The following is a 71,754-nucleotide window of genomic DNA, read 5'->3' as shown; positions in this document are numbered from 1 at the left end:
ATTCTGGGTCTCTGTAAACCTGCTGGGTTTCAAGCAGCAATAATGTCCACTGTGAGCCCTGTGCCTACCATGCCTGCATTGCTCCTGAATCTCCACGTTGCCTTACAAGGTTTTGCTGCCAAGCCTCACACTGTACCACAGTTTTACTGAAGTAAATCCTTAATACAGGGCCAAGCTGCCCTCTGCTAAAAAAATTATAACATTCATAGAAAACATGTATATCGTATGCAGAAATATTGTGTTACTTTTTTCTGCAAGAAGTGACCAGCCCTCTTCTTGCAGGTATTAAAGAGAAAGATAATGTCAATAGGTCTGGAGAGGTAAGATCTTCAACTCATACACAGAAATTTTTTTTGAATCCCTTAAAAAATGACAAAATGTATTCTTTCAACAGAAATCATCGGTTTTTAAAACTTGCAGGAAAAAAACAAAATTGTATTTTTTTAAGTCCTTGCTTCACATCATGGATTATCCTAAGTGCATCTATTGCTGAAGTCAACCTTCCTTCCTGCCACGCTGCCCCCTCACACCCCCTCTCTCCAGGTTTTCCTGTCTCTCTGCACTGAGTTTGGAGCCTCTTGCTTTCACAAGCGATGCCCTCCCTGACCCCTGTCTCCATATCTGCTCACACATTCCTCCCTTATCTTGCTCTCAGGCTGCTCCAGATTCCCTCCGGACCATGGCCCATACTAGACCACACATATTTACAGAGCCCAGCTTGGTGCCTTCTAATAGAACTGGCTTTCATCCTGACACTGAGTCATATGACCTTCCTCTCTTTTTTCCAAAATCTTCTGTATGTGCATGAACCCTTTAAACGGCGGCATCCGAAATGTTTCTCCATCCACCTCCATATTTGTAAGTCTGCATATATGATCAATGTTTGTATTAGGTAGCTGTTATGCTATTCTGAGTCTGTTCTAGCTGTATTTTACCTAGACTTTGGTGACCTCTGGGCAAAGGCTCTGCTGTGCATGTTTATAAATCATTAAATGCACCACTGATGCTCAAAAAAGAAGAACATTATTCATCTCTGAAAGGACTTTGAAATTAATTTTATGTTTGAAGCAGCTTAAGAAAAATCTGTGGGGTGAGAATTTAGTCAATAAAGTCAATGAGAATTCTGCCACAGGGTGTTTTTGAGTACAGTCTTACAATTATTGTTGTCCTGTTGCAGGTTTAGGTTATTAGTTTGCTTTGACTTAATTTTTATATAGATAAATATTGTCTATATTAAGCTCCCTTTCTCTCTTAAATGTCACAGATTCAAATGTTTTCTGGCTTTGTAAATTTGTGAAGTTGACTACATTTTGTTTGTTAAAATAATGTGACCTCAATGAAGCATATTTTTTTCCCAAATGGGTCATATGGGGCAGTACCTCCTCTTTTAGGGCAATACTCAGCTCCAGGGAGAGAAGACTCTAAAATACACCAAATGCGTGTTGCTATAACACGCCTGTGCCTAAATATGTGATGCTGTTACAAACTTCAGCCCTGTAGAAACCCTATTGTTTATCATGGTGAGAGGCTCCACCCCAAACAGTAATTAGAGCGAAGCTCCTGTCATAAATCTGCTGGCATCCCAAGTGAAGCCGGTGTTCTCTGGAAACAGAGGTTATCTCCTCCTTTTGCTGCTGGTCCTTTGAACTTCCTGTGGTCAGGGAATCCTCCTGGTTTCAGCTAGAATAACAATTATGAAACTATCCCTGCTCTCCTGGCTGGGGTTCATGTCTAATTAACTTTAACAGGAGTCATAATTTTAAGAGTGATTTCTCAAAAGCATTATAACTCAAGACAATTAAGGCTTGAGAGAGAGCGCGCGAGACAGGGAAGGGAGGAAAACAGAGGCACTCCTTGGGGCAGGGCACTTCATGCGTATTAAAGAGACATGACTCATTCCTGCCTCTAGTCCCAGCAGAAGTAATACCTACTGAATAAGTTCTGCGTGCTAGATAAAAACTTGTTTGCTAGTGCAAAAATTGTATCACGCGTGTCAGAACAAGCACCCTGATGGGCTATTCCCATCAAAAACCAGGGCACACAGCAGTAGATTTTTCAGTACATTGGTGTAAATTTTGCACAGGGTTTTCAGCTGTGGAAACTCATCAAAGTCTGCAGAAAAAATTAAGGATTAAGGAGAAGGAAATGCAGACAAATGCATGAATGAATGAATGCAGTCGCTCTTCTGGAGCAGGATGTTTTTATTCTTGTTATGCATGAAATATGTGGTAGTGTATATAGAATACACCCATCAACCAATTTGATAAGCAAAACCTGATTTTCTTGAGGACATGTGAAACTAGAAGGGAGATTATAGCAATGTAGAACATGAAAATCCTGGGAACCCCTAGGTCTGACTTTTTATGTGTTTATTTAAAAGTAGCTCTGCATGCAGTATTGTATATATGATAGGTATTATCTTAAGCCAGGGCATCCCACAGACCTCCCATAGACATGATGTAAGAACAACATCTTCATGCATGAAGGATCCAGCCTTCAGGAAATCAGGTTTGTGGCAGAAATCTGAAATGTCTGTTTGAAATTTGAAACGGTTTTAAGGAAAACTCCTGCTGCTACTACAGGGGTGATCCGTCTCATTACTAGTAGCATAAGATTCTAGAGGAAATAGGGTGTTTTTTTACCACAAAATTGGCTCAGAGCAAGTTTAACCAAACAGAGCCAGCCAGCGTACACAAAATCCTAACTGATGTTCCTGGGGATGGGCTGTTGCTAAACCCATAGTGGACTATTTCACTGAAGGACTGTATCCACAGCTTCCCCTAGAGCAGCCTTCCAGTAGCCCTGCAGAAAGCTGCTCATCTGCTCCAGATGAAGCAACGCAGCAAAATGAATGTCTCAGTATGGCAAGAAACTACGAGCGAGCCTACACAACCTGTGGTCTGCTTGGGAAGCAAACTCTGACCGCCTCAGGAAGAAAAGTCTGACCTAGGCAGTGGAGCATCTTGTGTCCTTGCAGCTGAGATCTGGGAATTTTGTGCCCTCTGGGAGGGAGAGAATTGATTTTCTCAGTGTAGAAGCCTGGAGGCAAACCAGCATATAAGTGGTGTGGACAATCAGGGGCCCAGGAGTGAAAGAGGGAGCAAACCGCAATGATAGTGTGGATGTGTCCTAAGGATGATGTCTAATGGTTTTACAACATATTGTTGTAAGCAATGAACATTAATTTTCAACTGTAAATCAGCTTGTTTGCTGTTTGCTCATAAGAATTTTGCATTGTTTTCTGCTTGTTACATTTCTAATGTTAGCATAACTGTTGTCTCTTCTCATTGGCTTTTTGGTTCATTTGGCACCTCCAAAATACAGGGGAGATTTTTGGAAAGTATTTTGTCACTATTGTTACTGGCAAAATTATGACCAGCTCTAATGTTTTAGCATGCTTGAATGTGAATATCACTAACATTTGGACACGTCTATGTCCCTTATTCTTCCATTATAAAAACAATGCTGACAGCTCCACCTTCTCCTAATTGCTATCATCCAGAACAAGAAATAAATTTTAAAAAACATGCCCTAGGGAAAGTCTTCTCTTTGTCCACCCAAAAGGCAGAAGTATCAGGGTCTCTACTGAGTTTGTCAGAATTTGTGTGTATGCTACTGAATAATGAAGAAGGTAATTTATGTCCTTTGGAATGAGGACATTCCAGGACAGATGTGGTGTGATCATGCTGCTAGCAAACCTTTTTGAGGGACAGTGGTAAATGCAAAAGCTTTGTTACATGAATGAGAAGGTGTTGATTTGGAATAGTCAACATGGATTTACCAAGGCTGGATCATCAGATCATACAGGCTTTGCAGGACCTCTAGAGGTCTCTCATCCCACCCCTCCACAAAGTAGGTCTAGGTAGAGCAGGTTGCTCAGGGTCTCGCCCAGCTGGATTTTGAGTATCTCCAGGGTGGAGACTCCCCAGCCTCCCTGGGCACCTGCTCCAGTGTTTACCCTCATGGTAAACTTATTTTCCCTAATACTGACTGGGAATTTCCCCTGCTTGACAAAACTGATTGCTCTGTGTGATAAGGGGAGAAGAGTGGTTGTTATCTGCTCTGAGTTTAACTTTGTTAGGCATGATTTCCTAGAGCACCTTTGTATCTAGGCTGGGACATTCTGGTCTGAACAGGTGGATTAGTAGGTGGGTGGAAAACTGCCTTGCTTTTTGAGCTTAAAGGGTTCATATTCTACCTGGAGGCTTTTAAAAGCAGAATTCTTCTGGGATCTATTCAGGCAATTTAATATCTTTGTCAGTGACGTGAAAGTGGAGACAGTGTGCACCCTCATCAAGCCTGCAGCTGACACCAAACTCACCAAAGGAGAGTGACTGACATGTGCCAGGGCAGAACTGCCAGAGCAGCTGGAGGAAGGGACCAACAGGAACCTCATGACATTTGACAAGGACAACTGTGAGGTCCTGCAACTAGTGTGAAGCAGCTCCTTGCAGCACTACAGGCCACTGCTGAGCTCTGCAGGCAAAACTGCACAGCCAAATATGTCCAATACACATGAGAGCCCCTTCCTCCTTCTGCCCAGCACCCCTGCATAGGAGCTTTCCTTGGGCAGTGTCTCTCTCATTTCCCGTGTGCCACTTCCCATGTGTGTGCCCTTTGCCCAGCTCACAGAAAGGTAGAGCAAGCCCCGAGTGCTCATGCCTCTCCCAGAAGAGCCAGGTTGTGCTTCCTCTTGTTTTTGTCTGCATCAAGGTGCATTAGCTACAAAAGCACAAGAGAGCGCAGTGCTCTACACAGCAGTCCAGTTCATAATTATTATTTTATAGTTTTCATGCAGAGAAAACTTTTTTCAAGGATGTGGCTAGAGTCTGTCCTGGAGGTAAGGCCTTTCCAGTCATGCAACTGGCAGGACTGGACCTGTTCTTAATTTAAACTCATACTACATTTAGCAGAGTGGCATGGGCAAGTGAAATTTCTGCTTATATTGAAGAAAATCACGTATACAATGCGTTACATAGTCTTTCATATTGAGTGGATTTATAGTATCTATTCACAGGTGTTTTAAACCCTACTTGAGCACACTTAGGTCACTCAAAGCTACGCAACAAGGCATAGGAGGCATTTGTACAGTGAGCTGATCTGGATTCCTACAATGCCATTTGGAGGTAATTTTCTAGGAATCCATGCAGAAAAAATAAAATTGTGCTCAGTGCCAGCACAGGAGCTCAGAGCTATGCCAAGAAAGTTAAGACAAAGTAATCATTTTTCTTCCTTGTTTCCCATCAAAGTAATTTTGTATGTAGAGGGTTGACTCCGGCTGGATGCCAGGCACCCACCAAAGCCATTCTATCACTCCCCTCCACAAGTGGACAGGGGAGAGAAAACAGAATGAAGGGTTCATGAGTTGACATAAGGACCAGGAGAGAGATGACTCACTAAATACCATCATGGGCAAAACACACTCAACTCGGGGATATTAATTTAATTTATTACTAACAAAATCAAAGTAGGATAATGAGAAGTAAAATAAATCTTTAAAACACCTTCCCCCCATCCCTCCCTCCTTCCCATTTCTACCTCCTCTGCCATGGTGGCACAGGGAGACAGAGAATGGGGGTTATGGTCAGGGCATCAGAGGATGGTCCTGCTGCTGCTCAGAGAGCAGCTTCCCCTGCCCCAGCTTGGGGTCCCTCCTACAGGAAACAGTTCTCCGTGAACTTCTCCAGTGTGAGTCCATCCCATGGTAACAGTTCTCCACAAAGTGTTCCAACATGGGTCACCTTTCAACAAGGTGCAGTTCTTCAGGCACAGCCTGCTCCAGCAAGGGTCCCCTATGGGGTCACAAGTTGTACCAGACCTGCTCCAGTGTCTCCACAAGTCTACAGGTGGAAAGAGGAGCTAAATCAACCTAGCATAGAAGTGGATCTAAACAGAAAAAGAGGAAATAAAGCAATAACTTTATTTCCTACATATCTTACTCAGACCTACTTACATAGAGAAGATATCATAGATACCCACACATCCAAATCAGATGGAGAGCTGGGAAGAAAACAGGGATGCAAAGTAGCTTCTTTAGCATCTCATCATATTAGGACTTTAATTCTCTGGTCTCTTTATCAGACTTTTATAATTACATGGAGCAGAGAATGAGAGGCAGAAAACTAAATGCAATTGATTCTGCTATTTGAACTACAAGGCTCGTGTAGGTGTTTGGGGGAAAGAAGCAAAGCACAGCAGCTCCTGAATGCTGAGCAGCAGACCTACAGTGATAAGTGAGGAGGAGGAGAAGAGGAGAATATTTCAAGTCTGAGAAAAACTTAGGCAGCACTGGAATTTGGTCTAGACTGGAGAACACTTCCACATTTACATCACCACATCTTGAAAGCTGTGGAAATCACAGATGTTTCATGATCCCCAGTGGCTGCCTTGCAGTATTCTGGTCCCTCTGATGAGAACTATTCAAGATTTAAATGAGTTCTAGCAATGGTTGTACTTTTATAATGGAGGAAAATACAGCTGGAATAAAAGAGCTCCCATTTCTGATCAACATGACTCATCTGGAGGGAGGAGAGAGGCTGACTTCAACTTCCCACTTCTGAATTTGTCATTAGAGAGTTAAGGGAGGTGTGTGAGAGAGAAGGCTGCCTCTTATTCCTTTCTTTTCTCACTTGTACTGCAAACTTGATAGTAACAAAATCCCCTGTTGAATGATGAGAATAAGAAGGACTCTTAGGAAACTTTCTGAAGTCAATTTCAGAAGTTATTTATTTGAAAAGGCTTTTTTGCACCCATCAATTCTTAAAGCTGCCTTTGCCAAGTAGCGCAAGGTCCCTTTGGTGTGGTGAGCTCTTGCTGGCTGGGTGTACAAGCATGCACAGCTGGAGTACACAACACTGTGATAACATCTGGAATTTGTACAGAAGGTATCTTGGTAAGGAGGTTTCTAATTCCACCAGAAGATAAATTGCCCTCCGTAGCCTCAGGGCTTCAGAGAACAAAATATTCTTTTAAGGATGACACCTCCACTCCTCAGCTGTGAGAAGCAGAGCTTCTGGCACAGTAAAAATCTGAATCTTTACTTTCCCTGGTTGTTATCAAAGTAGTTGTGGTATGACCCACAAATTGAACATGAAATGAGAGGTCTGCTCGCAAAAACTAGTGCAAAGTAGTTAATTTGCATTCCTTTGCATATATTAGATCTAATTCTCCATTATCTTCCACAGTCTTGTATATACCATAAAAGTTAAGCATAGGGGAGATGTGCATGAAAATCTTTTTATAAAGTTCTACCCTTCCCTCCTCCATTAAGTTGGTAGAGATGCTTGGAACCTCTATAACTGCTCTAATCTGGTATTCCCTCTTCCAAAGTATTTTAAATTATGGTGGTAACATTTTAATAAGGCTATCAGTGCCTCAGGCCAGTGCCATAACCCAGTTATTTGAGATGTTGGGATGACAAACATCTGTTACGATATGCAACCTTGCTGATGGAAGATTTGCTCTAATGAGGGGGAACCCTGGGTGTCTACAGGGCAACTGTAGAGGCTCCCATTTGATCCTTCACTTTCATTTCAAAGAATGCGCAAGCAGAAGAAAGGGATGGGTGTCAATAAAATCATAGCGCTCCTTATCCCCTTGGGCTTGAAGACGCCTGGGTGTTAATTAGAGTAGCCCCAGTGTGAAGTAAGTGTAAAGATCCCTTGAGAGCTTCTGCTGTCCTACTTCTCACCTTTTGCTGTGTGGTTGAATAGCTCTGTGGTATCCAATACCAATTATCAAACTGTCTGAATAATGAGGGGCAGATGCACCTTGCCAAAAGTTCATATTTTATTAAAATAATTCATAAATGAATACATTTTCCATGCATGGGATGTGGCTTGATCCAAGATTTTTGTCCAACTACTAAAGAATAATTAGTCAGAAATAGCCTTGTATTGCTCTCAGCACTTTTAAGCATCTTGAGATGTTAACTTCTCAAGCTCTAGCAAACATCACCGGGTGTTGGTGAAAGAAACAGAATGGTGAAGTGAGACTTTAAAGGAACCATAAAAATGTAACGTTAAATATTTTACCTTGTAGAGTCACTGTTTGAATGCTCTACTTGCAGCAACATGAAATCAGGAGCTGTGTAGAAATACTGTGTGCATGCTCTGTGGGTCATGGTAGGACCATGCTGGGAAAACAATGTCCCATGCTGGTCTCCTCTACCTGAAGCTGAAGAGGGAGGCATCCTGAAACTTTTTGTCTGAGTAGTCAGTCAGGTTTGACAAGGCTGACACATCCCTTACCACACCCTCTACTTTTGCATGGTATAGAAGGAATTGTGTAGTCCTAGGCTTCATTCCTCTTGATGAATTCAAAGGCTTTTTTTTTTAACCCTGCCAAAGACTGAGGTGGTAATATTCCAGGGGTTGTCTGAAAGGAGCACAGTGGCTGTTCAGGAACCTGGAAATGACAGCTCTTGGCAGGCAGTCCTGGACTTGACTGGACACTCAGTCAGGCTCACAGTGAGCACCTTGTATCAATCATACCCTGCCCTCCAAAAACTCTACAGACATTCACTGGGGCATATCTACATTTTAAAGTGCATTTTGCTGCAGGGCCCTGTAAATCTGCCCATAATTAGACACCATCTGAGTGCATTTAAGATATATCTTCCCCATGACAGGTATGCAGCTGAATAAGTAGTCTGAGCCCTCTCAGTTCGTTATTAATAACATTTTGGACCATGTTTGCTGTTGCTCAGAGGTCTTCCTCCTGGCACCAGCCTCTCTTCATATGCGTAGAACAGCTCAGACTCTGGAATGTTAACTGTTGGTTTTCTGGGGAGAAATCTGCCAGAGCAAAGGGAGGAAGTGGAAATGCCCAGGACTGACTTTCACATCATCACAAATATGGACTTTGTGAATGCTGCCACTCAGCCCAAGCTTCCTCTTCCCAGGCAGCCCCTGCACAGGAGGGGTGGTGCATATCAAGCACGTTACAAAGACACATAGCTGGATTAGTGGCTTGCACGTGCAAACTTGTCCTTACTGCCCAAAACTGTAGGAGTTAGGAACACAAGAGTCATGTACTGGTTTACCTGGATGATTTGATGTGTTTGGAAGGCCAGAGCTGTTTTTTTTGCAAGCTACAATAATGGAATCAGTTACCAAGTCATATTCAGATTTGTATGTTGAATGTCAGATGTCACTGGTTATCAACATGTTTCAGCTACTTTAAATTTATTTGGTTTCTATCCAGGTGAGGAGGGCATTAAAGAGAGGATGCCATTAAATAAGCTCAGAAGAAGCCACGCGAAATAGGAGGGGCTGGCAACTACTGCCAACAGCAATGAATTAACAAGCCATTGAGGGGAATTTCAGTGTGCCCCTGGGAATTCAGTTCTTAAGATAAAATACAGAGGTTTCCCTGGTATAGACAGGGACTGACACAGCGTGTTAAGTTCAGTTCAGGTAGTGTCCTGAGTAAAGACCCATTATCCAGCAGCCTAAGGCTAAAATAGGACTTTTGGGTCCACTGTTTGGGGTTGGAAAGGAGCCTTTTATTAAAACTAGAGAGATATGTCTAGCACTAATATTATGTATAAAGGAGACTCCCTCTGTTTACTGAAGCAGTCATCAGCTGCTGACATTTTGCCTCTTTGGAACTGCTGTCTCCTAATATCCTCATGGTGTCCGCAATTCTAAGGGAGGCACATTAGGAAACAGGGCTGCAGCATGGACCCTAGCTCTAGCCTGGGTTCAGGTGCCTGTAAGGAATATTAAATCTCCTTTAGATGAACTTGCTTAAAGAGGGGCTCCTAAGATCTACAGGATTTAATAGATCCTTACCTTAGGAGACAGAACTCTGCTAAAGGAGATGAACTATAAACTCCAAATTGCTGCATTTTATTCTCTCCTGCATGTAGTTTTCCTTGGGAGGAAAATCATACAATCATGGTTGGGTTTGAGTGGGAAGGGACTCTAAAGGTCAGCTGCTTCCAACCCCACTACCATGGGGAGGGACACCATGGAGGAGGGCCACCATGAGACTTCAGTTTGCAGTTTACTGGCCATTTGCATACAAGAACTCTTTGATACCAAAGAAAGTCAAGGAAGTTAGGATGTGGCCTTAGCTATGTCGGGACTGGGCCTTTCCAGGAATGCTGGAGCAAGATTTACGTGGGATCATCCAGCTATTACACTGATATTTTCATGCATTTAGATGAATTTCAAGCAATATCTATGTGACTTGATCCTGTTTCAAGATAACTGAGCCCAGCTAGAGTAAGCACCCAAGAAACATTGACTGCTTCAGCAAATTTAATTATTTGTATTTATTTATTTCATTTCTCTACCTATTAAAACATCTAAGATAGGAGAACTGTGCTGCTCACAGTATCATCTCAGTCTTATCTTCTTGTTCTCATTTCAGTGGTGCTAATTTTGCAAGTAAGACCACCAGAACCCAGTCATTATTTAAGTATTTAAGGATTTTTCTACGTGTCCAGGCAGCAGTGACTCATCCAGGCCTCTGGGTGTATCATACACATGCTGTCTCCATCACAGATAATGGTGTGTCTCACTGAGCTGGCACACCAGTCCAAGCTGAAAGGTGAGGCTGATTTGAGGTGGTGCTAAAACTCAGCAAGAACCTCAAATCAGTGTAATACTTTTGGATCGCTACATGTGCATAAATATAAATGGACAGCTTTCAAAGGGACTTGCTGGGAAAAAAAAGAAAAGCTTTATGTTTGTAGGTCTGAATACAAATGCCTGGCTTGATACACTGCCATGCAAAAATTTTACTTTTATGTATATTGGTGGTACCAATTCAAAGATCTGTATTTATATTTCAAAAAGTTTGGACTGGAGTATCAAAGCATAAAGTTTATGTTTCCCTCATTCTGCATTTTCTGCCTATTCTACATCTGTTTCCTACTTTTTTTCTTCCTTCTTTACAGCAGTAAACCTCTATATTTGCTTTTCTTACTCATCCTTGTTTTGTATTCTGCTCCCTTACGGCTTTGAAATGTAATGTCAAACCATCCAATCGTGCAGATGTAATCTGTATTCAAAACAGCATCCCAAATCCACATATATACACAAATATATATGTATGTCTGTATACATATATATATATTCACTCATATGAAATGATTCACGTTACATATAATACAGCATATATATTACAATATAAAAGTCACAGCATGACTTCACATATAATAAGGCACCTTGCATTCTGCCTCTTCGTAGCGCTCTTTACAGCTCTGGGCAGTGCCACCAGGATGCCCTTCAGGACCAAGCAACCCCACGTTTGCTTGGAGGAGCTCTTATGCCTCCTCTACACCACACTTTGCTCATCACTTCCAGCAGCAGGGCAGATTCTCATGTGACCTGTGCCGTCCCAGCAGTTTCAGTGGCACTGGGGAAAACTGCACTCGTTTGGGTTTCTCTTGAACAGTTGAGGAAATCTTGACCTTTGATATGTTTATCTAGCTCTTTCTTACTGTCCCATGACCTATCACTTTGTTTTAAAATACCAGGAAAATGAGGAGTGCAGAAAAGACAGAAACGGGCCCAAGAATTTATGCATGGTGTGGGCTGCTGGTAATCTCACACAAATTTAAAACCTTTCCAGCAGGTGTGCTGTCGCAGAGCATCAGGTGGCTGATACGGCTGGCTCATGTACTACACATCGGGATGAAAGCCTCAGGATTATTTCAGAAAAGCCTGGTACGGTTATTCACAAGTGACTACTGCTTCTTAAAATCTGGCCATCTTTGTTTTCCAACACCATGGGCAAGTGGCCAGACCAGCTGCGGCAGTGCCACTGAGAATAGCTAAGAAATGGTGCTCAGTTGACACTTGAGACTAATCCGATGGTCACTAGCTGGCAACAAAGGCGCCTCTGGGCATCCGACAGTAAACTGCCATTGCTGACACCCTGTACACAGCATGGATGTGTTAAAATGTCTTTGTCTCCCAAGACACGGCCTATTTGAAAGTTAAACACAACTTTCACAGCACCAGAAGGCAGGAATCAAGAAAATCTGAGAAGAAAAGACAAGGTGAAATGCCTGTGTCTGCATATCTTCTTTCTCAGGCACAAAAGCAGTCAGTGCGTGGCACATTCATGCACTGGGGCACAAGTTTCAGCCCTGTTTCAGAAATGCACTGGGCTTGGAGTGCCCAAAGCCCTCCTTAAAGTGGGACCCTGTGTATTCTGGATTTGATGAAACACGCACATCGTTTTCCCAACGTGTATCAACACCCTGTGATGCGCAGGGCAGAGGGCAGCTGCCAGCGGACCAGACACATCCTCGACGGAATGGTGCCGATTTACCCAGCGCTGCCTTGTTCAGGGGCCGCTTCTTTTCGGAGAGGCACGAAGGTGTTTGGCGTCGAGGGCACCTTGGCCCCGTCCATCCTCGCCGCAGCGCTCCCAGCCCTCGGACGAGCCGCTCCACGCTCCGCGGCTTCGGCCGCAACTCCAGGGCAAGGGCCAGCCCGCAGACACGGTACAGGTCGGGAGGGAGTTTCCAGTGGACTCCAATATCCGCTGGCGACTCCTGAGGGCAGCACACGCCCTGGGAAAGGTGGTGGAAACACCGGTGCGACGGTGACAGAGGCCGTGTGCTGCCCGGACGGCCACCGGGGAGCGACACCGCGGCGGGGCGGAGGCCAGGGCCGCGGAGGAACCCGGGACGGCCGCCGAGGAGGCGCGGAGGACGCAGGCGAGGTGCGGCTCCACGCCCAGGAGCGCCGCTTAAAACCACCGTTGAAAGGTGTGGCCTCGCCTTTCCTCTGCCGGCGGGGAGGGGACGGGACGGGATCTGCGCTCTTGCCGCCGCCGCCGCCGCCGCCAGCAGCCCTCGCCGCCCGCCCGGCTCCGCACCTCGCTCCTGCCCTGCCTCACCTGCGGGCCGCCCCGACCGCCGGCTCCCGGCCCTTCCCCGGCCCTCGGCAGACTGCGAGGGAGCGGCGGCACCGCGGCGGGCGCTGCCGGCCGTGAATGCTTTGCCTGCCGTCGGGTCCGGCTCAGTGTCCCCGTCGCTTTGCCCCTCGCTCCGCGACGCCCCGGGCGGTTCCCCCGCTGCCATGAGCATCAACGGCGGGTCCCACCCGCGCATCAACACCCTGGGCCGGATGGCGCGGGCAGAGTCGGGCACCGACCTGCGCTACGAGATGAGCTCCCATGTGGGGGGCGGCGGCGGCGGCGGCGGCACCCACACCCACACCCACAAGACCTACTACTACCAGAAGACCTACGGGGGGGACTACGCCTCCGACGGATACGGGTAGGTGCGGGTCCAGCCGGACCCCGGCCCCGCTCCCTCGGGGCCACCTTCGGACAGCTGCCGTGAGCCCGCTCGCGGTGGGATTCCCTAGATGTGCGAGCTTGCAAGTTTCTTTTTCCTGTTCCTCCCTGAGGCATCTTAACTTCTAAAAGGCGTTTAAATGCAAGCGAAGAACCTGTTTTAAAAAATCGCTTTTGTTGGTGAGTCTCCTTGAAGAGAGTAGCAGCACTAAAAACAACGTCTCCCATTCGCGCTGGGGGCTGTAAATGGGTCTGTGCTGGCTCTATTGACCCAACAGTTCTGTGCTGATAAACCCCTGCTTTGCTCAGTGACGCAAAACAAGCTGAACTGAAGTGAATTGCTTTATACCCCATACACCCAGGCTCTGCCTTCCCCCAACTAGTTGCATAACTAGGGCTATAAAACCAATTTGAGTAGTGGGAAATGTCCTCTTGTAAATTTTTGAGTTTGTTTCGAGCTTGTGTGAGGCCTGGGAGTTTAAGTCATGATCTTTTATAGAGCCATCCCTGACATTTGGTGGCAGGGGACAGAGATATGTGACAAGCAACATCAGTCTGCTCTCCTCGCCTCTTACGTTTTTAGCTTTCTGCTTGCCCTGAGCACAGTCAAGATCTTGTAGGCAGGGTGCCAGCTGTGAATCCTGGCTTGGGGAATTCCTGTTCTCATGGGTGCAGCTGTACCAGCAAGCTGTGCACATCAAGTCTGAGAAGGACTTTCTGCAGAGTGCAGTAATCACGAAGACTTCTCCATTTATCTCCTTGCCTGGGAGTTCACAGGACTGAAAAGCAGGCGGCAGTTACAGTCACTGAAGGAAGCAGTGCTGGTGTATGGTACAGCACCATCACAAAGCACAGCTGATGGTGACTGGTTTGTGTGTGTGGAATGGCTGTATTAAGTCTACTGGTCTCATTATGGATGCCAGTGACTCAGGAATTGATGCAGAAGCCCTGTCATGTGTGTTGTGTTAGAATTTAAGCCCTAATTTTATGGGTAGTACATAATTATATTGCAAAAGGGTGGGAATTAAACATACATAATAAATAAACAGCAAATGAGAAAAGGCAGGCTTTTTTTATATCAAGCAGATCTATAAGTGGCCATAGAGAATTAGGGTTATCCTAGAGAGCACAGTGTGCTCTGCTAAGGTATGTCAGGCCAGTTGCTAGAGGACCACTGAATGAATGACAAAACTTGCATTCTACAGATTTTTTGTTTATTACTTTGCCCAGTTCTTAGTTTCAGTTCTTTGTTTGACTTTCGGTTTGTGGTGTGCATAGGTAAGTTAGTTACAATGAATTGTAGCTAGAACACATCCAGTTACCAATACAGTAGGATGATAATATCTATTGCTATATAATAAGAACAATTCAGTACCATAGCATTGGCAAGTGTACACACTAGGAATCCAAAATGCCATTGCTGTGCTGCCTGTGTGAGGATTTGTTTTGCTGGTTGTGGGTCATTGCAAATTCCTTTACTGTTTACAAGAGACAGCCATGAAAAATGAATGGCAGCGTGTGTTACTTCCTGGCTGTTCTCTTTTCCCTCACTTTACACTGGTGCAACTCTATTTGGATTCAACAGGGTGATTTCCATATCACTCCCAACTTTCACTAGAGGAGAAATGCTTTCCTTTAATTTAGCGTTCTTTGGCTACAGTTACAATTTTTAAGCCAGTCTGTAGTTTGGGCTCTTCTTTCTGTAGCATTCAGTGGTGGTGTAGCAAGAGTAGAAAGGACAGACCTGATAAAGAGGTTAGCAACCTTACATCAACACTCTTTTGTTTGATTTTTATAACATACTATTAGTATCTCCTTTCTGGGGAGGTATGTCTGGCAAGGAGGCTGCAGTGAAAGTTCCTGTTCACTTTATTGTGAGATTTCTGAGTGGAACTAAAGACAGTTATTATTGAGATGACCAAAAAAAAAAAAAAAGCATTTGCATATTGTTTTGTGTGAAAAAATCTGACCATACCAAATACTTTAAATATTTTTTTGCAACAGAGTATGTGTGTTTGCAACCTGAGTTGTATAGGTTTATTTTTAAGCAGTGCTGATACGTGTTAAAATGTGTCTCAAAACAATTGGTTTATTGTCAGTTAATGGAAAAAGCAATTTTGCCAGATTTTGTACATCGTGTTTGTGTGCAGAAAATCCACTAAATGCTCTGCATGTTGTGCTATCGGGACCAGGGCCATCATCTATGGAACTGGTTTTATTAACTACATTTAGCCTGACATATTCAGTGCCAAAGTTTAGTGGCATCTACTGAACTCAGAAAACGAAGGCTTCTTTTTTCCATGGGGAAGATCACTCTACCCTAATTTTTAAATGCAGCAGGATTTAAGTTAGGGTCTAGTCTTGTAAGTTTTGGGGCGTATTCTGCCAAACAAGTCTGTGCTGAGTATTACATTACTCACAGAGCAATATGAGACGCTCCCTACCCTTAGGGCTCCGCAAGGTGCTTTTACAACATTCCCTGTTTCTTCTGGCTTGGGAACTCAGGATGAGCTTGGCCCAGAGTATAGATACTCAGCTTGACAGTGACTCACACGCTGCTAAACTGCCAATTCATCAGTCAAATATTTATCAATGTCATTGCTATGGAGATAGAAAATCTGATAAACCATGAGAGAAAAGAAAAAAAATGCAAAGTTGTGCAGTTTTATTTGTCATTGCTGAGATTAGGGGCAAAAATAGCCTAGGATTCACGCTCACTGAGTGACATGAACATAAATGAATTTACACAGTTCTACTTAAGGATTAATGTAACTTCTGTGCTTCAAGTTAGAAAAGGAGTTAGAAAATTACCTGCCCTGCTCTGACATTACTTTGAGGAACCAAGAAACAAAGTAAACGTGGAGTAAACCGACTCAAAGCCACACTTTTGCCTTTCCCATCAGTCTCTCAGGGATCTGTAGAGTCCTGGCTAAGATGTGTGGTGGTAGAGCTGGCGTGGTAACTTCCCCTTCGAGCTGCTCAGACGGCGAGGGAGGGATGTGTCTGACTTGCTGCGGAATACCTGCCCTGCCGGCAGAGCCTGCGCCGCGCTCTGGCTGGCAGGGAAATGGTGCCGCTGCCACGCCGTGAGAAGAGACTCAGGCTGAACCTTTCCCAGGTCTCTGTTCCGTAGGGACGTGCAGGTGTGAGAGCCTCTTGTCAGGAGAAGGGGGCTTGCTGCCTTTCGAGCGGCTGCTCTCCACCAGAGGTGTATTTCCATGGTCCGGGCTAGGGCCAGCGTTCGGCACCTCCCTCTCCCAGAGGCGGAGGTGGGAGAGGCAGCGTGTGAGCAGCCTGCTGCATCGGGCAGGTACGGCCTTTGGGAACGGTTCTGTTGCTCCTGGTGACTCATACCAGTGGGAAAAAGCATGAGGACTTTCTGTGAACAGGTGTGGCACGATCCCTTGTGAAACCCTGCATGCTGCGAAGGCACTAAGCCTCGGGGGTCCTAACAATTCAATAATTCACTAGTGACTACAAGATTTTTGCAGATTTTTAATGGTATTTAGAGCCTGATTGTACCAGATGCAGAGGTCTTCTGAGGTTTCCAGCCGTCATGGAAGCCCTAGTCTATGTGCATACTTGGCAGATGGGACTAGTTTGGTAAGGCTGTGGTGTGCCAAAACTGGTCCTAGTTAGAGCAGAGACATATGGGGAGAACTCTTGATGATTTGACAGTTTGTATTCACCTCCTTTGAGGCGGGAGGGGGAAAGCTGGACTATAGCATTTCAACTCCTGGTTATTTTCTTATGGATGTCGTGATTCACCACCTTTATGCCGTTGCATTTTCCAGCATACACACACCCAGCTGGCAGGTGGTGGCGGATGGGCGGTGGTATGTGCAGGCTCTGTGCTGGGAATGCAGATTCCAGGTCAGGTTTTTCTTCTGACTTGCCTACCCTGGGCATACCAGGTAATCCCTTTATGAATCTTTTGCTTGTTCAAACAAGTTTGTGTGGAGGGGGTGGGAAGTGTGAAGAAAAAGAAGCGCATTTTTTTTCTCTTGTTGAGTTATGGAAATCATTCAATATTCTGGATCTGCTAAAAAACTTTCTTTTAAAGCTTCCTCCATTTTTTGGATGAATAAAAAAAATTAAAAGCTTTGAATTTTTAAAAGGCTGGAAGTTTTGTGGAGGGCTTGGAAAATTTAACAAGGAGTATTCTAATTTATTTTAAATAGTATCTTTGGGACAAGAGCAACATCTTTGTGCAACCTCCCAAGGCTTTAGGGAGTTGAGAAGCTGTGGGAAGGCTCCTCAGAGTTGCTGAATGTGTTTCTGTGTCTCCTTTGCCCTGCTTCTCTGGGCACTGATCACACTCTGGATAACCCAGCAGCCTCTGGATGTACAGTAGCAAAGGCAGACACTGGAGCAGCCCCCATGGTGGAGGTGTTTGTGCTGGGGGTGTGTAGGTCTTGCAGCAGCAGGAGGCAAATGAGAAAGCAGAAGGTAGCTGGCTTCCTTGCCCCTTGGGTTCTGCAGTGGTGATATCAGCTCCCACAGTGGGCCTGTAAGGGTGCAAGGTGAGTGTTTAGAGAAGGTATTTGGTTTATTCAAAACGCTTCCCTTGGGATAATTTTTTGACTGCTTGAATAAATTGGTGCCAGCAGTACCCAGCCCTGCTGTGTTCTGGGGAGGTGGGCAATGCTGACATGTCTGTCTCTATGCTCATAACTCATCATATGGTTGTGAGCATGTTTCTCGGTCCCTTTTAAAGGAAAGGTAGGAGTAGTTCTTTCTTGTTTCAGTAGAGCTGGGAGTCTTTTAAGGATCACAGGTACTGCTCATCAGTTAAACACAAATCCTAGTTCAGATACTGGGGATTCAACAGTAATGGCTAGATTTAGATCATTTGGGGTATATTTCAGCAGGGAGTTGTTGCCTGAGCTGCTATCCTGCCCAAGTCCCAGTGGCAGCAGGGGTTGGGCTGTCCTCTCATTTCTCAGAGAGAGCAGGAGGGTAGTATAGCAAGGGAGCAATGTGTTCTGCCTTGACATGCACTGAAAAGGGTGGCTCCTGTACAGAATGACGACAGGGAGATGCTATGTGTTTCTTAGGGCTCTCCTGACAGTGGAGAGCAACAGGCCTACATTTCAACACCCCAAGTAAAAGCAATTAATCTGTGTTTTGAAGTATTTTCATAATTTTAAAACAAAGATGCTACCCCCTTTTGTTTTCCTTTGTTCCTTTAATAGTTAGTGACTATTAAAATTAAGTTATTTTAATGAAGAACTCTGCTTAATAGGACCTTTTTGAAATTCATGAGTTGCCTTCCAAATGCCATGGTCTAAAATGAGTTGTAGGGACAAATAAGTAGTTGAGGTCAGAAGCAGTCCAGTCTGTTTCCCTCAGCACTGTTCTGCAGGGTTTACAAAACCAAAGCAGCACAACAAATAGTCAGGTTATTGCAAATGTATGTATTTATTAGTAGTAAACCCTGCACTCTTTTGTTGAGTCCTGCTAAAAGACCAGCCTCCAGTTCTTGCAATTTCTGCTGGAATGGTTGATAACATATGCTGCATTTACAGGAGTACAGTAAAACAAATGAAAAATCTGCCCATATTTTCACTGCATGGTGTGCCTACAGTGTTGGATACAACAGGATCCTATTCATAGGTGCAAGGTTTAGATGCTGCCAGAGTTAAATCAAATTGTCATAGCAGCAGTAGGTGTTAAAATGACCAAACATTAGTCTAAACTTGTTCAGTTTCATGTAAACAAAATCAGACAAAAGAAGAGAGACACTGACAAAATACTATGTAATGTAACCCACTTAATCTGTGTTCTCTGAGGACTGTTGGTATCCTGTGTTTTTCTGAGGGACATAAATACATTTTTATGTAACATGTAGGTTACATATTTTTACTTTAAAAATCCAGCTTTGTTCTTGCCTGTCCAGCATGTTCAGGGCTTGCCTCAGTTTCTTTGGTCCAGTATTTTCTGTGTTGGGTATGGATTTACTTTGGCTGTCTGTTTCCTACTGCCTCAAGGTTGGTTGTCTTATTCCTCTGAATTGGAGTTTCTGCTTTGATCTGCTCATCCCCATTAAAGGCCTGTTGGCTTCATTAAGAGGGACACTGAGAGACTTTGAAACTGCTAATGGAGTACCTTCCTGTCACATGAGTGAAAAGTACTAAAGATGTGCTAGTGCCATCCGATGTATCAGCATCAGTATATGTCTGTGATGTGTTATCTCACCAAGTGTTTTTATTTTTTAAGTTCAGAGATCAATTTATGCCCTTGTTTGTACAGCTAAAGACCCTTCAGATTGGAAGGTTATGTTTTCTGTCGGCTTGGTGGAGCTATGCCATCAAACATCAGCTCCTGTGCTGGCATCTGCTGCTTCTGATTGTGCCCCAATAGCCCCATGTAGCTCTGTTTGGTCTTCTGACAGGTTTGAAAGCCAGTGCCTCTAACAGGCCATGACCTTTTTATCGTTATCATAGGATTGATCTCTGTATTTTCACTGGCAAAATTGGTTAGATTTTTAACAACAAAGAAAGAGTTAATAAAACAGTGTGCTCTTTTCTGTTTTCAATTTGTATTGCTCCAGCTTTTGCCATTATTTTGGTTATATCTTTATCTGCTGGATTGGAGAGCCTTAAATATGTGCTGCTTTCTTCTTGTGAAGGTCCTCGTGAACTGTAAACAAGTAACTTGTTGTTACTCAATTTGAAGACCTAGATAGGATGTACTTAAGCCTCTCATTTCAAGGCCTCTGTTCCTGCTTTTGAAATAGTTTTGTGCATTTATATTTAGCCATCTTCAGGTTTTCAATTTTTAAAATTATTTGAGCAATAATTACGATGTGGCATTCAAATATCATTAGAATGAACACAAAATGCTTGTATTTCTTCTTCTTTGTATTTTAATTTAGTAGTTTGATTTATTTGAAAATAACTTTTCTTCACAATTTCTTACCGTGTTAACTGTAATAGCTACTGTTTAGACCTCTTGTCATGATGGAGTAATGTCTTTGAGTTCAGTGAAGTTACCCTGAAGCCAGTGGAGATGGACTGACAGGTTACAGTAGAAATCTGGTCACCACCTATACTTTAATGGATATCCAGCATTTCTAGTTGCCAGAACATGATGGGAAAAGTGATTCAAGAAAAAATACTCTTCCAATGTTCTAAAAAGAGAAAATTGCTCAGAAGGTTCCTCTCTCTTCTTTATTATGTTTCATTCATGAGGATAATTGTGGGTGGAATTAAATGTAAATTTTAGATGGAGTCAGATATTTCTATATCTAAACACAGCAGTGATGCCTAAGGAGAAGGAATGATTTAGAAAAGGAAGCTGACACAAAGCTTGGCACAAAATCAGACCTGTTATTTTCCATAATTGTTTTCTTTAAGCTGTTTCCAAGGCACACAGGGGTGCATAGCACAGTGGGGCGCAGTGTTTGTGCAGCCAGAGGGTCACAGTACAAGCTGGGGGCTGCATGTGTACAGCTTGTTTTATGCACCCAGTGACTGCAGTTTTGTCTCTGCACCTCTGAGGGTCTGTTCCCTGGTATGGGGGAAGCTGCTGAAAAGTTGCTCAAACCTTTTCTATTTGTTCCAGATGAGCTGACAGGAGAAGAGCAGGCTGCTGATACATCAAAAGCACATGCTGCAGTAGAGTTCTTAAAAGTATTGAATGTTTCTCACCATTCCGGTGATTTTGCCAAGGACAGTTCTGCATTTCATTGTCACAATTCCTTTTGTGAAGGATGGTGTGTTCAAGTCAGTGGAAGGATTTCCACTGAATCCGGATTGCTTGCTGGATTTGAGTTGGACAGGTTCACACTGGTACTCTTGTTGGCATTAGCATTGTAAGGAATGTTTGTCTCTTCAGTGATTTCAGGTTCACCTTTCCTTACCTACTGTGAGCACAGGAGTTAGAAAACTAGGCAAGGCTTGGAAACACCTTAGCTCTTGATGTCTGTTAGTTAGGTTAGTTTTAGTTTCACTGGCAAGTGTTTGGGTTTAGGAGCTGCCTAGACTTGCTTGAGAGGTCTGATCCCATCACTAAGGAATGGTTCCTCACTTGAAGCACCTCACCCCCATTCAACTACAGTGGCTCATTTTGATGGCTGAATCCTAAATGCTAGAAAAGCAACATTCGGGCAGTATTGGTGCAGTAGATTATGTGCAAGACAACAACAAATACTCTGTTACCTGACTTGTTTTTTTCCCCCCCACTAGTGTTTGTAGTTCTGGAGTTTTACTTGGACACTCCAAACTCACACTTTATGTATTTGTAAGAAAGCATGTCCTCTGACTCCAGGCCCTACATCTATTTCTGTAGTAGCTTGTGTATCTTGCAATTCATTCATAAGACACTGCACTAGCTTTGTGCATTTCTGCTGATAAAAGGGCCCTTCTTACACTTGTGTGGACTTGTATGCTCCTGTGCTTGCCTAGCTGAGGATCCTACTTTCCTTGTGTGCCCTGACATTTGATGGCTGGTGTGATAACATGAACAATTACATCACACAAAGACTATGCTCTAATGTATTGACTTGAACAAAGATTTTGAATAATTCATTCTAGCTGTAATGGTGCCAAATTGTCTATCAAAGCTGCAAATACCTGTGCTGGAAGAAAAACTTTCTCCTTTATGGCATGCCAGTTTCCATGTTCTACTCTGTCCTGTGGCAAAGACATGCCTGCTGTTGCAGGACTATAAAGTGGCTCTGCCATCATGGAATTGTAATTAAAATTTCACAGTGCAGTTGAAGTGTGTGTGTGTGTGTGTCTGTGAACCTATATGAGGTAGATTATTCAGTATAACTTCTCTTAACTGTTTTGAATTTATGTTTCTTGTATTCTTCAAAATGTGCAATTGCTCTTTATTTACATAATCTTCTTCTCCACCACAACAGCCAGAATGGGACCTGTACCATGTCCAGACGCCAGAACACCATCCAGGAGCTTTTGCAAAACTGTTCGGATTGCCTGACGCGAGCTGAGCTCATAGTACAACCTGTGAGTGCTTCTTGTTCTTATGAACATTATGAATATTACTACATATTCTGTGTTGTTATCTGGACTCACAGGCTCTGCTTCTTCATCTCCTTTCTCTCAGCTGTTTGTGTGAGACAACTGGGAGTGGAATGACATACTTCCTTCTTAGGTCTCTTTCTTCCCTCTGTACAGTGTTCAGTTAAAATGATTGAAATGCGTCTGGTAAATAAAAGGGGTCTTCTCAAATTAAAAAAAAAAAAGACAAACCCACCCTCAAACAGATTCTACTGCATCTTATTTTTCAGTTTTAGATCAGGACCACTGTCAGTGTTCACACCTGTTACTAATGACTACTTACACTCTCTTACTCTGTTCTGTAGGATATTGTCATCATTTTCAGGGCCATAATGAACCTGAGCCACCTTAGGAAATACCTTCATTACCTTTATTTTATTTTTCCAGATGATTCCTAAAGAAGTAAAGGAAACTAGACTAAAATTTTCCTGTCTGTTTCAGCTCAAATACATACAACATAATCTCTGCAGTATGCTACTCTGGTACAAACCCAGAGTGCCTGGGGATGGGTTACTCACTGATGCTAAATTCAGTCCTGGCAAACATGGGGTGTCCTCTGTTCCTGCTGCAGTCAGAGGAGGTGCAGGGTGGTGAGTACATCCTGCTGCTGAGGCCACTGAGATGTGAAACGCTTTCACAGTCCTGGCAATAGATGTGATTTAATGTGCACTTTTGGACCCTCTGTGGACAGAAATTTGTTTGAGAAATGAACTCTGTGGTTAGGAGTTAATTTCCTTTTCAGAGATACAGGACGTGTGAGCATGTTTATATAAAATCAATGCCAGAGTAAATACTGCCTTTTGTTCAGGATTAATATTATTCCAGTGAACTTGAAAGAAAGAGATGTTTAGTTCCAGCTTGGTGCCACAACATGCATTGCCTGCTTTGTTTCTTTCTTTTCTTTCTAAGGGACAGAGCAATGAGGTCCATAATATTTTATTTGGAAAGTCAGGTCACAGCTGCATTATGTTTTGCTCAGCATGGCTGTGTCAGTGTGCAATGAGGTCAAAGAGCCATGTCTTCCTCATTGAAACACCATGGCCATGCCAGTCCAACTGCACTGAGAAGGTGCATGGAGAATTTGCCTGGACTTTGGGTGGGAAGGTGGGATGCAAATGTGATGGCGCATGGAGCTGGACACAGGCAGAAGATCCTGCTCGTGTTTTTGCAGGAGGGGGAAGTCTTAGAACCTCGGGGAACCTTGTGGAAAATCAAGCAATATCTACCATCTCCTACTACGACAGTGTTTCCTTCTCATCTTCTGAACACAAAAGCATAATGTCTTAAGAAGTTAGCACACCATGTGAAGCCTTGGCTCCACTGAAATAGACATCAAAATGTGCTGCTCTTTATGGAAAGTTTTGTTTGATAACTACATTTTAATAATTTTTTTCCCATATTTTATTTTAATAAGCACTTTCCAGTGACTGTGGATCATCAGCCTTCTGCCAGTTAAAACTGGCAGTCAGAGACCTGGCAATTGAAACTTATCATGCTTCCTAAAAAAAAACCACAGTCCTCATAACACCTTTTTTAAGACAACCAAGTGAAGCTCAGATGATGAATATTTAATTTAATCTCCCATATTTTTTTTTTTCTTTTTCATTAGGAATTGAAATATGGGGATGGTGTCCCACTTAGAGGGAACAGGGATCTGGAAGACTGTTTTGCACAGGCAAATGACCAAATGGACATCCTGGATGGACTGATCAGAGAGATGAGGCAGATGGGCCAGCCCTGTGACATGTATCAGAAAAGGTATTGTCAGGGAAGGATTGGAGTGGGGAATATGACTGATAAAAGTTTGTGGTACCTCAAGTGCTCACCTTCCCTGGTGTTGCAGGATGTAATAGAAATCAGTAAGGTGGAACTAAATCTGTTTGGTCACACTAACATGGAGAAGGGTCTTGCAATAATACATTTCTGATAGAAATTGACACCTTAGTTGTCTCTATGAAATATTAGTCAGTATATTTTTTCCACGGTCTTTGCTTTCAACACTTTGTTTTGAATAGTTGGTGGTCCAGTAGGAGAGATAAATTTCATTGTTTGTGTCTTTTCTGGGTGTTTTGCTCGCAGGCATTAAGTGGTTCCTTCCCTTTCAGGCTGCTTCAGCTCCAGGAGCAAATGCGTGCCCTGTACAAAGCCATCAGCGTTCCCCGCGCCAGGAGGGCCAGCTCCAAAGGTGGTGGCTGCTTCTCCTCTCAGAGTGGCTCAGGCTGGGATGAGTATACAAAACGTGTCACAAGTGAATGTTTAAGCTGGATGAGGCAGCAGAAGGTAAATCTGTGCAAAACCCAGGGACAATCATAAAACTTGGTGTTGTTTATGAATGTCACCTCATATGTAGTAATGTTTTGGGTGCCAGTAGAAAAGTAAAGGTATGCATGAATGCTCGCATATTATTCCAAGTTCCTTTTTTCATCCTTCCAGTATTGTAAATATAGTGGATTCTCACTGAAATCAAAACATGGATTGGGGTCTTCTTTTGCAGAGGAAAAGGTGTGGGAGTTAGATTGGAAAGCTAAATGAAACACAGGTGTTAACATAACAATACCATATTTGTATTAAAGATTAATGTGCTCCGTATTTCCCTCCTTCCTTCCTTGCACAGATTTCCTTTGATTCATACTTATTTTACAGACAGGACCATCTTCACCGATTTAACCATTGTCCAGTCTTTTACAGTTGCTCTCCCCCTCTAGTCTGTCTTTATCACAGAGAGGTAGAGCTGATTGCCATGGGACTAGGCTTTCAGAAGTCAGTGCTAAAATGGACTCAGAAGTGCTGAAGCTACTGTTTGTTGCATTCTAAGAACAAATTTGCCGATTCACAGCTGTTGCTGATGTAACCTGGAATGGAAAACACACATTGTTTTTGTGCTGCTGAGGTGAAAGTTGTGTGTTGAAGTCAAAGTTGTGAGTTTGTGGTTGGACAGCCGTTTCTGAGAGACAGGTAGGGAGGATGGAACAAGGTAGCTGAAGTCACATTTTACAGGCTCCTTGTAAATTGAAATTGCATTATTTTTATCTCTCTTTATTAGGTTGTTGCTTTGCCATTCTATCATTAATATCTTCATATGGCATTTGCCAAATGGCTCCTATGCAAACCAAATGAGGAGGGTGGAGCTCTGTAGAGTTGCAGTATTTTTAAGTGAGTGCTAGTTACAGTCTAATCTTTCTGTGGGGCATGTTTTAGAGGAGGAAGGGGAAGTGGAGATGCACTCCTTGAGTGGTAATGTGTTATAAGCATTGTGCCTGGACAGCAACAGCCAACATTATTGCTCTACACATGCTGTGGGAGAGGAGGCTGATTGTCAGACCTGCCGTGGCTTGAGGAGCGCTGTTGGACAGACTCTGGGCACGCTTCCAGCGATGAAAGATGGTGAACAGGCTGCACCTCCCAAAGACACCACGTGACGCCCTGCTCAGACACTCAGCAACTGCTTTATAGCTGTGTTCCCACACTAAACCTCCTGTGAAAGTAAAAGGCGCTCTCTCTCTCTCTCTCTCTCTCTCTCTCTCTCTCTCTCTTCCCCTTCATCCCTCAGCAAAGCTGAGGTGGGGCCAGTAAGCACTTAACTCAATGGGAAAATTTATTTTGAACTTGCCACGATGCTGCTTCTTTCCGTCGTGCCTTGCTGTGTCCCATTACTTGCTCACATTGAGGCTGGGATAATGTTTCCCTTAGTAATGTGGTGAGATGTGGGAAAAAGTTCTGAGCAGCTGCTGTTTTTTGCTGTTTTTCTGTTTTTTGCCTTCATGGTTTGCTGGTAGGAGAATCAGATGGTAGGGAGGATTGGTCAAATTTCCAGTGCAGAGCTGGGGAAACTGCAGTGAAATCCAGACAGCCTTTGTTCGCATATGGCAGCCAGCCACGACTGCCACTGTTGCTACAGTCTCTTTGGACTGTTTAAATAGAACAAGAAGGGTCAAAGTCCTCTAACTTTCAAATGACTGAATGAAAAATGGTTTTATTTCTTGGATCATTTTCAGTACTGCCTTGAGTTCTGGCTTTATTGTCATCTGTTGACTCATAGAGATATGACTCCAGGCTGGTAATTACCAAATTCAGTTCCAACCCAAGATTAGGATACCTCTTTCTTTACTGGGCATGTGCACAGACAGGCATTCAGACAGAGTTGTAGTGTGTCTTTGCAGCATAAAAGAGAATTTGGAGTTTGAGGAGCTAAATTTAGTTAGGTGGCTTTTAATATTTGAAGAAAAATGAAACAAGGAATGCAGTCAGTTTTTGGGTTAGTAATTAGCATGTGTATTATTGTTTTTCAAGGCTGTTTCTAGACATTTTCTCTTGGCATCCTACAATAAATGTTGCAAAAATACAAGACAAACAACACATTTTCTAAAAATTTTAGTTTATCTTCTGTGGAGTCTTTTTTAGTGTGACTGCATTTAAGTGAGGTTGCTGAAGTTTACATAAGCAAAATTAAAATGGGAATCTGGTGTACTGGGCTATAGAACTTAATTGGGCATTTTCACATGAATTACATGAATAGCATTGTTTGATAAAGTCATGGTTTGTTTTCAGAGTGATAAGAATGTAATTTTACTGTAGAACATAAAATAACAGTTTGGTTCCAAAGACAACAGATGAAAATACAGTGCTGAGTGTGCTTCATCTAGTGTAACTTTAAACAACTGAAATATTTTTCCTATTTTGTTTCTTCTGCTTTGGGAGCCTGTCACACAGTTTAATTGATGGCATTTTAAAGAAACTGTAACCCATTATCCTGAACTTCTCTTTATTTCAGTTTTACTCTCTGCTGCATAGTCTGTTTCCTTCAGTTCAATTCCTTTATGCTCCAATTTAGGCAGTAATGTTGGAGATGAAAGTACCAATCCTGTTTCTTGTTCCTAGGTTGAAATGGAGCAAGTGAAGTGGGGGTTTGATGCAGCATCCATTGAGCAACAAATTGGTGAGCACAGGAGAACTCACAATGCCATCGGAGACTATCGTTGGCACCTGGACAAAGTCAAAACAGACCTGGTAACTGCTGTCCTCCCTTATCCATTGCTTGGTCTAGGTGTATAGCATTGGCTTACTGGTGTTCCACTACAAGAAAGGAATGTCGGAAAGTTCATCCTCTCTTAAGAAAGCAATGTTGTCATGATAGCAACCACTTTCAACTCTTAATTCCTTGATAATTTTCTGCTTCACTTCTTTCTTCAGAATTTTAAAATAAAAATTTAGTAGCTATTTAGCTTTTTATTGTTGTGCACCAAGGCTGGCAAATAAATATTGCCATATTATTTGTGAGACAGATGACTAAGAATGATTATTCTCACTTGCTGTCTCAGTATATTAAACAAGAAAGTAAAAAATAAGGTGGGTGCTCAGATGCAGCCTTGAGTCATCAGGTTTTTTTTTGTGAAAAATGCCCACATTCTGGGCTAAGATTAAAGCTTTTCTTATGTGGTGATATTATTTTTCTTTTTTTTTTTTTTTTTTCCTCTGAGACTTCTGTTGCCCTCTGAATTTTGTGATTGGAATAAAGAAGTGACTGAAAATGCAGTGTTAACTTCCTCTCCTACCAGCCCAGCAGTTAGATATAGGAGAAAGGAGGCTTATTTAATTTCCATTCATCTTTTCTCTTATTTGGCAGGAGAGAGTTCAATCTAAAGAAAAGGTAGTTTGTTGTGGAGCCCTGATCTCTCAGCCAAGCTGAAGAGTGACAAGGATTTTGCTCCCTTTTCCCTTCTGCTTCAAATAGGAAAGGCGATAGTCTGCCCTGTTGAATACTAGTTCCAAGGCTGGGCAGGTTCCCAGCCATAGAAATGAGGATAAAGATTGGAGCTGTCTGCTTACATCGTAATTTATACTAGTTCACAATCTCCAAAGCTTGCTCTAGGACTAGCTGGTATAGGAGTTTGAGAAATCCAGTTTCGAGTGTTGTTTTGGTGTTACAGATTATGTGCAAGCTTGGTTATATACCAAGCATCCCTGAGAGTAATAGGTTTGTCCAAACCTTGGTTTTGTACTTCCTGAGTCATCCAGTGGAGCAAATCTGCTATTGACAGATGTCTTTTGCAGGCATTTGCAGGTTACCACCTGCAATTATTATGATATTGACACTGTAAAGGAAGTACCAGCAAATAGGCAACTTGTAAAAGGCTCACTGAGTATTTGCTGTTTCTGTTCCAGCGGGAGAAGGCTGCAGTTCATCAGCTGGAGGAAGAATATGAAGGCCTGCTGGTAAGCAAGGGATGTGGTAATTTCTGAGACCCTGTTTGCTTTATTAACACCTATGTGATTGTCAAGGGACACTTCAGGTTTTGACAGAGTGACAGATGCACATTTAAATAATTCTATTCAGTAGTATACTGAAAGTGCTTTGTAGTTTCTGAAAGATTCGTTTTGAGTCATGGACTTGAGATTAATGCATTGCCTGTTGTATAATTGACTTATTCTCATAAGGAAGTTTCTAGTTTGCAGCTGGTGAATGGAGTTGGTCACTAAGCAGGTGAAGAGTAGGCTCCACCTCCTTAATGGGAGTAAATGTAGTGATGAAATTAGGCTGTATATGAAGCTTAAAAAGTTACTCAATGGTGGGACTAGAACCAACCAAATTCTGTGTAGGGCTGTGCATCTTCCCTGCTGTGGATCTTCATGTAAAACACAGTGAGAATCTTATGCAAATGGTTTGTTTATTTAACACTTGGGATCAGAATCTGATTCCTGGCATCCTGATTTCAAGCAACAGGATGTGTATTATGATGTGAAGACAAAGGATTTTTTCTTGAAGTGTCAAATGTGCAAAAGATGCTGCTATAACATCAAGGATGTACTATGAGCAGCAAATGCAAGTAAAAGAATGCTAAATGTTCAGACATTTCTTGTTCCTCTCCCCATGCCTTTTTGCTTGCCTTCCTACATGTCTGCTACACGTGTGTTAGAAATAACTTTGAGAAGGTGCTGACATCAGATTCCTATTCTATAAATCCTGACAAGTTGTGCACTGTCTATTGCTAACAGGTTTCATGGTTCAATAAACCCAGGCACATCTGCTGTCCATTGCCAACAGGTTTTTGCAGACGTGCGAGTTTAATTGTTATTTTACTTTAAAAAAACAAACAAACAAGCAAACACAAAAAAACCAAAAAACAAACAAAAAAAAAACAAACAAAAAAACCCCCAAAAAACACTCCACAAAACAAACAAAAACAAACAAACAAACAAAAGGCAAAAGCCATGCTGTGCTCTTGGCTTCCCATTCTCCACCCAGCTCAGGCATTTATATGTTTATGGCTTCTCATTTCTACACTTCCTTGCAGAAATATTCCTTTGAAAGAATGGATCAGCTTCGCCAATTCCAGAACCTCATCCAGGCCACCAGCAGAGAGATCATGTGGATCAATGACTGTGAGGAAGAGGAGCTCCTCTATGACTGGAGTGACAGGAACACTGATATTGCCAGGAAGCAGGAGTCCTTCTCTGTAAGATAGCTCAACCTCCCTGTGCTTTCCGTCAGCCCTCTCTTGGAATAGTCAGGGAGAAGCAGCCTCTCTTGGGAGACGCTCATCACAGGGTGTTTCTTCACGAAGTTCCTGGGGTTTTTTATCAACAATTTTCAATAAAGTACTATGTAATAACCTTTTGAGTCAGGACAGGACATTTTTTTGGAGGATTTTGCTCCCTTTCAGAGAGCTGTCATAGTTTATTTTGACCTTGGAATGTGGTCTTCTTGGTACAGTCCACTACAGACCAGTGATCACCTACAGCTTGTGCACACAGTCATTGTGCTAGCATGCCAAACTAAGGCACTTGAATCAAGCAGTTTTAATTCTCCCCACTGGGACTATGCAGGGGTCGGAGGTCCCCATATTTGGCCCTGATTATCTGTCACCAGGAAGTAGAGCTGTGCTCTCTTCCTCCGATGGTTCTGCTAGCAGCACATTGCGTGCACGGTCAGATGTAGTTTGCCGTGCTTCTTGTCGTCTGTGGGTGTGTAGGGAAATGGAGCATGGGTGGTTTTTTTAACCAGTATTGGTGCTGATCACCAAATAGAAAAAGAAATGGAAGTTCACACTATTATGGACATGCCTTTTTTTTTTTTTTAGTTCAGTTGTTCTGGATGTTGCAAGATGCAGTCATTTTTGCTTCCATCATTCTTAAGAAAGGCAGCACTTTGTGTGCTTTGCTCTCTGAAACAGCAAGCCTAGAGACTAGAATTGAGATGATTGCACCTTCTTTGATTCTACTGTCTTCATAATTAACTTCAGTACACCTAATGGAAAGACTGTATAGTGTTAGAGGGGATAATTTTACATTATCACAACTATCTGGGAAATTTTAAGCAAATAATCCTGTACAGTGTACCTTTGGAGTTTGTTTAATCCTGTGTTTTGGCTATTTAGAAACGTATGAGTGAACTGGAGGTTAAAGAAAAAGAACTCAACAAGCTCAAGCAAGAAAGTGACCAGCTGGTACTCAATCAGCATCCTGCTTCAGACAAAATTGAGGTGAGTTAGACTTTGTGTGATTTCACTTGCTCCTTTAGTTGCTACAAGGAAAAAGTTTGCAGCGAAGGCTGCACATACGAAGTGCTGTGTTTGGGCTCAAGAAGGGTTTGCCTGCCCAAAATCATGTCCATTTTACCCAGCTGTATGAGCTGCTCTAACAAATGTTACTACCTTCCTCTACAAACCTGGACATTAACAGCTGTGTGGTGATAGATGCAAGTTAAAAATGAAATCTAAGCATAGGGCGTTACCTGAGTGTGTTGAAATTGCTGTATCTCGTTTGTGCTGACTACAGTGCAGCAGAATTTATGATTGCAAGGCATGTCATTGCCGTTCTGCTGTCTTAGTAGGTAGGCATGTTTTGAAAAAAGCCACACCCTTTGTAGAGAGTTTATGTTTAATCCAGGTGCAAATACTTCCTGCAGCTGAAATTCATAGTGCCTTTCTACAGCTTAGCCAAGACACTTTTGCTTTCACAGCTTGGTGTATACTTACTTTTTAGTTAAAAAGGCTGCAACAATTTTATTAGGACATTTTATTAGGAAATGCTGTAGTTGTTGCAGTTTCAAGAATGCATAAGAGCTCTGCAACTGAAGAAGCTAAAAGGCAAAACAAAAAATCCTTTCTGCCTTTCAGTGTGTTTACTTGGTTAACTGTTATCATATTGTGTAAAACCCTATTTCTCCTGTAGTCAGTTTCTCTCTTAAAGGAAAGATTATTTTAAGCTCCGGCAGTAAAGTGAAAGTTGTGTGTTGTTTTTTAAAGAATATACATTTTGGCTGCTTGAGTATTTTGAATCTAAAATAACCACATAAAATACCAGGTTTGGAGGTGTTCCCTGAAAGAATGAGAACATGGCCATTTGCAGCTGAAATACTTCGTTTGCACTACTGTTTGGCCATTTCACCCCTTTTTGTTAACGCACCTGGGGCTTTATGTTGATCAAACAAATTCAGGTCATGAACAGATTTCTCTTTGTGTCTCACAAGCAGGTATTTAACTCATTTCAGTTAGGTGGATGCCTAGAAGTTGCGAAACCATTTGCATGAATTACACCGTTTGTGAATTTGTTTTAGCAGATTTTTCATTTGCATTTGTGTGGAGTGTAGGTAATTCGCTTGAGTCTAGGTGTGGGAGAGAGATCAGTGTGGTGGCCTGAATTTTGTACTGTTTTTACTGTTTTTCTTAGGCCTACATGGATACATTGCAAACTCAGTGGAGCTGGATTCTTCAAATCACCAAATGTATTGATGTTCATCTGAAGGAGAACGCGGCTTACTTTCAGGTGAGTAGTGATGTGGAGAATTTGCACTACTTTTAAAAAAGTGTAAATCCCATCAAAGACATATTTATTGTGCATAGCACACTGTTGCCATGTTATAAATGCTACCATTGTGCAGAGGTGAACTGGGATTTCTCATTAAAGGAGTCCATCAATTTTTAGCAGATATTTTTAAGAGCTACACACAGCCAAATTCACAACTTTTTTCCTGTAGTTCTTTGAAGAGGCCCAAGCCACGGAGTGCTACCTGAAAAACTTACAAGACTCTATCAGAAAGAAGTTCATCTGTGATAAGAGCATGTCACTGCAGACTTTGCTGGAGCAGATCAAAGAGCTGGAGGTACTGTCACACTTGCCTGACAGGTTATGTTCTGCTTTTCTGGGAAATCAGCTGTCCTCTCTAGATACCAATGTAAACCTAAGTGCACTGCACTGTTTAAGTACAGTACTGTATGAACTTTGAGACCATTATATTTTTAAGTGTGGAAAGAGTCCAAATCCCCAAGTTTCTGAGATGCTAACAAATGAAAAAAAAGGAATACTTTTATTCTTAGGTGGTAGAATATATTTTTGCCTCAAAGGATAAATGCATTTGATAAATGATTCATCATGTCACTCTATCACTCTAGTCTCTTTGAAAGGATAGAAGTCAGCTTTTTTTGCTGTTTTCTTATCATGAGTTAAGCACTCATAAGTCCCAAATTGGAGAAAAAATGGTCAGTGGTGTAAAAAGCCAGTTGATGAGGTTAGGTTTGAAAGTGTAATTGTTCCATTTTTTTGTTAGCATTCATTTTGTTAGATTCTTTCAATTTATGCCTGTGTTTCTTAAACACCACTTTGACCACATTGAAGATCTGTATGAAAAACCTGCTATGCAAATTTTGCAAACTTTGCATCTTGCCAGAGCTGCCAAGATATTTAGTTAGATGTTTCTCTACTCTAAGATACTTAGTTAGATGTTTCTCTGCTCTTTTTAAAACTGCAGTTGTACATTGTAGGCCAAAGACTCATCCCATTGGAGCTAAAGTAAGTTTTGCCTACTATAAGCTCCAGATGTATCCCTCTCTTAATAAAGCAGCGGGAACTAGATGCCTTTTCTTTTTAGAATAAATTTGTAACATATAATTAATCTTTGCAGAATGAACGAGAGAGAATTCTTGAATACAAGAGGCAAGTGCAGAGTTTGGTGAATAAATCCAGGAAGATTGTGCAGCTGAAGCCACGTAACCCAGACTATCGAAGTAACAAGCCCATTATTCTCAAGGCCCTGTGTGACTACAAACAGGATCTGGTATGGTATTCCTTTTTGCCTGAGAATGTACATTGTGTAAATTTGAACATTGCAAATTACTTAGTAAGCAGACCATTGAGCTGATAGGAGTAACCCCTTTATCTGCTTTTGGTCAGCTTGGATTTCTTTGACAGAAGAAGCCCTGCATTTCTTGCCATTATAAATAAACAAGTAGGTTCTTATTGGTTAATAAATCTAGTCAAATTTACTATTATTAATCTATTAAATAGCATTAATATTCATATTTCAAATTAGAACATAGAAGTCTTATTGCTAATAAGATTGAAATTGTTATAGAGATGCCTCTATGCATCCACACCTTTTTTTTGGTGATTGCTCGCCTTTCCAGTGCCTCTCTGGTTCCTTAAGTGAGCAATTAATCTAACAAAAGTGAAGAATATGCAGTCATTCATTGGTATTGCCATTTCTTTTCTGGATGGGCTATGAAATGAATGATCTTTTTTCTTCCTCCTCAGTACTGAGGCTTCTTGGGTTTATTTCTGTTTTTTTTTTTTTTTCCTTAACGATAAATTTAAATGTGCTTTCTGCTTATGTGCTTTTTCCTGCACCATGACCACACCTGTGGCTGCCTGGTGTCAGGATTTCTGGCAGTTGGAGCTGGTGAATCTAGCTCTGCCACACTCACTCTGTCCCTCTGCAAATATAGATGCAGCACTAAATATCCTCATGCCTGCAGCTCACTGGCTTAAAGCCATGCATGGTTGCATAGCTTACCAGGCCATGCGTCCACAGTCAGTCTTTGTTGGGGCAAGCCCCAGGTCTGATTATCTAGCAGATTGGCAATTGCTCAGAGTGTTACTCTTGGGCTTTTTTGGGGTTTCTTCACATTTAAACCAGATTCAGGGAGAAGGGGTTGATCTGTACTGATCTATTGCCCCAATGGGAAGCTGAGATGCACACCCAGACCTGGCAGCTGGGAAGCACCCCTGCTTCTGTGATCTAGGTGCATCTTCCTTGTCTCTCTTGTGAAAGCCCCACTTTACTTAACTAAGGGAAAACACAGTTCTGCATCCCTTACAGAAAACGGTGCGCAAAGGAGATGAGTGTATCCTGAAGGACAACAATGAGCGCAGCAAGTGGCTGGTGACCGGCCCCGGAGGAGTGGATATGCTGGTGCCATCTGTCAGCCTTATCATCCCACCCCCCAATCCATTGGCAGTGGATCTTGCTACCAAGTGAGTTGCTGCCTGAGTTTGGATGCTTGCCACTGGGGTTGGAGTTCACTCAAAATAGCAACCAGTCACAAACTATGTTCTGTGCCTTGATCAGGGTGCACTCTCCCTGCCCCTAAAGGTGGGGGATTAAGGACTAGACCCTTGACTTAAGGAAACTCACTTCAGTGAAATTTGCTGGGGTCTAGGTTGGAGCCTAGAAATGTTTAAATGATAATGTCTGTGAGATTTTTCTCATCTGTGCTAATGAAAGTCATATATAAATTAATTTCCAAGATTTTTCAAGTAGAGAATGAGCCTTAACACCCTCCACATCTGGTGGATGTTTCTTGGGATGTTTTGTAGCTGTGCTACAAGGACAGATGCATTTTGATCATGCGTATTTTTTCTTCTTTGTGTCAGAATTGAGCAATACTATGAAGCTATTTTAGCTTTGTGGAACCAGCTGTATATCAACATGAAGAGCCTGGTGTCCTGGCATTACTGCATGATTGACATTGAGAAAATCAGAGCCATGACTATTGCTAAGGTAAGACACCAGCTGGCCTTGCCTGCAGACCATAGACATCCATGACCTGATGTCTGCTGTCCCAGGCAGACCCTGCAGTATCCTGTGCAGATGTATGTTCTACAAAACCACAGGCCTTCCTTTTGCTAGTTTGCACAAAAACTCGCACATATGGAAATTGTAATTTTATTAAGGGAGGAACAAAATGCTTTCCTACTCAAGCAGATAAGCAGGAAGATTATCTAAGGGAATTTATTACATGCTGTATTTGTTCCTGCTGTACAAGGGCATGGATAAACAGAGTAAGATGTAGAATTTCAAACTGCTCTTAAGGTATGAAATTATGGTAACAAGGATAGGTTAACTCAGATGGTACTCTTAGCACCATACTTTTAGAGGCAGCTTAGTAGGATTTATTCTAGGCTGTGATTACTTTGGGTATTTTATAGGTTTATTAGTTTGTTCCTTAATGATTAACTAGTCATAAAACTTCTCCAATTGCTTTCTTTTTTCTTTTATTTCAAAATTCCCTTCTTCCTTATTTCAGCTGAAAACAATGCGTAAAGAAGATTACCAAAAAATAATAACTGACCTGGAGATCCATTATCAAGAATTCCTCAGAAACAGCCAAGGCTCAGAGATGTTTGGTGATGAAGACAAACGAAAGATCCAGACTCAGTTCACTGATGCTCAGAAGCACTACCAAACCTTGATCATACAACTGCCTAATCAACCGCGACAGCCACAAACAGGTTTGTTGTCATCCTGGCTTTTCTAGAGTTTGGGTTGCTGGGGTTTCTTTGTGCCAGAGGTGGCGGGTTGTGCGTTCTTTTTATGTGAAAATGTTCTCTTCAACATACGAATAGGAATATATCCAAGAACTGTTCTGCTGTCTCCCAGCATAACAAAACTGGGCATGAACAGGGGAAGCTTTTCTTCTTCCTTCCTTTGATGGGAATCTGGGAATAGTGCTCTAAAATTCATGGAGCTTGTTGGGACAATGAGAGGAATTTAGTCCATCTGATACATCTTCTGTTATTAGGAAGCAAAATCTCGCTGCTGCATTTTAGGAAGCAAGTTTATATTTTTGTGAAGGAGAGATTTATCTCTCTGAAACAGCTGCCTAAGGACCCAGATCTTGCACCTGTTCTCAGTTCTACAGATCAACTCAGTGCTTGGGTCACTTGGGTACTGCCTTGGCTTCCTACATGTCCCTGCTCAGTTCTCTGGCAGTTGATGATTTCCCAATTCATTTTACAGTGGTTCCAACCGAGAGCTGTCCCGTGGGTTCCTCAAACACCATAATTGTTAATGAGAGAAACCGAGAGCATGAGAAGCAGGAGGCCTGGCTGCTGATGGAGCTTCAGAAGCTTCGGCGTCAGATTGAAGCTTCTGAGATTCAGATGGTTCAAAGAGCTCCTCTTGGAATGGATCAAGGGGCTATGCATGACTTTTCAGTCAGAATAAAGGACTTAGAGGTAACTGTGGATGTTTGTTTTTGAGCGTCTCAAGCTCTGTATTACTCTGTGCCGCAGTTCTGTTTATGATCAGCTGGGAAAGACACACATCCCGTGCAGAATAATCTCAGTCAGAGGCTAACCATAATGATTTGGATTAGAATTTACCTTCCAAGTAGAAAAAGTTGAGTCTTGAATTTTAGAAATCAAATTCTGCCAGGCCAGGAATACAGAAAGACTGATGTCAGGTGTCTGGGAATTCATGTTAAGCCTCATCTAGAGTAAAACACCATTAAAATCCTTTTCCAAGGACTTCACTTAACCACCTACCTGTAAAGTGCTGTCTGTGGGATACAAATTGGATACACAAGACTTACTATCCTTTTCCTAGCTCTTTAGATTTGTAGGAGACCATGGATGGAAGACTGGTACAAAAAGGTAATAGGTTCAGCACATGAGAAATTCCCATGGGGAAATGAGGTTGCAAAGGTCTCAAGAGGAGAAAGATCTGGTCCTTCTGAGCTGAGTTTTGGAGTGCAGATGCTTAAAAAGACATATGACCTATTGTGGACAAAAAAGAACCTGCTCAGTAGTGCTTGCCTTGAAGAAAGCAACCTCAGTCGAGCTAGTTATGTAAGAGCAGACTGCTTGGATAAGGAGACCACATCCATATAAATATAGAATAGAATGATCATTCAGCCAACCAAAAATGTGTCAACCAGGCATTCTCTTTTTCCTTAGGGTGTGCAGAACGACTCTCAAATAATGGCTGAAACCCTCAATAAGCATAAGGACTTGCTGCCTAACTTCAGAGGTTGTGAGAAGTATGTGTACTTGCAATCAGAAATAAATGCTCTTTTTCAAAAACTGGAAAATATTAATGGTGTTTCTGCTGGCTACTTAGACAGGTAAGTAAATTGAGGCTATTGCAATAAATATTCACTTACTGCTATAATTCTTAGTCCAGAAAGCTGCATTTTGTTACTGGTAGTGTAAAATTCCACCTTCTCTGCAAATGGTGATCATGTTGATAGAAACAGACACATAAATTTCTTCTCTTTTCTGGAACACTTTAAAAAAAGAAGGTGAGAAGCATGGGTATCACAGAAATTTCTTGTGTTGCCTATTCTCTTTGGCCAATCATCTGCAATTAATTAAAAATATTACTGTTCCTTCCTTGGTCCATAATGGGTTTGCCTTGTATCATTTATTTTAGCTTGAATGCACTGAGGTGTCTGCTCCAGGTTATTCTGCAAACAGAAGATGTGATCAGAGTTTTTGAAATCAGACTGTCTGAAGAGGAGACTGTTCCTTTGGATCTTGATAAAGTGGAGGCTTATCGGGCTTGTCTGAAGGTGAGGGGCCAAAACCCAAGGACACACCAAAGCAAAATTTGTAGATGTCAGCACTGATCTGTTGAGCTGGGGGAAACCCTTCCAAAACCACAGGAGATAGAAATGCTGATCCTGTTTTTTTTTTTATGTATAGACATACAATATTTTGTAAATCAAGCATATTTTTGCTGTCTGGTCAAGGGAGTGGATTGTCCTGCTCTGCTCTGCATTGGTGCTGCCTCCCCTTGAGTCCTGTGTTCAGTTTTGGGTGCCACAAGATAAAAAATATATAAAGTTATTAGACAGTGTCCAAAGGAGGGCTGTGAGAATGGTGAAGGCTTTGAGGAAGCCCTGTGAGGAGCAGCTGAGGTCACTTGGTCTGTTCAGAAAACAGACCAAAGGAAAGAGAACACTGAGGGGAGATCTCATTGCAGTCTACAGCTCCTTCACTAGGGGAAGAGGAGAGGCAGACACTGATCTCTTCTCTGTGGTGACCAGTGGCAGGACCCAAAGGAACAGGAAGGAGCTGTGTCAGGAGAAGTTTAGGCTGGATATCAGGAAAAGGTTCTTCATCCAGAAGTGGGCTGGGCACTGGAACAGGGTCCCCAGGGAAGTGGTCACAACACCAAGCCTGACAGAGTTAAAGAAGCATTTAGACAGTGCTCTCAGACATGTAGAGTTGGACTCAATTATACTTGTGGGTCATTTCCAGCTCAGGAAACTATGGTTCTATGAAATTATTGAAAGTAACATACTTTAGGTTATTACTTCTTCCACCCCTGCTTGTTGCTGCCTCCACAGTAAGGGCAGCTATGTGGAAGGTTTCTGTAGCTCTCATTTGACATGACCAAAAAGTAACTGGGTTGTGCTCCATTTGCACCACCTATGCCATTTTTCCCAACTAAAGGTAAGAACATAAAATAATGAAAGGGTTCTTGTTCTCCCAAATAGATTCAGTGCACAAAAGGACCAGAAAATAATGGTGGATAAAAGACTGGATTTGCAAGACAACTTTGTGCTCAGCAAAGCAGTTATTTCCCTTTTCTCCTTGTACAGGCTGAATACTTTTCACTCTAAGATTTTACATAGACTCTGTAGCAAAACCAGTTCACTCAATAGCACTCAAATTTACTTAGAGGATAACAAGGTCCTCTGTTACCTAGAGGACAACAAGGACATTTAACAAGCCTATATGCACTACATTCACTAGTGATATAAGTAAACACAGATAATAGTGTACAGAAATGGGTTACAGAAACCTTCCATGCATCTGGGAGTTGTTCTTAGCTGGTGTAAATGTGAGCTACACACAAAAAAAAAAAAAAAAAAAAACCAACCAACCAACCAACCAACCAAAACAAAAAAAAAAACCAAACCAAACCTAAACAAAACAAAAAAAAAAAAACCAAACCAAGAAAAAAAAACAAAAAAAAAAAAAAGCTTGAGCATATCACTCAAGGCTGTAGCCATCCCTGTGACAGGGGGCTGCAAGGTGGACCAGTGCCTTAGCTGTATATTCCTTTTGGTGATGCTCACAGTATGTGTACCTAAACCAGTGTGTGTGTGTGAAGAAACATCTCCATGGAATATATTTATAAAAATGTAAATAGGAAAACAAACAAACAAAAAAAAAATCTGTGCAGATTTTTAGGTGTTTAAAAACTGCATATACCACTCCTGAGGCTTGATTACACAGCTGTGGCAAGTGTAGGAATCTTTTATACTTCAGTGAAATTTTCTAGTCAGTTTTTTCTAGGAACAAGAAAGGCTCTTATTCTGCTCTGGTAACTCTGCTCTGCAGAGTTCTGAGAAACTGAAATGTTAGCTTCAGAATAAATAGTAGAATGTAATAGCAGAGGGCTTTGGCTTGGCAAATTATTTAGTCTAACTTTAAACAAATTTTTAAGCCAAGCTGTGTACCAAAATAGGTATTCACTTTAAACAGGTTAAATCTAGCTGACATCACTATACATACCTTACTGAGTTAAAAACAACATCTTTAGATCCCGACATACTGTGCATGCCTTTGAATTGGTTAAGTATCAGTATCTTCTCAAGAATAAATTAAATGACAACATTTTGTTTTTTTCTCCAGAAAATGAAAGCAGACCTAAATATGAAGAAGTCATTACTGAATACCTTGGAAAATGAGCTGCAGAGAACACTTCAGATTCACTCACAGTCTTGTCAGTCATACACCCTATATGACATGGACATTGGAAAGTACTGTGACAAAGTTACCCAGCTAATAGACCGCTGGCAGAGAGCTGATAAGCAGATAGATAACAGGTTTGTTCATGTTTTCAGAGTGTTTTCCTTACTGCTATTGCTACCAAGATCATCTTAGCAGTGAATTCTAAAAGACCTGATGTGCACTAACCTTTGCTTCCAAAGGACAAATGGTGACTTAAGGGCAATAAGACTCGAGCAATTGTGAATAGGTTGAACATACTTCAAAAGGAATTGTATAAGACCAAGCAGAAAAATGTAGTTAGCCATGCAAATGTCTAACCTATGTGCTAAAGAGTTGTTAATTTTTTTTTTTTTTATTCTTGCTAATGTTCTTGGATTAAGTACTTCCAGTCAGCATTTTCCCCCTCAAAAAAGAACCCACGCTTATTCCTCAACACCCTGTACTTGAGGGTTAAAAAAGTAACACTAAGAATTAAGTAACAAAATCAAACCTTGAATCTGAATCGTGAACAGAAGGCATATTCTGATCGTTTGAGGGGGAGAGGTGGAGGTTGGGGTATGACTTGTTTTAATTTGTTTTATTTTGTTTTTTATCTGAGGACAAAATGTAGTCCTAACTGGTTGCTGGTTCTCCAGTGAAAATTGAGAACAAGAGTGCTGAAGTCAACGAACTTGATTTTTATCACTGCAAGTTTTATTCATTCCTCACTTTGACAGGAAGGCCCAACCTCTGTGTATTATAGAGTTACTCAAAAGTGAGGTATTAAAACCCCATATTGGGTGACTAATAACCAGTACAATTCTCATTTATTTAAAATTTTTGTTCTCCTTTTCAGAACTTCCCATAGTTTTATGTAAGTTTATTTCTGTGATTTAATTCTGAAAAGTGTGAAAAGAGAGAAAGAGAATGCACTTTCCATTTTGATAGGTTTTTCCCCTTTTTTCCTAGGTCATGGGATTTAGAAAGGCAGATCAAACAGCTGAAAACCTACCGAGATCTCTACCAGGCTCTTAGCAAGTGGATCTGTGATGCCAAGCGCCGGCAGGATTCTATTGAGTCCATGAAGCTGTGTGATTCCAACACTATCATGAGATACCTACATGATCAGAAGGTATGCAGCACCTGAATGAGTTGTCTTCAGTTAGCTCACTTTTAAATTGTTTTGCTATACAGAAAATATCAGTATCAATGCAGTCTGCAATACAGTGGCCTGTTTTGAATTATAAAGTATGCAAGCTACCAAAAAACACCACATATGTAGAAGGCAGGAGGGAGGAAATATTATTGTCTTCATTACTTTCTGTCAGCACTGCAACAGATTATGAACAAGACTGTGTTTGGCTCCTACACATTCACTGACACTTTTACACATCAGCTTTGAATTAATTCAAGGGGCTGTAACATGGTGCAACTTATGGGACAAATTACAGCACAAAAATAAAGATCAAGTAAATACATCTAAGCTAAAGTCAAGGAACTCTGCCTTCCCAGTTCTGGGGTTTTTTCAGTTGCTGAGTGTTCTCTTTCAGAAAAACCTTCTCATGCCCAAAGAGCTTGCTGTTGTAAAAACTGCCCAGGTACAGGTCATTTCAGGTCTCAGCCTTAGGGGCTGCAGTAGTCTCCTGCTGCAGGTGCTTTCTGAGGCAGTGTGTACAGGAGAAAATACTGGTAAATCTTGCAGGAGTGTTTCACGGCTCACTTTTCTCTTGGCAGAACTTGCACAGTGAAATCTGTGGGAAGCGAGACAAAGTTGAGGAGCTTCTCAAGCATGCAGATCAGTGCTCAGCTGCAATTAAGGTACTTGGATCTCAGCATTTTTGTGGGGTGTGGTTTTTCATGGTCAGGCACATCCCATTGTCTCTGCTCCGCTGACGGGTGAAAAGTCAGCTCCCTGATGCATGTGTACAGAAATTGCCGGGGTGAAGTACTTCGGAGTACAAAACACAATGAAAGCAATTTGTGTACTTGCCACCTGAACACTATGGGATCATCCAGCAGATACCAGTGAGAGCTTCTCTTCAGGTGAATCAAAGCCTCCTTCTAGCCAGACCAAACTTTCCAGTTCACGTGTTAAAAAATATAAGGAATTCAAGAACAGATTGGTACTTAACGAATTAGGTCTGATTAGGATCTGATCTAGGAGGCAAGACAAATGCAGATGAGCAGGAGGAATGGTGTGCAATAGCCATGAGAATCAATAACATACAAAGGGAATGGTTTGTGGTCTTTGAATTTTTATGTCATCTTTATATCCATGCTTTCTCCAGCTCAGTCTTACTCTCTGTGACAAAGATTTTGCTATATATGTGACATGGCATATGTGATACAAAAGAGATGCAGAGACTGTTATTCTGATGAAGTTTTGTTGGATAACAGTACTTAGACCAGTTACTCCCATTAATATTTTTCATCTCTGTGTAGCCCTCAACTTACAGAAACAGTTGTCTTCTTGTTTCCATAAAATATTTTTCCTCTTTTTCCCTTGTCATTCTCCTCCATGAATCTCCACAGGGGTACTTGGACTGATGAGCTTCTGTTTATGACAGAGGATTATCTCTACATGGTCAGAAATATAAACAAGGGGAAAATGTAGCTTTTCATTAAAAGAACAAAACAACCCAAAAACTTGCACTTTCTGAAATAGATTCACAGATAATTCTTTGGCAGTTTCTAAATGGGTCTTGCTTTTTGTCTTATTTTTCAGGATTATGAACTACAGGTTGCTTCCTACAGTTCGGGATTAGAAACATTGCTCAACATACCTATCAAGAAAAGTGTGGTTCAGTCTCCTGCAGTCCTAATTCTACAAGAGGTAATTTTTTTCCTCCCCTTCAATCTTTTGAATGCACTTGTTTGTCTTTGTGAGCCCTTGTGAGTCATACCCAGCTGTATTCTAATACTTAGCACTGTCACTGGTAATGTATGCTAAGCACATAAGCACAACGAATTAGTGCAGAATAGTCATTGTGCTGTGAAATCAGACCTGGGCTTGTTCAGACATGAGATTAGCCCTCAGGAATTTATCTCATTCCTATTCAGTGTCCACTGCATACATACTGTGAGAAAGGTAGATTTATGCCCCAAGTGGTTTAGTCACTTTCAGCCTGGGAATTAACTGCTATTAAAAATTTAACTTGGGTTACTTGTGACTGTCAGACAGGAAGAGTGTGATGAACCAGGGGATGAAAGCTTAAATTTAATATCACATCAGCAATGGGGGGCAGACAATCCTGAAAAACCAAAAAAGTTGTGGATTTTTCGTAAGGAAGAATTCACACTTCTGGGGTCCTCAGAAAGTCGTGTGAATTTGTGAGGAGTAGAATCTGCTTTTTTACTTTTTCAAGTGATGTGTTTGCTCAAGTAGATTGGAATCCATTAAATGGTCTGGACTAGGTATTTTCATGTTTAACTCTAGTACAAGCTGCTAACAATTCTGTTTCTTTTCAAGGCTAATGAGGCTCAGTCCCGCTATATAGAGCTTCTTACAAGATCAGGAGATTATTACAGATTCTTGAGTGAAATGTTAAAGAGCATGGAGGATCTGAAGGTATTCTAAATCTTTTATTTTCTGTAGCTTTCATTTTTATCACAGATTAGAAAACTATCACTGATCAGAGGCAGAAAGTACAGTATAAAGTAGCTCACAAAACTATATCCAGAACTCAGAGGTGTCCTACAAAGGAGGCATATTAGCAGTGTCATGCATCTTTTGTGAAAGAGTACAGTGTTTTACAAAGTGACCTCCAAAGTCGAGTGTGAAGTGAGATAGAGAACTGGTCTCCTTGATAAATAAGGAGGTGCTCATCAAGGCACATGAGCGATCCTTCCCTGCCCATCCCAGCCTTGACCTCAGTGACAGCACAGCTACCTCAGTGCTGAAAACTTGCTCCTCGTGGTTGAGGGCACCTCATTTTAGACCATAGTCTAAAGTGTTTTGAAAGAAGCAGCTTCTGATTTGATGCAGCTCAGTGAAACAGAGAGGCCCATTAAAGAAGTTGCATATATGGAATGTGATTTTCACCTGTTTGAAAACTGGGAAGGTTCTAAAGGTAACTATTCCATACTTCACTGGTGAACTTCTGCTACGCCACATTTTACTATCAGTAATGCACCTTCCTCCCCCTATAAAGTATCTTTTCCCCTCTGAAAGTCATTATATGCTGATTTCTGAATAAGGATTGACTCTGAATAAATAAAGATTCCAGAATTTGTCTTGATGCCATTAAATAAAAAAGGGGTTTAGATCTCACTGAAGCAGCAAATACATTCATTTTTAAATAGTCAGTGTTACAATATATATTTTATTGCATGTGATGATTTTGAAACAGTTGTCAAAATATTTATGGGAGTGTTTCTGTTTGTTTTTCTGCTATCATGTTGCAGATGAAGAACACCAAAATTGAACTCCTGGAAGAAGAACTCAGACTTGCTAGGGATTCAAATTCAGAGACAAGCAACAAACATAAATTCCTGGAGCAAAATCTGCAGAAGTACCAGATGGACATTTCTCAGCTCAAAGCAAAGCTGATGAGTTTAGAAGAAATGAAAAGACAAGCTGAAATGGATGGAAGTTCTGCTAAGCAAAACCTAGACAAATGCTATGCCCAAATAAAGGATCTAAATGACAGAATAACCAGGTTGACTTATGAGATTGAAGATGAGAAAAGGAAAAGGAAGTTGCTGGAGGATAGATATGAGCAGCAGAAGAATGACTATGACCAACTGCAAAAAACAAGGCAAAATGAGAAAGACAGCCTCGGTTGGCAGAAGTTAGAGTCTGAGAAGGTCATCAAGGAGAAGGAGTACGAGATAGAAAGATTAAGGGTTCTTCTTCAGGACGAAGGCACACGGAAGAGGGAGTATGAAAATGAGCTGGCTAAGGTAAGAAACCAGTTTAGCGAGGAGATGAGTAATTTAAAGAACAAGTATGAAACAGAAATTAATATTAAGAAGACAACAATCCAACAGATAGCTGCACAAAAAGATGATGATGCAAAAGGCCTCAGAGCCCAGGTTGACAGACTGACAAGAGAGAACAGAGACCTTAAGGATGAGATTGTGAGGCTGAACGATGCCATCCTGCAGACAACAGACCAACGGCGGAGGGCAGAAGAAGATGCTCTCCAGCAGAAGGCTTGCAGTTCTGAGGTGTCACAGCAGAAGCATCAGTTAGAGCTGGAGCTGAAACAGATCATTCAGCTTCGTGGGGAAGACAACTCAAGATACAAGCAGGCTCTTGAGGAGGCTGCCTCAACTATTCAGGATAAAACTAAGGAGCTGGAAAGGCTAAAGCTTCAGCTTCAGGAAGAGGCTAAAAGCCGATGGGAACTTGAAAATGAATTGGCTAAGGTAAGAAACAGTTATGATGAGGAAATTATTAGTTTAAAGAACAAATATGAAACTGAGATTAATATCACAAAGAACACAATTCACCAGGTCACCATGCAAAAGGAAGAGGAGACAAATAATTATAGAACACAGCTGGATAATGCCATGAGAGAAAATAGGAATTTGTGTGAGGAAATTAGGAGACTGAAGAATACAATAAGTCAGACAACAGATAATCTACGGAAAATAGAAGAGAATGCTCAGCAGCAGAAGGCAGCTGGCTCAGAGCTTTCTCAGAAGAAACAGCAGCTGGAGATTGAGCTAAAACAAGTTATTCAGCGACACTCTGATGAAAGCATGCGGTACAAACAGTCACTTGATGATGCTTCTAAAACCATTAAGGAAAGAAACAAAGAGATTGAAAGGCTGAGAAAGTTGTTGGATGTAGAAACAAGTCAGAGGAAAGAAGTGGAGGATGAGAACAGTCAGTTGAAAAGAGTCCAGTTTGACCTGCAGAAAGCAAACACAAGTGCAACTGAGACAATTAACAAGCTGAGGATCCAAGAGCAGGAACTGGCCAGACTGAAAATTGACTATGAAAGAGTTTCACAAGAGAAAAAAGGCAGGGATCAAGAAAGTGCAAAGTTCCAGAGCACTGTAAAAGACTTGCAGATCCAGAAACATAAGCTGGAGGAGGAGCTTTGCAGACAGAACAAAAATTTAATGGAGGAAACATCCAGGAGGAAAAAACTGGAGGAGGAAATAGAAGGCATGAGGAGATCTCTGAGAGACCAATCGGTTAAAATAACTAATCTCACACAGCAGATAGAGGAAGTATCTATTGTAAAGAAGAGGAATGAAGATGACCTTAGACACCAAAGAGAAGTATTAGATGGTCATGTGAGAGAGAAGCAAAGATACATGGAAGAGTTGAGAAAATGCACATCTGATATTGAGACTTTACGTCGTCAGTTGGTCCAAGAACAGGAGCAATTAAAACAGGCTCACCTACGATATGAGCACTTACAGAAAACCTCTGAGGAAAAAAGCAAAGCCTTGAATGAGTGCAAAATAGAGATCGAAAGGCTTCAGTCTCTCACCGAGAACCTTACCAAGGAACATTTATTACTGGAGGAGGAGCTGCGAAATATTAGATTGGAGTACGATGACCTCAGAATGGTCAGAAATGAAGTTGATGAGAAAAATACCACCATTGCTGAACTAAAGAATCAGCTTCAGATGAGCAGCAAGCAAACCCTGGAACTTCAGGGGTTGCTTAATGATTTACAGAAAGAAAGGGAAAAATTGAGACAGGAAATTGAAAAATTCCAAAAGCAAGCTCTAGAGGTATTCACACATATTTTGATCCCAGCTTTACTGTTTGTCAAATATATAATTAATTGCAGTGTTGATTTGAACAAATTAATTCACCCTTTGCTGTTTGAAGTCACTGTACTTGTGAATAACATCCCCTCTATGACCCTTCCTCTTGGTTAAGTTTTAAATAAAAATGGCAGGATTTGGCCACTTCCTCTTTACTCCCTGGGAGCTATTCTAGGGAGCCATAAGCTCTCATCACCTAGGAGAGCTTTGTTCTCAGGCCTTACCCCAGAAGAAATCTGTGTTCTGTGCCAGTGTCCAGCAAACCATCTTAGAGAAAAATGGGAGCATGTGGAGTACCACTGTGTTTTAACCGTTCCCTGCTGGCTGTATGCTTCCCAGGCTGTTTCAGCCAGGATGGGTTAAAGCCGTCCTTTGAGGCTGCCCTGAGTGCTGTCACAAACTAAACTTGCTAAAAACCCCAGAACCAACAAGCTGTCAAGGTGCTGATTAACTGGGTAAGATGTTGACTCCAAGTGAGGATTAGGAGTCATGTTGTCAGCTGTACCTAAGGTACTAAAGGCCTATCTTTGGGGATTTATGTTCCTAAGTCACTAAGGGCATTTGCAAATTTTACTATTGGCTCTTACTTCTTGAATTTTAGATGACAACATAAACAAGTTAAAGAAAAAAAATTTTAGTATTTTGTTCTTCTGCCTGGTTTCTTGTACAAAGAACTACTCTTTAAATATATACGTGTGAGCACTTGTGAAAATGTATTTTTCCTAGACTTGTCCCTTATATTTCTTTTCTCATATCCTTTATTCAATTTTTCTTTCCTTTACTTTAAAAATCCTAATACTGATATTAAAAAAATACTAACATTTAGGATTATGTAACACCTGTGCATATATATATATATTTTATATATATGTACACATCTATATGCATGTGTTACAAGTAGATAAACTTGTATTCAGTTTAATATGGACTGCATACAAACATGCATGCTTGTGATGTTTATGCATATGTATATATGAAGGCACTGCGTAAATTAAAATGGAAGGCAACACAGGTAAAATTGTTTGGAGTGACATGTGAAACTAACAGCAAAGCAAAAATTGAGTCATATGTTTCCTTTTTATCTATGTATGGCCAGTCCTTAGCTGATGAAAATTCCCCTGGATTAGCAGGACTGCCAGGACATCTGCTGAGCATCAGGCTATTTATAAGTCTCAAATGCTCTGTGTATTTGTCAGCGTTCTGTGAGAAGTATCAAAAAGTTACAGAGAACTAAATCAGCTGAAGGTCGAGGCTGTGGGTAACAGAATGGAGTCTCTTGAGTCTCTGGCAGGACTGAAGACACTGTAAGTGAAGGGATAATGTGCCTTCTCTGGTTCATGTGTGTCCGTAATCTTGGGTAAGGTGCTGCTGTGACTAGAATATTTTCCACTGGGAGCTTGCTGCAGGTTAAATGACAGGCTGGAGAGCATTGTAGGCAGAGGGTATAACTCTGACCAGCACAAACTTTAACCATCCTTTCTTGGTTTATTTCTCCTCTACAACTGTAGGCATCCAGTAGGATTCAAGAATCCAAAAGTCAATGTAGTCAGATTATGCAAGAAAGAGAAACCCTGCTGATAAAAATGAGTGCTTTGGAGCAAGACAAAGCCAGACTGCAGAGATTAGAAGAGGAGCTGAACCGTTTGAAAGTTACCCTGGAGTCAGAATCACGTTTGAAGCAACGCCTGGAAAGTGAGAAGCAACAAATTCTGAATGACCTCAATCAGTGGAAGAGCCAGCACTCCCGAACAGAGGAATCCATAAGGAAGATCCAGTGTGAGAGGGAGAAGAGTGAGAGGGAGAAGAACAGCCTGAGGAGTGAAATTGAAAGGTTGCAGATGGAAATCAAACGGATTGAGGAGAGATACCGGTGCAGACTGGAAGAGACCGCTGTCAAAAATCAGTCAGAGTTGGAGTCGGAGCGTCTCAGGCTGCAAAGAGAGATTGAGAAACTCAAGCAGCGCCCATATGGGGCTCACAGATCTACCCAGACCGAGGAAGACTTCTGTATTGATGCCTCCAAGCTGGTGTTCAGTGGGCTGCGGAAGAAGATCACAGCCATGCAGTTGTATGAGTGTCAACTGATAGACAAACTCACACTGGATAAACTACTGAAGGGGCAGAGGTCGGTGGAAGAGGTCGCGGCTGACATTGAGCCCTACCTCAAAGGGGCAGGTGCTATTGCAGGGGTGTCCCTTTCACCCAGACAGAAGTACTCTTTTGTTGAGGCCAAACGGAATCAGCTGCTAACAGCAGAAAATGCAGTCTTGCTCCTAGAAGCCCAGGCAGCAACAGGAGGTGTGATAGACCCACATCGAAATGAGATATTGACAGTGGACAGTGCTATCGCCAGAGATCTGATTGACTTTGATGATAGAGAACAGATCTACACAGCAGAAAAGGCTATTACAGGATTTAAGGATCCTTTCTCGGGCAAAACTGTGCCGGTATCTGAAGCCATCAAGAAAAACTTGGTTGACAGAGAAACCGGAATTCGTCTGCTTGAAGCCCAGCTGGCTGTAGGAGGGATAGTTGATCCTGTCAACAGTGTTTTCCTACCCAAAGAGATAGCTTTATCTCGTGGGTTGATTGACAAAGACCTCTACAGGATGCTAAACAACTGCCAAGGCAGTACAAAGAACTTCATTGATCCCACCACCAAAAAGGCAGTCACTTACATGCAGCTGAAGGAAAAATGCAGGATTGAACCACACACTGGTCTGCTTCTCCTTCCAGTGCAGAAGAGGAGTATGTCATTCCAAGGGATCAGGCAGCCTGTCTCAGCAGATGCATTGCTTGAGGCTGGAATCATTAAGGAATCAACAAGGAATGACTTGGAAAGAGGTGCAATTACAGTGGAAGAAGTGAGTGAGAGAATTATTGATTTCCTTCAAGGCTCTAGCTGCATTGCTGGTATCTACAATGAGGCTACTAAAGAGAAACTTGGCATTTACCAGGCTATGAAAATAGGTTTGGTTAGGCCAGGGACAGCCCTCGAACTCCTAGAAGCCCAGGCAGCCACAGGGTTCATAGTGGATCCTGTCAGCAACCTGAGGCTGCCTGTTGAGGAGGCTTACAAAAGAGGCCTTGTTGGAATTGAATTTAAAGAGAAACTTCTCTCTGCTGAAAGAGCTGTCACTGGATACAAAGACCCAGAAACTGGAAACATCATTTCTCTGTTCCAAGCAATGAACAAAGAGCTCATAGAGAGAGGCCATGGCATTCGTCTGCTGGAGGCTCAGATCGCTACTGGAGGGATCATCGACCCCAAAGAGAGCTACCGCTTGCCAGTAGAGACGGCCTACAAGCGTGGCTACTTCAATGAGGAGCTCAACCAGATCCTTAGTGATCCAAGTGATGACACCAAAGGGTTCTTTGATCCCAACACAGAGGAAAACTTGACCTACTTGCAGCTGAAAGAAAGATGCATAAAAGATGATGCAACAGGGCTCTGCCTTCTGCCCCTGAGAGAGAAGAAGAAGGTGGTGCACACCTCACAGAAGAACACTCTTAGGAAGCGCAGGGTGGTCATTGTAGATCCAGAAACAAACCGGGAGATGTCCGTTCAGGAGGCCTACAGCAAAGGCCTCATAGATTATGACACCTACACAGAACTAGCTGAACAGGAGTGTGAGTGGGAAGAAATAACTATCACAGGATCTGATGGCAGCAGTAGAGTAGTCCTTGTCGACAGAAAAACAGGTAGCCAGTATGACATCCAAGATGCCATTGATAAAGGCCTGGTGGAGAGGAAGTTTTTTGACCAGTACCGTTCTGGCAGCTTGAGCCTGACCCAGTTTGCAGACATGATTTCCTGCCGTAATGGCACTGATGAGGTGTTCCGGCACGAGTCAGTGACTCGGTCTCCCACTGTGCTGAGTGTCAGGAGTTCTTCAGTGATCAGGAGTGGTTCTTTCTCAGAGACCCCAGATGAGTGCAGTCCTATTGCAGCCATATTTGACACGGAAAACTTGGAGAAAATCTCAATTTCAGAAGCTATACAGCGGGGCATTGTGGATAGCATCACTGGGCAGCGGTTACTTGAAGCCCAGGCCTGCACCGGCGGCATAATATGCCCTACCACTGGCCAGAGGCTTTCTCTCCAGGAAGCCACTAGCCAAGGCATCATCGATCACGATATGGCCACACGTCTCAAACCAGCCCAGAAGGCCTTCATAGGGTTCGAAGGCATAAAGGGCGGACGCAAGAGGATGTCAGCAGCTGAAGCAGTGAAGGAGAAATGGCTGCCTTATGAGGCTGGGCAGCGGTTCCTTGAATTCCAGTACCTCACTGGAGGTCTCGTGGACCCAGAAGTGCGTGGAAGAATAACTATTGAAGAAGCCATTAGGAATGGATTGATTGATGGTCGCGCTGCCCAGAAATTACAAGACACCAACAGCTATCCCAAAATTCTGACCTGCCCCAAGACCAAGCTGAAAATATCCTACAAAGACGCAATGAACCGGTCAATGGTGGAAGACATCACCGGGCTTAAACTGTTGGAAGCAGCCTCTGTTTCCTCTAAAGGCATATCCAGTCCCTACAATGTCTCCTCGGCACCTGGCTCTCGCTCTGGCTCTCGCTCTGGCTCGCGTTCAGGCTCACGCAGTGGGTCTCGGAGAGGAAGCTTTGATGCCTCAGCAAGCTCTTCGTATTCTTACTCATACTCAGCCTTCAGCAGTGGGTCTATTGGGCGCTAATAACAAGTGAGGGAATGTGTCTGCATTTTATTATACTTCAGATTATCCTATATTCCATTTACTAAAAGAAAAAAAAAAAAAAACAAGACGCCAACAAAGTAACTCGAAGCAAAGCTTTGAAGTCTTTTCTGGGTGTATTACACTTTCCTTCTGAAAAAGCTGTAAAATGTTTGAATGCAAACTTATAGAATGTAGATTAGGGAATGCAAAAGTACTGTTTGTGAATTTCAAGTTTCGGTTCCCATTTCCTCTTAGTCTTAGGATTTTAATAGGTCTCTGTATATTTTAAATACTGTGTCATGTGCCTTCTCCTGTTATCCATTACTATCAACCTATAAGGTGGTAACTGAGGTTTGAAAGTCTTGCAGTATTTAACTCTTATGCACATAGACCTTTTTCAATTTGCTATTATGAAAAAAAAAATATTAACAATATGGACAGAAAATGCCCTTAATACTTGTTTAGAATCTATACCGTAAACATGAAACTGTCTTTCAGATGCTCTACTTCTTTATGTTTGGCTAGCCATTTTCTGAAGTATAACTTGGTGGATGTAAAGGGCTATTATGAGGCTGGGCTTTTGTTTTACTGTTAACCCATATACAATTTTCTATTGTTTTGCTTGATTTCCCTGTAACAAAAAAAAAAAAAAAAAATCTAACTGTACCATGTGAGCTATTCTGGACAATAAACTTCTGAAGTTTTAAAGTATTTGGTGTGTACTTAATAATCTTAATAATTTTATCTGTGGACATTCTTGGAAGTGCAAGTAAGAGAAAGAACCATTTTTAAAAGAAGCAGACATTAGCTTTGTTGTAAAATGTGCGGAGGCACGTTACATTTCATAATGCTGAGCCGTCACTTTTATGAATGAGGACTTCTGACTCTGATTTTTCAGTAGGAAAATGAAGGTAGCACCAATAGTGGAAGCTATGCCCCAGAAGCAGAATGCCTGTTTGCACACTTGTTTTTAGAGTTAATGATGATAATAGGAAGCATATTTTTTCTGCTTGTGATCCAGGTCATTGTCTCTGCAGCTACAAGGAACTGAGTCATATTCTCCCTTATACATCCATGCAACTTTGGACAGTGAGCAGAACAAAAAACTGTCTGGCTTAGCTGGCCAACTGTGGCACAGGAACATCTTTCAAAACCTGAACAATTGCCTCTTTTAATATCCTTTTGCCTCTTCTGTTGGCTCCTGAAAGCCTAGCTTGAGAAAACTGCGGTAGTGTATCAGTGCTTGTGTGATACCTTGCTGTCATCAGTTCTATGTAGGCTGCTGGCATCCTGTGGACTCCTTTTATCTGAGCCGAGAAGACAGAGCAGAACTAAATGACCACAGTATTAGAGGACAGAGGAGTGATTTGAAACAACTTCAGCCAGTGCAGAAAATGACTTGTATACATACATGGGGGCTGTCCTGTCCTCTTGCCTGTGACACAGTGCAGATACCTCTGGGTAGGCACGATAATTGATCAGTTACCAGAATTTAGTATGGTTTTATAGAACTGCTTCAGTGACATGCTATGCTTTTATACAGTGCTTTAGTGACAGAACTGTTAATATAATTTGCCAGTAGCTGAAATAATTTCTTCCCTTAAGTTGTTCAAAGCACATACCTCCTTTTAGCCATGAACCACGTAGGAACCCTGCTGCTCTATGAATTTTCGTTCCTATAGATAGAAAGAAGATGATGGGCATAAATGTTAGCCACCGTTAATTATGCTGCCTAATTTTTTGTAGAATATTGCTTGTGCAGTAAGGAATATCACATGTTCTGATCCTGCTGTCTCTGGATGAAGTTTACCCTCTAGTCTGAGAAGCATTTCCAGTGTTTCTTGAAGATGATGGCTGTGTATAAAATCTCTGCCATATGTAAAGTATCTTCAGTTACTGGACTAAGAAATTATTGGGACTCTTACAGGTCAGTGTTGGAGACCTCCACAGAAAGTAGGTGAGAAAGTGCATCCTGTCTTCTAGGGAATCTTCACAGCTTTGGAGATTTCTCTCTCCAGCTGAGTTTATTAGTTGCACCACAGAGGAAGAGTCAATGTCTGAAAGGCTTTCTGACTGCTAGGGAGAAACAACTCTGTTAAAAAAAAAAAACAAAAAACAATCACTGCTTAATAGAATCCCAGACTGATTCTGCAACTTTAAAAGACTGTGGGGTTCCTAGGGTCTACAGTAAGAGTAAAGCTGATCATTACTAAAGGAATGTTCACTCTTGGGTACACGTACCACTGCAGTTTGCATGGGCTGAGAAATCCTACATACTCCACAGCAGATTGGGCTTAGGTGTTTTATTCAAGGCATTCCTGGCATCTCTGTTACATTGTTTAAAGCTCCATCTTTGCATACTACCTTTCTTACTGCTCAGTCAACATTTTGTCCTCTCACAGTGACCAAAACGGGATATGATATCACAGAAATTATGGTGACAGTGCTTTCTCCTTGCACACACTCCTGCAGCAGCTGCTGGTGTGGTATTAGTGGTGATTTTGTGTGGCCGGAGGTATGTGAGACCCAGATGCCCAGGGTGCCAGTAGCAACTGAGTCAGATGAGGCAGCAGGGGGGCAGGGCAGTGCTGATGTGGGATGCTAAAGAGATAAGTGGAGAGTTTTCCTCCACCATCAAAAGGTGCTGACGAAAGAAGTTTGGAAGAATCTCTTTTTTCTATTTGCAGCCCTGTGGGGAGATCAGAGAGAGGCATGACAGGTGAGCACACCCAGCGGGGCAGTGTGGAGCCTGTGTTTGCAGCACTGCTTGGCATTTCTGGGCTAGGATGTCCTTGCCTGGGGCTTGAAGAGTACAAAGGCTGTGGTTTGTTGTAGTGGGGTGTAGCAGTGGGCATGAGTTGGGGGCTGCTGCTATGTATTTGGGGCAGGATGTTGATAAGATCTGTAGCTCTTTTGCACCAAAGGTGGAACGAATTGCATTAATGCATTTTAAAAAGAAAGACTGGCAACTTTGGATGATCTCTGCTGCTGACATAACCCCTTGATGTTGAAAAGCCTGAGTGTACCTGTTGGTTCAGCCTGTAGCTGTGAGCACTTCCCTGTTCAAGAGGAGTGCTGAGCTGGGTGTACTCTTTGGCAGCCTCATACTTTCCACTCCCTCCTCTGAATTTGCTGCCTCTTGCTTCCTCCTTCTGCCTCGGGGTAGGTGATTCTCACTCTGTTCAATGGCAAATGTGTGCCCAGAGTGCTGACTCGGCCGCGGTGGCTGGGGAGGGTTCTCATTAGCAGTCTCAACTCTTTAGAGAATTGGTCTTTGCTCCGAGCAGGATATCAATTCATTCATGAGGATTTTACTGACTGATTTAACGACCTTGATGTTGTGAATTTGCTGTCCTTCGTTTTGAGGCTGGGAAATGACTGCTGGTTAGGGCTCAAAGTGTGTAATGCACCATGAGGTTTGCACAACACCACAGTACTCAAGACATAGTTTCGTCTTTCTTAGGCTATTTGGAAACGTACACTGCCATGGTTAATTAATAGTCCAGCCCTATCAATATGGAAGAGAGGTGGGGAGATGTACAGAATAGCAGCAATATGACTTAGTATGACCATGTTTAAATTACTAGCAAATCATAAGTGTTTAGGTGGAAGGTGGGTTTTGGTCAGTTTTTGGGTTGAGTCTGTTCCAATTTTTATACATTTTTATAATATAAATCTGGAAGAGTAATTTACTTTGCTGGTGTTTCTGGGATCCTCAGCTGTTCTGAGACGAGTAGAACTGATGTGCTGTGTAATGCTCTCAGAATAATGCTACACTCAAAAATACTTTTTTTTTTACATGGTCAAAAAAAGAGACCAATTCCTGCTGCTTTGACCAGGAGTCACTCTATGAGACTGTACTACTGAGGGTGAAACTGTACTACTGTAAAATTTGAGGAGTATCTAAGTGTAGCACATGAGAAATACCAGTGGGGATTAGGAGGTCAGTGGAAACTGAGCAGCAAAGCACTGGGTAAGGGCATGCCTTCTCTTAGATTCTCCAGTATGTGCAGCACATTCCTCATGCAAGTCATAGAATCACTGAGGACAGTAAAGACCTCTAAGATCTTTGACTGTTAACCTAACACTGTCAAGTCCACCACCAAACCATGTCCCTAAGTGCCACATTTAGGGCTTTGGGGTCATTATCACTTAATCACCATAGGGCAGATGCTTAAGGGGGAGTGGCAGGGTTCCCTGGCGCTGAAAAGGCTGCAGGGAGACAAAGCATCTTTCTCTCCCTTTCATTCAGCAGGCATGCTTGTGCCATTTCTCTCACCAAGGGAAATGACTAAGGATACATCCCGTTATCTGCTTTCGTGGTGGGAACTGTTGGACAAACTCGGTTTCTTAAAGAGGTGAAATGAGTTTGCAGCACAGCTGCAACAGTAAATACATGGAAGCTGCTGCTGCTGCTGAGTACTGTTATTTGATGACAAATAAGCCCCATACTGTATACAAAGCTGTCCACTCCTAAACCATTTCATTTAATGGTTGAATTAATGGCAAATAGAGGATGAAACTATTCCATAAGAGGTGGCTATCATTCAGTGTGAACATTACCTGCAAGACTATGGCATCTGTCTGAGCCAGAGAGACCTCTACCCAAACTGCCTTTTTGCCTCTTACAGCCTTTGTCTCTTGCAGGACACAAAATAAGAGAAGCACATCTGACCACAACTCTTCTTTGTGAACTAACCCTAGGGGCTTTTGGATTCCTACCTGCATTCCCAGCTGTTTCTTTCACTCTAAAAAATCCCACAGGTCCTCTGGGGCCAGGCTCACCATTAAGTCTAAGCAGATTAGATTTCTCTTTTTTAAAATGTTGCAGATTTTTTTTTTTTAAATTAGGCCAAAAGTAACGTGGTTGTTCTTTTTTTTTTTCTCTTATGAAAGCAAAGTACTGGAAAGTTTTTTACAAACAGCCTAGGGTAGAACTGGGATAGTGCTTGGTTTCTTGGCTGAGCTAAGGAGTTTAAAAACATAATCCAATGTTTCTTTTTCATATGGTTTTGTTTTTAAAACTTTATTATTAAAGTCAGTTCAATTTAAGAATGTTGCTATAAATATTTACATTTAGGAAATGGCAGGAAAATCTTTAAAACTCTCTAACTCTTTTTTCATCTGTAAATCTGTTCACAGCATTTAGCATATGTTTCAAAATAGCCATAATTGATCTAGCATTGTCACTTTTTCTGGAAAATTATTTGAGGGGTGTGTGTGGAGGAGAGTAGGAGGAATGCACTTATCTATAGCCTGGAAACTTTAAAGCCTCCATTTCTTTCAGGTTGCTATTAGAGATTATAATCTATGGTTGCCCAATGTATTCTTGTCTGTGGACCCTCTGCTGTGCAAGCCAGAGGAGGAAGGGGATGAGTCCCAGCATTGTTAGACACGTTTGACAACACTGGCCTTTGCAGATGACTTTGTTCTATTAAGAGAATCTTGGGATGGAATGCAATTTTTTTTTTTTTCAGAAATTTTATAGATCTCTTGTGATCTGATACCTCAAAACACAGGAGAAGTGCCACAGCTTTACATCCAGCCTGCAAAGGACTCCTATGTGAACAGTGGCTGTCTGGTGTGAGCAATAAATGGCACATCCCTCAATACGGTTGATCCAGATAGTTCCAGAAAAATACCTTGGTATACCTATAAATGGACCCATGGGCTGGAACATCTAAGCTGCCTCTACTGGAAAAACTGAACAGGTTGTAAAACCAGGGTGAGCAGGTTCTACTGAAGCTACTTGACAAAGTGGGCATTTTGAAGGGATGTACTATCCCATAACTGATGTACTTAGCAGGCTAAGTTAATGGGAAAGCCAGGTACCTACAAACCCTTGATTTGGCAATTTGAGGGATCAGGGGTTGGTTACCCTTATCTACCTGTGATGCCATCCTGTATTCCAGAACTTGGGATGGATATCTGGGTACTGCCACACCTTCTGGAGTGGCTCCTAGTGTTCAGGTCCAGATTCTGCACCAAATTGCTCAGTTGTCAGATGACAGCACAGGATTGATCATCTGGTAGGTATGGAGAAAGAGTTTGAACAACTATGACCTGTGGCATTAAGTGAAAATTCCTTCTATTTGGGACCCCAGAGCAATCATGGTGCTCTTGGAATTTGTGGGTGATGAGGAGCTAGCCTTGGGAGATGGGAAATACCTTCACCAAAGGTCAATATCTTTTCCAAGGCCTTGAGACTGGCAAATGTAGGATTTTTTGAACGGGACCAAGTTGCTTGTGTTGCACACACATGGGGTTGTGTGATTGTGAGCTTTAGAAAGGATAAAATTAATGACAACTGGATTGAGAATCATTGGGGCACTTCTCTCAGAAAGCTCATCACTGTGTTGCAATTAAGCTATGCCACATTTCTGGCAAGGGGGGATACTCAAGAACTGGTGTTCTCAAGCAGAGGGTAAGACTTGCTCACATAATAGTGGGTATTGCCCCTTCAGTTCAAGATGGAAGGGTAAAGAGACACAACCAGTGTTGTGAGAACCAGTTATGAGAACTATTGGCAGAGGAAGCTAAAGAATGGCTAATATTTCAGGAGTCACTTTTAAGAGACCATAAAATTAATTATATAACATAAAAATTAATTATATAAACATAACCTGCCAAGACAGATCAGGCTTTCTGGTGGATGTGACTGTTAGATATGAGAGTAAACCATCATCACTTGCTGATGTAGTGATGATTGGCTGAGAATTCTACATCTGGAGGAGCAAGTTCAGGAGGTTGCAAATGCCAGTAATATAAAACTCATTTGATTTCTTGTGGGTACATGTGGCAAGTGCTATGAGAGCAATTACAGGCTACTAGCTGAATTAGTACTCCCAAGTTCCCAGCAAGCAAAGATTTCCTACTGTTGTTTGAATCAGGCTCTATTTACATCTGTGGACATTTTACTTATATTCACAAGTCAAGCAAGAACTATTTTCAGTTCTCTGTTAACCAGAAAGTAGACCTGTTCAAGAGGATATAAAATAGCAGGCAGTGTCTCGAGCTCTGCACTAATGTGCACAGAGGCTGCATAAAAGGTCAGTTCCACATTTGCTTGATTTTACTTGACATTAATAGTATATTAATTTTCTTTAGTTATTTTTATATAAACTTACTGAGAGGTTTGTATGTTTGCCTTCCACCCCTACTACCTGTTCCTCCCCGCATGACACTTTTGGCTTATTCTTCTTCTAAAGGTCATTTTTGGAGTGGATTTTCTGAAATTTACCAGCTTTACTGTCCTTTAATTTTAGTATTTGAAATATCTTTATCTTAAAGTCAAATTCAGACTTGGATCTTGAAGTCTTTCAAAGTTTTGGTGAGCTGGTCTCCAGAAATATATATGAAGATCTTTCTTTCCTCCACTCCGCTTCTGGAAACAAAAGTGGCTCCTAAAAACAAGGCTTTCCCCTTCTGCTGGAAACCTTGGAAACACCTGTTAGCAATTCTCATCACACCTTGTTGAGCTCTGAGTGTTGCACAGTGCCATGTGCATCTGCTGCAGGGGTAAGTAAGACTCTGCTTGTAGCAGGGTAATGACACTTCCCTTTGTCCCAGTCACATCCCAGATATCCACATAATTCACAGGAAGATTGTAGTTATGTGTTTCCCTAAGAAGGTGCTGTTAGGCTTTAGCACCAGGGTATCTTCCTGTCATTTGCCAGCTTTCCTCCAGACATGAATGTCCTGCTGGGCTTTGCAGCAAACTGGAGATGGTATTGAAGAAGTAAAAAAAAAAAAAAATTAAATGCTGCTTCTTACTATGTTGGCACATGACAGATGTACTGTCACGCGTATTGGTACCACACTGGGACCTAAAATTGGTACCCAAGTTCCCCTACCGAAGATACAGGCTGTGTGTGCTGTGTATTACAATAAAGCCCAGTCTTTTTGGGGGCCTCCTTGGCCCTGCTCACTCTTACCTCTTGCCAAGGCAGTTCAAAACATCTGGGATCATTCACTTCCAGAAAAGGGCAGTTAATGGCAATAGATTTTGATACATGCTCACTATGCAGTTAAGATGAATCTTAGGAGAGTTTTTAAGCCAGAATTATCATGAATTATGAAACTTTTATTTATTGTTTAGTTCTGGAGGAATAATAAAATATCTATTTCTAGTTCATTTTTACAGCAACCCTGACTAGCAGGAAGGGAGAAGCTTAGAAAGCAGTAGCCAAGGATATTACTGGATTGCATGGCAAGCCTCTTGGTGTAATCATAGTAAAAAAATAGGCTGTGAAATCATCTGGAGTTCTTTAGCCACTATCAGATTTTTGGCAAGGCTTTTTGCAGTAAAGTCTGTTGCATAGTGTTGGAAGGTAAAGTTTTAGAAGACATTACTTTCTGGTATCATTTTATTTCTCTTTGTTCTTCATCCCAGTTATTTTGAGTGCTAAAACTGATTCAATGCTCCAGCCACACTCTATTGTCTTTGGGACCAGAAATCCTTTCTTACCTCCTAGTGCTGTGATCCCTGGGGGACCCTGAGCAAACAATGAAGTCTTTGCCAGGATAAGCCTTTTTGCCTAAAAACTGGTTTCTTTAGCATTTTTAAGCAAACCTTAACTCACTTCCCTGAACTGCCATTCACTCCTGAGATCCCACCTACCCTTCATCACTGTGAAAATGACAAAGCACTTCAAATAAAACTCCTCATCTTGCTCAATATTTCTTGGTCTTTCAGAGGATCTTTTTGATATTGTTTGTATATATAAGTGAATTTAATCCTCTCCAATAGTCTTGTTTCATACCCCTAGATAGTTATTTCCAATGCAAATCAGAAACTGCTTCAAAGCTGGAGGTTTGCCCATAGTGTTCCACTTGGATGCTTTTAGTTAGACATCTTCAGGAACAAGAGTATAACTTTGATTTCAGGCCACCTGAACAATGTATCAAGCAATTTTTTTGCTCCTCTAGTTCATGGTCACCCAAGAAAAGATCCTAATAGTCTTTCAAGGAAAGGCATTTTCTGCATGCCATCATGCAGTGGAGTACAAGTATTGCAGTTCCAGGAGTAAGAATAAGGTGGTGTTTCACAGCAAGGATGTTGGCTGTTACCAAAAAGGGGAAGAATAGGGTAGAAATGTTTTCATTGTGTATTCCTAAAATTCACTTAAAAAAAAATTATGTTTGCTTTACAGAAATTTCTGGCACCATTGATATCAGTGATGTAGGCCCAAACTCAAAATGACCTTGTTTAATATCATATGCTCACCTTCTCAGTCTCTCCCATGCCTCCTATATAATCTTGACTAAAGCAAAATTAAAGGATTGGTGCTGTAAATGAGCATATGACATCAGAAAGACTGTGATCCTCTAAATAACAAACATTAGAAAATGTTTTGCAAAGACCACAGTCAGGACAAATCACCCTGTATAGTAATAATCTCCTTAATTTTTAGAGTAATGAGTAAAATAATCTCAAGGCTGAAGTGCTTTTGCCTATCATATAGCTGTGTATTTGAATCCTGTCCTTGGGCTGATGAAGTGAGATTGCCCAAGAGATTGCTCAGTGTCCTTCCTAAGTAATCTGCGCAGAAACAGCAACCTTAGGAGTAGGCAGTTTTTGGTAGTCCTAGTCATTCAGGTAAGCCTGCTGAAAATCACTGAACATTCCTTAAGCCTGGTTTTGCAGTCTTCTCAGTGCTTGAATGCTTAGTCCTGCTGGAACGAGCAGGACTCATTTTTGGGAAAGGTATTTCCATGAATGAGCAGTTATAGGAATTTTTAAAGGCATTTTTGTTACAGTGGTGGGGTCTATAATGTCTTGGGCCTGTTGGGCCCAACTCTCCCACCTCTTGGGAGCACCAGCACTGGGATAGACCCTGCATTCATCCTGCTTTTGCTGACTTTCCTTATACAGCCTGAAGAGAGAAGAGATGCAGCTGGAAACCAATGCATTAAACCCCTCCCCCAAAAAAACCAACAACAAGTGCAACAAAATCATACACACAAAAAAAGAGGCATAGAAAAGATGTATCTGCTCAGGAATGGTGTGGATTTAGGACTGGCTGCTGCTGAGTGTAAGCTGCACCTGAAGAGAATACATAGGAGCTGTAGTGGGTCCCATACAGGTACTTGATGAGCAGTGATGTGTCTCAGTACATTAAATCAGTGGAAAGTGGTAAAAGAGATGGTCAGTTGCATAGAGGTGAAGACATGCTGGTGTTCGGACTGAAATTTATCCTAAAGATAACATTTTCAAAAGGTATAATAATTGTCTACTTGTATTGAAATGTTCCTATTGAGAATACTCATTTGCAAGTGAACAAGACATTTGAACAAGGGTGAGATGGTTATGTACTAATTAAATAACTGATATTTAATATTAAAGTTGAGATATGAGGCAATGTAAAATATTGGCTTTCCAAAACTTTACGTTTTTCTTCATGTAAAGAGTTATTAATGTGGACTTTTTAATACAAGTAAGAACTTTCAAACCTGTGTTAAAATGTCTCTCTCTCTTTTGGAACCACACAAACCCAAAACTGTTGAAAACCAACTAACTGGTCTGCCTAATCCCTGGTACCTGGTATCTGATAAAGAAAAAGGATAATATTTAAGGGAACAAAAGAACATGGCAACTGATATATGCTGTGTAATTATGTGTGTTGTTCAAGGATTCTAATTATTTGCCACATGTCTGAGTAGCCAGAAGATCTTTCAGAATCTGCTGGGTTTGAGACAATCTGTGAGTTATAAAGCAAGTACTGATTGGTAACTCTGGAGCAGAGACATCACTGATGAGATGAAACAACTTTTAAGCTGATATTCTGGTACCTGAAAGATGGGAAAAAAGATAGAAAGTGCTTCTGTGGAAGGTAGTTCTACAGCAGTGGTTGCCCAGCAGTAGTATTCTTTGCAATAACTCATACACACCATATGCCTTATTATTTTATGTATGTGCAAGTACTAGGCTGGTCTAAAAGCAGGTTGATGGGGAGGAAAATAAATAGAAAAAGAAAGCAGCTATATATAAACCATAATAACCTTCTAATGTTTCAGAGAGAGGCTAAGAAATGCTAACAGGCCATATCACTTTCAGTTAGATGCAGTTCAAATGCTAGATACTGTCTTTTATATCTGGAATAAATTTAGAACATGAAAAAAAAATTTCATTTCTAAACATCTGACAGATAAGTATTATTTGCTATTCCTAGGTGTGACTACATGGTTGTCCTCCCTACAATTGTAGAATTACAGAATAATATATAATATGCAAACATTTTGCTGTCTTTGATATTTATGACTTCTTCTCCCAACCCAGTGTATATCACTCTTGGTAAAAACTGATGTGCCCATGAAGAGTTAAGAAAAATATTCAGAGACTAGGAAAAGCTTGTCTTCTGAAAATTTAAATTTGCAGTGGCTCTAGAGCTGAAATTTATACTTGGATTCAAATACAGATTCCAATCGGGGTAACCACACCTCTTTGTAATCTTAGGTAAATTAAGAGGAATTAGAAGTACTTTGATTTGCAGCTATAAAGAGAGAGGCTTTGCCTCCTGGAGATCTAGAATGAAGTTCTGGCTCTACAGAAAGAGCAGGGAACAGACTACTGATTCCAGTGGGACCAGTTTTCCACCTTAGTCTTTTAATATTTCCAAACAAACTCAATTTTTTAAGCAAATGAGTAATACCGTCTTGCAACCCCGTAATGTTTCATGTATTGTTAGATGCTTGCTCTGCTTTATAATGTAAATGTCTGCCCTCCTTACCAGGCAAACTGGCATGACCTGGCTCTCTGAAAAGCACTGCTCCAGTCTTCGGGGAGTTTCCATACATCCCAAACTAGCACTCTCTTCCATTCTTTTCTAGTGGTAAAGGGAAGAAACATGCAACAAGGAAAACAAATAACTAAAGAACAGATAGGCTAAACTTGGTTAATTTAAGCATTACTTGATGTACTCTTCCCTTGTGCATACTAAGTTGTAAAATATATATATGTGTGTCTAATTTCCATATTTACAAATCAATAAAGTAAGAAAGTTGCCTCCTTATCTTCCTGTAAGGAAGATGTGAAGAAAAAAACAACAGTGAAAGCTAGGCAAATTAATTTGTTTAAAACCTTAGGGAAAAGAAACCACAAAGATGCCTTATTTGCTGTCAGTCAGCTTACCACTGCAGGAACGTCACAGCAGGTTTCTTCTGCTGCTACATTATGATCAACAAGAAGTTCAGGCAGTGGCACATTAATCTACAGGACAAGTGAACAGGAAGACAAGTGTTAAACTTTCTGAAGAGCTACAATCTAGGTCCAGTCTGTCTCCTTATCCATACAGACACCTTCTCTAGGTCCAGTCTGACTGCTTATCCACATAGACACCTTCACTAGCATAGTGAGCAGTTCCCAAATATGAAACTAATTTTCAGTTTGTGGGAGGACTTTGGTAGGTTTGTGAATTTGGGATAGAGAGGATTTCTGGTGTGGTGGTGCATTCATTATAAGAACTAATTGTGCAAAAATTAAACATCAAGGAAATATCTTGTGCATTTAGTTTGGAGTGTGGTATGGTCTGAAGTAATCTCAGCTGGAAGTGAGTTTCTATAATTTTTTTGTGTATGAAATCCTATGTTGTTTTTCCCAGGCTGGATAGCCCTGTGTTGTTTCAGTGGTGGCTTTTTGTAGCAAATCAGGGCCACACAGGGAAGATAAATGCTATGACTGCCAGTTTCAGTCTCCAGAGATATTTTGACTATGGAACAGAGACTTGTTCTGTATTTTGGAGGAACCAAAGTAAAAAGGCTTTGATTCTCATCAATCTCTTTTGAGCCAGTCACTTCTAGTTACTGTGAGCACATCCTTTGCCCCTGAAGTAAAACAAACACTCATCTCAGACCACTAGCTACAGCTCTGTTTCTATCATAGTAATCCCAAGGATGATGAAGTAATAAATTCCTGCTATTTCAGCACATAACCAAAGTCATGCATAGGCTAACTCTTGGCAGCTGAGATCCAGTGGAGATCTACATACACAATAAGTGTTCCCGATGATCACCCAGGGAGCAGCATTGTTCTGGGCTTACCTTGCCAGGGCACCATCTCTGTCTGCTCTCCTTGCTCTGTAGGGACTGACAGGGTGCAGGGACTGACAGGGACACACAGTGAGCAGGCTTCCCCTTGCAGGTTTGTGCCAGGCTCCATCCAAAACCTCTGCCGTGCTCTCAAAGTTGGGTCTCTCACTGCCAGACCCTTCTTCAACTGTATTGTAGATATTAATTGCCTTGCTCTCCCCATGAAGAAGTAGCTTGAACTGATCAGCCCTGTCTCTGTCCTTTATCTCCCATGTTATCTTAGAAGGGTTCCCTTTCCTTCTGAAAGGCAAAGACAATGGAGTATTCCTTAGGAAGAACAAATCTAGAAACAAATTACAGGACAATTTTAAAAGTATTTCTTGTTGTCACTGCAACATTATGAAGTCCTCTTGAAATTTATTTTTTTTTTCCATTAATGATAACCATCACAGGGAATTATAGCTGTCAGTGTAAAGGCAATAAATGTACCAAAGGGTGGTTTAAATATATTGTAACATTTAAGGAGGGAAAAATATATAGGTAAATGAGTAAAATAAAATAAAGTAATTATCATAAAATATTTTAGATCTGGGAAACTTACTGAAAATATCAATAAACTAACTGGAGAGAATAAAAATAGATATAATCTCTAGTTACTTTTGCCTTTTTTCAAGCTAAGTTAATTGATTTAATATCATGTATCTGAACTCTGTCCAGACAGCTCTTCTCCTTTGCTGTGGAATGGCTTCACAGCAAGGCAGACTAGAGTTCAGGCCCCCACTGTTATCCATGTCACAGGGACAACCTGCTGGTACAGACAAAGACCATCAGGACATGTGTAATCACAGAAAGAAAAACTTTATCAGCTCATGGCAGACCTACAGTGTCTTTGTGGACTCTTTGGGATTTTTAAAGTTCTGAGTTCATACTGTTGCCTTGCATTTGATGAGTGAGTTGGACCAGATGACCTCTCCAACCAGAATGATCTAATGATCCTGCGATAATAATTAAGCCAAAGCAACATAATAATCTGCAGAGAACAACAGTTACCCTTCAAGGATACTTAGCACTTTCATTATTGCATATAATTTATAATTGTTTGGTAAAATACTGCAGTATTTTTGGTATACAGATGCAATAAAATGCTGCATTGCACAGCTTTTGCAGAAAGTTTTTTTTCCCCTAGGGAAGAATTAGTATTTTATTCTTTTACAGAAACACCTCTAGAACCAGGAGTTGCAGCCCTCAGGAGGAGCTTAAAATGATCACCTACAATATAAGAATATGCTCATCTCAGAGAAGGAAATCTTTTTGCCATCTTAGTTATAATATCTGTAATATGCAAGGCTTGAGTGCATACCAATGGGAAGTATTAGGCTTAGGCATTTACTTAGACTGTAATTATTTTAAAAATTAGTTGTAAGACCTGAGTTTTGTTTACAAGAAGTATAACAGTTCAGTAAACTACTGTGAGTTTATAAAAAGTAAATCTCAGAGCCTCAATGATTTTTGTAACTGAATAAGCTTAGGAAGATATCCCCAATGGTACCCCTATACATTTTTTTTAACAATATAATAATAAAATTTTATGGGTTTTTGTTTGGTGGGGGTTTTTGTTTGGTTTATTGTTTTGTGATTTTTAAAATAAGGTGTACTTGAAAATATATTATGTAAAAACACATAGCATGGTTTTCTTCATTGTGGATATCCACAAGTAGGGGCTGGTTCCATGTCTACAAACACTGCAACAGTGCTAGGGGCAGGTGTGGGTCACATGGGGGCCCTTTGTGACACCCCACTAGAGCACATCTGGTCAATACAGCTGCCGTGTCCAGCAGGGTGATGGGATAGGATAAGATCACGGAGCTCAAGGCAAGGAGCTCCTGCTCCATGGTGTGGGCAGTGAAGGGCAGCTGGCTGGTGAGAGGCAGCGATGCTGTGGAGCGCTGGACTTTTCCTATCTGTCTGCCGGCACATTCCTCAGCCTGGGGCACTGGCACTTTCCCCACCCAGCAGCTCCTCTGCTGGGAACCCTTCAGCTGGGGGCTACATGGGACGGCTATGCCAGGGGAGAGCATGTGGGGCTGGGCAGAGAGCAGATCTTCCTCTGCTCTCTCCTGTTGCCAGACCTTCAGTAGCCCTTCCTGCTCTACCCCTCTTTTAGATGCCAGCTCGTTACAAATGTCCAGAGAGGAAGAGGAAGTTGTGGACTCCATCCAGATCCTTGTCAGTAACCTCGGTCAGGTAACTGTGGCCAGCTGGATGGTGACTGTTCCAGCATCTGCTGGCAGAGGCTCGGCTGCTGGAGGTGTCCTGGCTGCAGGGCTGCTGCTTCCACATGGTGTTGCCCCTCAGATCTCCAGTCCTGCTGACCATGTGTCCCCCCTTCTCATGCTCTCTGTTTGTTTATCAAAAAAAACCTGGCTGCCAGGATGTGAGAGGCAAGATCACCCTTCTTTACAAAATCATGGATCTGTGCATAAACACCGCGTTCTTTGGCTCATCACGGCGCCTGATTTACTTCTGCCGCAGATACGACCTGGTAGACAGGATCCAGGTGAGGGGACACCCAGTGCTTGGGGGAAGAGGGCAAGGCCCCCCAGCGCTGGTACCCTGTGAGAGCAGCACTTGGGCAGAGCTAGGGTCTGGTGGCACTGGGTGCTGGCAGCTGCTAGGTGGCAGCTCTGTTGTGCTCTGCAGGTGCTGCTGGAAGATAAGCCCTGGTACCATCTGAGCACAGAGTTGCGGCAGGTGGCCATGCTCACCACTGAAATGTTGAGGTACCTGCCCATCCCTCCCAGGGATCCTCCCTCCAAGGCCAGCACCCCTCTGCACAAGGCCTCAAGGCACTGCTCCCAGTGTCCAGATAGGCTTTCTCTTTCAGCAAGACAGTGTAAGTGATGCTGCAAGACAAAAAGAGAAGCCTCCTAGAGACATGCTTCAGAACTGTCTTCTGGCTTCCTCCACACTCTCATTTAAACAGACATCAACAAGTCCTCTTAAAGAGTGTTAAGTTCTGGGTGAGTTGTGGAAGCTCCCAGTCCCTCTGGGCTGTTTCCTTGCCACTCTGTGCTGCCCCATGACCAGAAGGATCAAGGCAGGGTAGGGTCTCAGCTTTGCTTTCCTGCCCTATTCCTTCCATCCCCTTCTCAGGGCCCAGCCATGTCCAGTGCTGCAGGTTGCTCTGTCTGCAGCAGACTGCCAGCTCCTAGGTCTCTCCTGGGCAGCATGGGCATCCTCCCCTGACACTGGCAGCTAAGATCAGTCTCAGATCAGGTGATGAATCACTGCCACCACTCTCTGACCTCCTTGCACATCCTGAGAAGCATGGACTCCATGTTGAGGGCAATAGTGCTCAGCTCTCCTCCCTCCAAAATCAGCGAGGAGCTGCAGAACATCTTGCAGGTATGGCCTGTACAAAGAGTGGTGGTCCCAGGGCTGCTCCTCATCCTGAGGGGGAGGTGTTGCCCACTCGTGGGTAAGTGATTCCCCCCTGACCAGTGCCTTGCAGGACAGTGCCCACCTCCCATGGGAAGCAGGGGCTGTTACTAGGCTCCTTCAGGAGCACAGATGGTGGCACCTGTCTCCCTGCACGGTCACATTGTTGGCCCAGGGCCTTTGTCCCAGACCTGCAAGAGAGCCCAGAGGCAGGAGCCTTGCTATAGGCTTTGCTCAATGTCAGAGGAAGCCTTGATAGTGCAAGTCCTTCACAGGGCCAGAGCTGCCCTGCTGCTGCTGAAGCAGGTGTTTGCCCCAGGGCTCACCGGCAGCCTCTCTCTGCCCAGGTGCTGCTGGACTTCACCAGTTCTACCCAACTAAGCAGCACCATCAGGATGCTTGGTGTGACATGTCTTTGCTCCCTTCCTTCCTGGCATAGCCCTTTGAAAGGTACCTCATGCCTTCTGAGAGGACGCACATCATCCTTGCGGCCATGGAGGTAATGACAGAAACCACTGTCTTTGACAAGATGGTGGCTGAACACATTCTGGAAGTAGCCATGGGAGATCTGAACTTCTGGCTGAAGGATGTAAGTGGTGTGTGGCTGGATTGCCCTGCCCTTCAGACCCGTCAGGCCTTGTTCCTCTTTCCATCTCTCCCTCCCAAACCCAGGTGTCTCAGGCACCTGAAGCCACCTTAAGGCAGCAGAAAGGCAGCGGAAAGGGGAGCTGAGGATGTAGCTGCACTCCAATGGCAGCGCCACTTTCACCCATGTTCCCTCCAGGTGCAAAGGATTGTGAGCTGCATCTATGACAGCCTGCAAGACATCCAGAAACTAGCAATTTGGCACTGCTTCGACTCCCTGCTTATGAAGATGGCTGACGAGTACCCTGAGGAGGTAGTCACAACATTGTTGAACATCGCTCCACAAGGAGACAGGTACTGGCCCTGACAATATCAAGGGATTGTTTGCTGTGGGGAAAGAGACCTAGAGACTCTCTGACTTCCAGACCGAAGGATTGCTGCAGGACACCTACAAGGAGAGGGGTTCTCCATCCCACCAAGATTTCCAGCCCTGATATATTGTCTGGGCTTGCAGCAGCCAAAGCTGGCTGAGCCAGCCCAGAGCCACCATGCTGCTCCTGGGGAACACCACCTCAGTCCCCTCCTGCCTGCCTGGGCAGGGCCCCTGGGCATGCCAAGCCCTGTGGGGCTGGCCCAGACCATGCTGCAGCCAAGGCAGCCCTGCTGACAGAGTGCTCTGCCTTGCAGCACAGCCCTGCAGCTGTGGGGTCAGATCTTCTACAAGACCCAGATTTGGGAGAAGATATTAACAGTATTCATTAGCTTGCTTCAGTTCCTCTGGATGACCAATATTCCCAGCTCTACTGCAGAAGGCACCTGCATCCCTGACTTGTCTGTGAGTTACCAGAAAAGGCCTCAATCCCCTGCCACGAGCCTGCAGGCTCTGCCGGTGTATCTCGCTGCTGTGCTTACTCCTGCAGCCATCCTCCAGACAGTTTCCATCCAAGGATTTGGGTGACAAGCCTGATACTGAGAGCAATCAGAGGCATCCTAGACTGGTGACAGCCTCCCTGCTGGTTGGAGGCCTCCACATGCTGTCAGAAACATGTGACATGGTAAGCAGGGTGGTGTTGGGGACAGCCACGTTGGCAGCTGGAGTCTGGGGCTGTGGATAACTTGATGGCTTGGCTTGGCTTGGCTTGGCTTGGCTTGGCCTGGTCTGGGTGTCAGGCAGGGAGGTGACTGCTCCCAACACCCTCCCTGCCATGGTAGGGCTTGGTAGCCGCCTGAGTTTTCCAGGTGTGAATCTTCTCACAAAAAATAAACTGTCTTTCATACAGGCAAGAAAAATTCAGGTCCTCCTGCCAGATGTGATGAAGGTCCTGCAGGCTGGCAGTGCAGACCTCAAGATAAAGACCCTAATGTTCTTTAAAAATGTGATGGGCAAAACCACCACATTTCAAAACCTAGAGAAGACGGTGGGCAGCCCCATCACTGGGCAGCTGATGGAAAACCTCCTGCTCCTCTTTGACTTGGTAAGGCTGATATGGGACCCTGAGCCCTGAGACAGGCACAGTGACAGCTGCCCTGCAGCCCAGCTGTGTGAGCAGTACTTGTAGCAGGCTCTGCTCCTCCAGGCTCTTGTGGCTTCTGAGCCTTGCAGCCCAGCATTACTTTCCACTGTGGAATCCTACCCTAGAGCATATCCCCTCACCTCAGGGGTGTGATGGACCATACCCCATCACAGTGGGCAGGGAGCCACTGTTTCCAAAGCTTATCTTTCTTCCTTCCTACCAGGAATGCAGCCAGCTGTGAGAGCTCTCCATCTGCATCTTCAGAGACCAGCTGGAGTCAGTGGTGGGGAGCAATAAGAGGAGGAACAGCTACATAAGATGTGTGCTGATCCCACTCCTCTTTCGCATGAGTGACCAGAGCCCTGGTGTGGCCAAGGTAAAGGTTTCAAAGCTGAGCAGTGACACAGACAGGGATGGGCTGCTGGTTCCCCCAGCACTGCCTGTGGGAAGGGTCCCTGCAGAACCAGTGTGAGCAGGGGTGGAGAAGCTGGCATGGCCATTTCCAGCACCCGCCCTACCTGCTCCAGCAGGACTTGGCAGCAACCCACGGCCACCAAAGTCTGAATAGGTGTGTCCCCACATGTTTCTTTGCTGTCCCTGGCATGTGTTGGAGGCCAGGGCTTTGAGCCTCTATCCCTGTACCTCAGAGCTGTCCTCAAGGGACCCCTAGATGGTTTGGTGAGGGCATATCCCAGGGATCACCTCAGGAACAAAGCCAAGAGGTCTCCTTTGCCAGCCATGGTGCTATCTCACAGCTTCTGTTGCTGTGCAGGCCTCTGGGGAAGCCCTTCTTGCTTCTGACAAGTTCCTCAAGTGGAAGGAGCTCAAGCACCTGCTGGAGATGCAGCAGACATGTAGGATCGGCAAGTGCTTGGTAAGGACATGCCCGAGGGTGCAGGCTGGCTGAGAGTTGCCCTGCACCCAAAGTCCCCACCAGCCCTGCTGCAGCCCCAAGCCCACAGCCTGTGGAGGAGGAGCTGCACCCTTGTTCCTATCCTCAAGAACAGAGCCCCAAGGGATCTTTCCCTTCCCTACACCCATTGAGAGGGAGGGCTCTCGGTAATGATGAGTGCTGGCAGGAGGGACTGCCCCAGCCATCTGGGGGGCTGTGGGACATGCCCAACCCCTTGTCCTCTCTCCAGCTGGTGAAGGACAAGAGCAGGGCTGAAGAGTACCTGCATCAGAGCCTGCCGTACCTCAAGGACCCTCAGGCCACTGTGCGAGAGGTGACCGTCAGGTTCGTTGGTGAGCCCCAGCCCCTGGAGATCCCCTTTGGGCAGCCTGGGCCCTGTTCCTGCTGCTGTACTGCCCTGTCCCTCCTGTGTGCAAGGTCTCAGCCCTCCCTCTGCCACCACTGTAGCTGGACTTAGTGGCCACTTGGCTCAGTTCCACTCCCCTGGACTGCCAGTAGTTCCTGGGGCCATCCCTGTTAAGGGAGAAGGCAGGGCCAGGCTGCTGGAAGCATGCTAGGGAGCAGCAGCTGATGGAGCTTTGTGCCTAGGGCTGGCTGCAAGGCACCTCCAAAGCATGGAGAAGCTGGATGAGATCTGCAGTGGTGAGTAGGGAGCATGGATGGGAAGGGATGTCTGGGCATCTCTGCAAACACAGGAGTTCATCTTGGTTCTCTTCCTTTAGGTCACAGCCCTTCAGCCCCTGCAGACAGACTGTGATCCCTCTGTCTCTGCCTGGCAGTTCAGCTGACCTGCATCCTGAGGAGTCCAAAGGTTCAGCAAAAACAAGGATTCATCCAGC

General features: G+C 42.7%; 1 protein-coding gene across 3 annotated transcripts; it reads left to right on the top strand.

The window, feature by feature from the left end:
• Window positions 1–12,831: 12,831 nt before the first annotated feature.
• Window positions 12,832–52,150, top strand: DSP (desmoplakin). Of its 3 annotated transcripts, none has more exons than XM_053952614.1 (24): window positions 12,832–13,243; window positions 22,133–22,235; window positions 23,899–24,047; window positions 24,395–24,569; window positions 27,168–27,296; window positions 28,452–28,502; window positions 29,582–29,743; window positions 30,665–30,769; window positions 31,959–32,054; window positions 32,266–32,391; window positions 33,190–33,342; window positions 34,384–34,538; window positions 34,938–35,064; window positions 35,591–35,795; window positions 36,304–36,521; window positions 37,242–37,408; window positions 37,717–37,855; window positions 39,930–40,123; window positions 40,977–41,139; window positions 41,742–41,825; window positions 42,733–42,840; window positions 43,477–43,575; window positions 44,412–46,703; window positions 48,248–52,150. In XM_053952614.1, exons 1-24 carry the CDS (start codon window positions 13,044–13,046, stop codon window positions 51,437–51,439), a joined length of 8,592 nt encoding a protein of 2,863 aa, XP_053808589.1. In that variant the 5' UTR covers window positions 12,832–13,043; the 3' UTR covers window positions 51,440–52,150. The 3 variants fall into 3 exon arrangements, with proteins under 3 accessions (XP_053808589.1, XP_053808608.1, XP_053808598.1); XM_053952633.1 differs by having other exon boundaries at window positions 12,835–13,243; window positions 44,412–44,909; XM_053952623.1 differs by having other exon boundaries at window positions 12,978–13,243; window positions 44,412–45,377.
• The last annotated feature ends 19,604 nt before the right edge of the window (window positions 52,151–71,754 follow it).

The sequence above is a fragment of the Vidua chalybeata genome, chromosome 1 (genome assembly GCF_026979565.1).
Source record: "Vidua chalybeata isolate OUT-0048 chromosome 1, bVidCha1 merged haplotype, whole genome shotgun sequence".
NCBI classification, from domain to species: domain Eukaryota; kingdom Metazoa; phylum Chordata; class Aves; order Passeriformes; family Viduidae; genus Vidua; species Vidua chalybeata.
This window is presented reverse-complemented; position numbering and strand designations above follow the sequence as displayed.

Bases quoted from the DNA above. Each gene is read 5' to 3' on its own strand.
- DSP (XM_053952614.1), top strand. From the start codon at position 13,044: ATGAGCATCAACGGCGGGTCCCACCCGCGCATCAACACCCTGGGCCGG. The intron at 41,826-42,732 runs GTACTTGGATCT...CTTATTTTTCAG, and splicing joins AGTGCTCAGCTGCAATTAAG to GATTATGAACTACAGGTTGC. The intron at 42,841-43,476 runs GTAATTTTTTTC...TTTCTTTTCAAG, and splicing joins CAGTCCTAATTCTACAAGAG to GCTAATGAGGCTCAGTCCCG.